Source organism: Physeter macrocephalus, chromosome 4 (genome assembly GCF_002837175.3).
Source record: "Physeter macrocephalus isolate SW-GA chromosome 4, ASM283717v5, whole genome shotgun sequence".
Lineage (NCBI taxonomy): Eukaryota > Metazoa > Chordata > Mammalia > Artiodactyla > Physeteridae > Physeter > Physeter macrocephalus.
The window spans coordinates 64,212,095-64,265,130 of record NC_041217.1 but is presented as its reverse complement, the minus strand read 5'-3'; the positions used below and the strand labels follow the sequence as shown (position 1 = coordinate 64,265,130).

General features: G+C 43.2%; 1 protein-coding gene across 1 annotated transcript; it reads left to right on the top strand.

The window, feature by feature from the left end:
* The first annotated feature begins 23,304 nt into the window (after positions 1–23,304).
* On the top strand, positions 23,305–40,628 carry LRRC52 (leucine rich repeat containing 52). The gene is made up of 2 exons (XM_007128962.2): positions 23,305–23,959; positions 40,177–40,628. The coding sequence occupies exons 1-2, from the start codon at positions 23,338–23,340 to the stop codon at positions 40,500–40,502; spliced, it is 948 nt and encodes a 315-aa protein (XP_007129024.1). The 5' UTR covers positions 23,305–23,337; the 3' UTR covers positions 40,503–40,628.
* Positions 40,629–53,036: the final 12,408 nt, after the last annotated feature.

Sequence of the window (53,036 nt, the reverse complement as noted above, 5' to 3'; positions counted from 1 at the left end):
GCTCAGCGGCCATGGCTCACGGGCCCAGCCGCTCCGCGGCATGTGGGATCTTCCCAGACCGGGGCACAAAGCCGTGTCCCCTGCATTGGCAGGTGGACTCTCAACCACTGCGCCACCAGGGAAGCCCTGGTATCATTTTTATTGATACCAGAAGAACTTCCTTTAACATTTTTTGTAGTTCTATGTCTGCTCAAAGTAAATTTTTCTTATAAGATTATTTGTCTTATAAGATTCTTATTTCTCCCTCAGTTTTGAAAAATATATATTTTTTATTTGTCTTATAAGATTCTTATTTCTCCCTCAGTTTTGAAAAATGTTTTTGCTGGATATGGAATTCTGGGCTGACAACTTTTTTCTTCAGTGCTTTAAAAATGCTACTCCATTGTCTTCAGGCTTGAATAGTTTCTGACAAGAAGTCTGTTTAACTAATATGTTTGTTCCTCTAAATTCAATGTATCTTTTCTCCTTAGCTGCCTTCAAGAATATCTCTCATCTTTAGCTTTCAGCAGTTTGAATGATATGCCTAGGTATGTGTTTCTGTGTATTTTGGTATTTATCCTGCTTGGTGTTCTCTGAGCTTCTTGGATCTGTGGTTTGGTGTCTTAATTTTAGACTGATCTTTAGCTACCATGAAGGTGTAATTTTCAGGCTAGGAACTGAAGAATGAGCAGGTCTTAGTCAGAAAAAGAAAGAGTGAGAAGTGTTTCATAAAAGAGGGTTCTGAGGAGATGGAAGAAATAGCATGATTAATGGCAAGAGGTGAGGAGAGACCCTCACATTTTGGGCAAATAAAAAAGACCATTACAGCTAAGTAAAAAGAGTGAATGGGAAAGTACAGTAGATAAGACTGGACAGACAGGCAGAGGATACATTTTGGAAGACTGTGTAACCCATATTAAACATTTATTCTTAGGGTAGACACTGAAGGTTTTTACGCAGAGGAGTGACATAATCAGATTTAAGTTCCTAAATTAATAATCCATAATGATCCTCCTGCCTCTTGAGTAGAGAGTATATTATGCCTAATGTCTTAGACCCAAGGGTCTACAATTTCCTTGGATAGAGTTTCAAGCTCTTCTCTTCCACCTTCCTTTGCCCTATACCCTCTATCACCTAATACATACCTCTTAGTCTCCCTGCAAAACTTACCTATACTATGGTCCATTCCTTTGGGTCTTACTAAGTGTTTTTCAATATCCTCTTTTCTCCACAGAGCTAAACTATATTTTCCAGCCTCCCTTGCTGTTAGGTGTGGCCATGTCCCTGAGTTCTGACCAATATGAGCAAGAAATAAACTTTTATTGTTCTCCATTACTAAGATTTAGGAGTATGTGTCACAGCATTTAGTCTACCCTGAAAAATATACAGTAACTACCTAGTTACAAGTAAACTAATTTTTAGATAACTAGTGAATTCCTTGGATTGATATATTATGTGAAAATATTATATTTTATACAACTGCTGGGAATTTCAGAAATAGGACTATAAGAATAAGTAAGTAAAATATTGTGTATTCTCCAACTCATACAACATTGAGGGTCACATGCATTACTTTACCAATCTACCTCTTGGGAGTTCCTGACAAAACTCCTAGGATTCGTGCTCTTAAGTCAACATGGTACAGTACAATGGAAAGTGCCTTGTATTTGTAATCCAAAGACCAATATTTCAGCTTCTGAGATGCTACCAATCTGTCATGTGGCCTCAGAAAGTTTTTTACCTCTTTGGTGTCCGTTTTTGTAATCTATAAAGGAAGGGACAGTAGTACCAATCTTCAAGGGTAAAGGATTACACTATGAGGATTAAGTAAGGCAATTATCTGTGTGTTAGATTGCTGTAATCTCACCAATGCTTTTCCCTTCCATGTATCTACACCCTTTGCCAGATGACTCTACAATTCCTCCAACAAAAGGAGTGGAGTACCTTTCCCCACACCTTGGCACTGACATCCACGTGACTTCTTTTGGCCAGTATAGGAGGCTTTACAAGTTTCTGCCTACCCTCTTATGCCTCCTCTATCACCTCTTTCTTTTTTTTAAAAAATTAATTAATTTATTTATTTATTTTTGGCTGCATTGGGTCTTCGTCGCTGCACATGGGCTTTCTCTAGTTGAGGTGAGTGGGGGCTGCTCTTTGTTGCAGTGTGCGGGCTTCTCATTGCGGTGGCCTCTCTTGTTGCAGAGCACAGGCTTCAGTAGTTGTGGCTCACGGGCTTAGTTGCTCTGTGGCACGTGGGATCTTCCCAGACCAGGGCTTGAACCTGTGTCCCCTGCATTGGCAGGTGGATTCTTAACCACTGCACCACCAGGGAAGTCCTACCACTTCTTTCATCACCATGAGAACATATCTGGGTTAGCTTGAAGGAAGATAGGAGACATGGATCAGGCCTGAATCATCCAAGTCATTTCAGCTGAGGCCATCCTAGATCAGCTAATAGACAGCTGACCTCCCGCTATATGAGCAAGCCTAGCCAAGATCAGCAGAGCCACCTAGCAAACCTCCAGACATGTGAGCAGTAAACACTTATTGTTGTATGCCACTGAGATTTCATGGTTGTTTGTTACACAGCATCATTGTAGCAATAGATAACCAATAGAGTCTGTGAAATTAGGCTCCCACAAACTGTAAAGTGTTGCACAAGTGAGAATAATTAAAGGTCAGGGGGAAAAGAAAAAAAATATATATACATATAAGAAATATATATATATATTTAAAAATATATATATATACACCCCCAAGGACTCCATTGGTCTATGAGATAGCAGAGCCTATGAAAAACATCTCATTGAGTCCTGATTCAGAGAGTCATGAGATCAAAGTCTGAGTTGGACAGAGCCTTGAAAATGGTCTAATCTATTCTCTACCTGTGTATGGAGCCTCTTCTTTTCTCAGCCACATTGATTCTCTTTTGTGTATACCAACAGATTTGTTCCTTCTAGAAACTTTATAAAAGTTATAAAAACTTCATCCTTAAATCCTGCCCTCTCTCTAGCAATCCCTGTGTGGACAAACCAGGAGGCTGGGCGCAGTTCCATCCTTCTCAAGTCACCATTTCTCTGCCTTGGAGTCTGTCGGTTATGCTCTGACCATGATGTGAGTTACAATTTTTTAGATGCCTTCAATATGCAGCCACTTTAAAAACTAAAATCTGCTAATGCTGTATCATTTATCACATTTTCCTGCATATTGCATTAATCTTAAAGATCCAGCTTAATGCACACAAGGACACCCTCTCTGAATATAGAGGGGTTGGTCTACAAAAGCTCATAAAATAAGCATCCTCCTAGATTTTCAAAGGAATGGAAGACCACAAGAATAAATTGGAAGAGAAACCAAGCAAGCTGTTTTTTATTTTCTAAAGGAAGGAAGAAATTATTCAGCCTGATTCAGGCCTCTTTCAGGCACCTCACACATTATTATCGCTGAACAAACACATTATTTTTCTTAACAATCAGGTAACCCTAGATGGACCTTTTCTTCCCTAAAAGGAGTGAGGAATATTTCCAGGTCCCATTTCTACATCCTAAATGGTATCTCTACCTTACTAGCTGAAGGATCTTTTTTTCTCTAACTGAGAAGAAGGCAGGAGGCAGAGTGCCTGTCTAGAAAAATGACAAATCAGACATGACATACATACAGACCCATTAGTTCTGTCATATTTCTCCTCTTAACTTTTCTCAGCAATTAAGGTTTCCATGAGCCTCCCACTCCTTTTCAAATCCTGCTCGTGAGGCAGTTGTAATTAAATCCCTTGATTTCCCAATGCTTCTTTGTAAAATAACTTTATCTTAGAAAAGTTCTCTTTTACATTTCCCCAAACACCCTTTCCTGACTTGGGCTGTGATGGTCAACAAAATCTCTTCCTCCCTCTCTTTGGTATCTAAATTCAGGTCAACCACTGTCTCCTCCAGAAAGTCTTCCCTGACCACCTAACCCAGGCTCATTTTAATGCCCTTTCTCTGGGCTCCCACATCCCCTATTCATGTCCCTATCATAATATTTACCACATTGTCTTATAGTCATCAATGTCCTTATTGTCTCCCACACTTAGCCTGTGCAAAGAGGACAGGGTCAAGCTTCAGTTGACTTTGCATTCATGGAGCTAGTTTTGGCAGTAGAATTCTAGAGGAGGAACACTGACCAGCTGCTTATCTACCCTCACAGCAACTATTTTGTTCCCCTTGAAAGTACTCTCAATGTGCTAAGCTTAAATCCAGCATCGCCTTTGTTTCTGCCTTATTAGCATCACAGAGAGAATAAGATGCCATGATTTACCTGGAAATGAGCTTCATGGAATCCTCTGAAATCATCGCATTATCAAATAACCTTTGGGTACCTGGTATGAGTCCAGATTTGTACTGGGCACTATTGTGGGGGGTTGGGGTAAGGTAATAAGGAAATATAAAACTAGGTCTCAGACAACAAGAAATGTATTATCTACTTGGAGATATAAATATATGTATAAAAACACTAATTAACATTAGGGTATATGAGTACCAAATAAGTTACATAGACACAATAGCTAGGGGAAAAATTCAGATAGAGGGAGATTACTCTAAAAAGGAGGAAAGTTGGAAAGGTTTTCAAGGCAGCTTTACAAAAGAAGCTAGAATTTGGTCTTGAAGCAACAGCATAAATGCAGGCGAAGAGGCGGGATCTGAACCATCTATTTAGATTTAGAGAATAATGAATAGACTTGCCTGGCTAGGATGAAGGCCCTGTGATGAGGAACAAGGAAAAAGTAGGTTCCAAAGCCAGACCAAATTATCTTCATTTTTCCCCACTAAAAAGAGCTGTCCAAGTCACCTACATTTAAGAGGCCCCATCAAATCCATGTCCTGAACAGGAAATGTGCACTTAGCAGGGAATGCACAGTATTACATAACTCAACCACCACCCATGACTCTTCAAGAGCACCATGTTAACTCTTGGTTAACCAAAGGCTATTTCCCTAGTCTGTGCTTTACCTAATTCAACCAACCAGTATAAATTGTACACCCACTATGTCCTACTCTTTATACTAAACTCCCTAAATCACTAATGAATGAAGGAGATATAATTCCTAATTTCAAAGAACATATTTTTATCTCATTTTTCTTCTTCCATACTTCTCTATCTTCCACCATTTCTTTTTTTTTTATATAATTTTATTTATTTATTTATCTTTGGCTGTGTTGGGTCTTCGTTGCTGTGCATGGGCTTTCTCTAGTTGTGGCAAGCGGGACTTACTCTTTCTTGCAGTGCGCAGGCTTCTCATAGCAGTGGCTTCTCTTGTTGCAGAGCACGGGCTCTAGGTATGCAGGCTTCAGTAGTTGTGGCGCGCGGGCTCAGTAGTCATGGCTCGCGGGCTCTAGAGCGCAGGATCAGTAGTTGTGGTGCACGGGCTTAGTTGCTCCTAAGCATGTGTGATCTTCCCAGACCAGGGATCAAACCCGTGTCCCCTGCATTGGCAGGCAGATTCTTAACCACTGTGCCACCAGGGAAATCTCCAACATTTCTTATGGACAGTATGCTTTTAGGGATTTCATCAAATTCCAGACCTTCTGTACCCCTTCCCTATTAAACACATTTTAATCACAATAATAGATTTTAAAAGAAAGGAAAGAAGAAAAAAAGTCAGGAAATATTATTAATTTGTCTTCAGAGGTGAAATGGTTACATTTTGAAGGACTTCTTTATAATATTAGGTCTACAGCTATTCTTTCCTCAGTGGTTAAGAATTCTATCTGCCAGAAAACTTTTTTGCATCTCTTTCTCTGATGAGAAATAAGACATCTCTCTTCCTGTCTCAATGAAGAGTTGAAATCGTGGCTGGGCCAAGATAGCACCGTCCAACTCACCCTTCTGAGCCTAACTTGTACCAGCCAACTCCAAGACAGCATGGCACGCCTGGAAAACCCTCCCTCTCACCATGCCAAGCCACGTGTCTCCTATCATTTAAGGAATTCCTGAAATGCCACCCTCTCTGTGGCCCTTATGACTTCAGAGAAGAATAACCAAGTGCTTTCCCTCATCAGATGCTGTCAACTCATGCAAGGCATGAGCCACTTTCCCTGATTGATCACCACCCCAATCTCAACCCTTCCCACCTGACCCCTAAACATATGTGCTCTTGAGCTGGCCTTACTATAAAGAGCTTACATTGAACTCATCTGTGGCATCATGAAATCTTTCTGAGGGTCCAAGTAGTCTTGGGTTTGTTGGGATCTAGGGAGCTAGCCCTGTGGGGATATTGTTTTCATAAGGGCACTGGAACAAGACTACACCAAACAAGCAAGCATTCATTCACACATTATTTTCTTATAACAACTGGAAAAAACAACATTTCTATAGCATTTATAGAATGCTTTCATATCCATGACCTCATTTTTTTCTTCAATCTAACCCTATAAGGTAGGATTTATCTTATCCTCTCTTAATAAAGAAATGGAAGTTAAAAGAGGTTAAGTTATTTGCCTTTGGTCAGGCAATAAATTGTTGTAGGGAAATTATTGGGGAATAACGTCATCTAGACCCTTCACCTGACGCCATAAAACAAAATAAATCTCAGATGGATTAAAGAATTAAACATAAAAAATAAAACTATTAATGAAAGGAGAAAATGTAGTTGAAGATTTGCCTGATCTCTGGATGAAGAAAGATTTTTCAGGCATAAAAATCACTGGACGAGATGGCAAAAGAAAAAAAATTAATAGATCAGTCTACATAAAAATGTAAAACTTTTACTCATCACAAAGCCAAATAAAAAGCAAACAACAGTCTGAGGGGAAATGGCCAGGCTGTTGTGGCACAGCCTTGCTCAGTCCCAGCTGGAGACACCTCTAGAACGCAGGGACGTTGGTGCGAATGCCAAGGCCAGTCCCAAAGGAGGTCACAGCTCTCCTCTCATGAAGGGAGATCTGAGTACCACATCTACACAGAAAAAAGACTGGAAATGCACCAAAATGTTAACAGTGGTTATGGAATTGTGTATTATTTTTATTTTCTTTATTTTTATTTTCTTCTTTATCCTTTCCATATTTTCCATGTTTTGGCAAAAAACATAATAATCAGAAAAAAAGATGTTATACTCAGGAAAATAGGGTCTTTTATTTTAAAATGAGGATTATCAAGGGATTTCTGTTTTCCTTAATCTCTCTTACTCTTATCCCCACACATCTTTTGAAAGTGATAGTTCTAATATATTCATAGTTTGCTTGGAGACATTTGTGTTAGGATATTATTGTCAGAACAAGACAAAGCTTTAAATCACACACATACACACAGAGCACTGTCTTTGGTTCACTTTCTGAGGTCTTTGCTTCCTTCAATGTTTATGAGGAAGTTTCCAATTTCTCTCTCGAAACAACTGCATTGGGAGGAAGGCAAAGAACTGGGGTCGGGCGGGTGAGGGAGTTCACATTTACAGTCTGCTACATTCAGGGCTGGGGCAGGGGTTTCCAGCATCACATAGCGATAGGTAACATTATTACCAGTCTACAAAAAACAAGGTTCAGAGTCAAGTACATTGCCACACATCTAGTAAGAGATGGAGATGGGATTCACTCCAGGTCTGTTTGGTGCAAAATCTGTGTTCATTCCTCTACACCTCACTCCCTTCAATCAGAATATATCCATATCCTGCAGCTCAGCAAATCTGGGAGAGCTGATCATTGGAAATGCCTTGGCATGCAATGTGGAATTCTGCCAAGAGTGGACTGAGAGTCAAGCGATTGTCTTCTAACACTGACTGTGGCCAAGGTGCCAGATGACTTTGGACAAGTTAGTCTTCTTGCCCATAGAAGAAGTGGCTGGGAATAGTGGTTTCAAAAGGGCTTTCCTGCTTTTAACCTCTGGCTCGCTCAATATTCATTTACATATGTGTGAGCGGTGGTGCTGTCAGGAAGCCAGAGCTACTCATTGTGCTGCAAGAGAAAACAGAGGTCTTGAAACAGTTTCCTGTGAGTGCCTCATCCAGAACTACTGATAAAGTCAACCACACACCAGCAAAAGACTGGTAACAATCCAAACACCAGTGGATAGAGGATGAGTTAAATGGTCCTCTATGTTATAACCATACAATGAAATGCAATGCAGACATGAAAAAGAATTGGGGGAGTTATCCAGCACTGTCTATGCTGGGCTTCCAGGATGCCACATCTCCTTCCTCCCTGGTTATCCCATCTCGGTCTCTGTTGCTGGCCTCCCAACCTCTATATGTTAGAGGTACCAGGAATCAGTCCCGGCCTTCTCTCTACGTTCTCTCTCTGCATTCAATCTCTGATGGCCATCTGGGCCCAGGGTTTAAAATATTTGATGACACCCAAATTTCTGTCTCCAGCCCTAACCTAAGCCGTGCCCTCTAGACTCATATATCCTACTGGGACAGGAAACAGCCATCCTGAGTATAACACTAAGCCAGAAAATGGCAGTCCCCACACTACTGGCCCCTCCATCCCCATTTTCCCCATTTTAGTAAATGGAGAACATTCACCCAGTCGCTCAGGTCACTTTGCTTTCTTTCACACCCCACATTCTGCAGGCTCTACTCTCAAAATATAAATCTACTGTTACCACCCTCACCCACGCCACTGTCACCTGCTTCCTGATTATAGCAACAGCCACCTGCCCATCAATGCCACTCCTGCCCTTGACAGTCTGTTCACCACACAATAGGTGGAATGATCTTTTAAAAACATATGAGCTATTATCCCCTGCCCAAACCACCCAATGGATGTATATATCACTTAGGGCCTCATGGGTTGCGTCCCCTGCCTGCCTCTGTGACCCCCTCTCCCATCACACTCCTGTCTCATTCTGCCACATCCACAGCAGACACCTGTTCCTCTCACATGCTTGACACATCCCCATCCTCAGGTCTTTGTGTCATTCTGTCCATCCTGCAAGCTCATGCCCCCCACCTTGGCATGGGTCATGCTTCTCCTTTATGTCATCTCTCCAGGCTGGCCGTCCCTGGCCTTCTTGGCTAAAAGAGCCCCCATCACTTCTATCCTTAGCCTGTTTTTATTTTCCTTCATAGCACTTCTCACTACCTGACATTACATAATTACCGTTTACTTGTGCATCTTCTGGTATCGTCACTAGAATGTTAAGGAGGACCACGATCTTGTCTTGCTTTCTTACTGCTGTATTCTCAGGACCTAGAACAGTCAGCACCTTAGTAAGCACTCAAAGATACATCTAAATGATTAATGAATGTATGTGCTGTGATAGGACAATATCTAACACATATGCTACATAAAAAAGCCAGGTGAAGAAGACACCCAGAATACTTCTAGAAGGACATACAAATTGTAAAAAGATGGTTACCTCTGTGAATGGAGACCAAAGGGCGAGAGTAAGAGAGAAATGTATTTTTCAGTGATAATTATTGGAGCTGTCCAAATTATTTCCCATGGGCATGAACTAGCTTTTCAATCAAAAAAAGAAAATCCCCTTTTGTCTGGTCACGTATTGTTCTAATTGGACACATTTTGCCTTATTGATAACACTCCTCAGCCTCCCCTATTGTCCTACCAGGGTCTGCAAACATCTCCAGTCCACCTTGATGTCTCCAAATGGGACCACCACATCCTCCAAGTTTTGTTTTGGTTTAGTTTTGTTTTGCAGTGGGGGGAGGTTCCTTACCACCAAGATCAAAGACCAGAGTTTGATTTCACATATACTATTCTGACAGTTCCAGGGACAGTGGCTCCTCTGCAGAAGGACATTTCTCCACTCCTCTCCCAGGGAAGCTCAGAGCTTTGCTGTGTCCTAGTTACATCTCCCCTGCTCTCCCAGTGACTTTTGATTGTTCTAAACCCCCAGGCTGCCAATTCCAGTTTGCACCAGTCTCAGAATCACGCATCATTTGGGCAACACCGTTTGTAAAGGACAGGTGGGATGTGTCTTTCACTAGGAGGTGAAGGGGTTGTTTCTTGCCCCGCTGCTTGTCCCTGGCCTGGTCCACAGAACCTGAGACCCACAGACATAGCTCCTGTGTTTCTCAGATGACCAAACAGAAGCCTAGAGTGAGGCACTTGCCCAAGGTTGCTCGGTGAGTTAATGAAGCACCAGGACTAAATTCAGGTCCCCAAGTTCCCAATTCTAGCCTCTTTCCAGCCAGATCACCATCAGGGAGCGATCCAATTAGCTGCCCCTCAGCCCCTGGCTTGGTTTTCAGGGGAATTGAAGGAAGGGGAGGGAGGAGATCAGGTTCACAGCCAGAGCAGGTTCTGGAGTCTCTGAAGGGCACTGGCCTCTCATGGATTTAACCAGGGTTTGGGGCCAGCTCCTGAGCACACTTGGGACCTATAAGGACATGCTAGTAATTTCCTCAGACCTCAGCCTCCTTCACAAACCTCAACACACATATAATTTCCCTTCCATGATCCAGAATTGGGTATACTTTAAGCTGACTGCAGAAAACTCTTACCTCTAAAATGAAAAAGAAAGCAAAGTATTGCAAAAGCAGAGGTCGTTAAACAAAACTACTCTTCTCTGTGGTGATGCCTGATCAGAGAAGAATGTTTAAGAAAACACCAAAAGCATGGGATTCCATTTGTAATGGATTTATCCATCAGAGATTACACACTCACACACACTCTCATGGTCAAAATGAGTGATAAGCTTTGGTGGTTACAGGTCTGCTAGGGAAAGAGTCAAGAGGCAGCTTCAGGTGTAGCCTTCACATAATGCTCCCAAGAAAGTTCATTGTGAAGTTTCTCATCCAGTGCAGGGGGCGGTGATCTCATACAATCCAGTGTTGTGTGCAGAGAGATTGCCTGCATTGTGTGTGCTTTTTGAGGCTGTGCTGAATGTCTGCAGCCACGAGCTATGCTCCAGCCTCATCTAACACACCCATGGACTGTTTGGTCCTGGAACCTTGTCTGCTGGTCTTGCTGTGCTCAGAACCATAGGTTATCTGAGCAACTTCTCTCTGTGGGATGGCCTTAGCTGAGCAGTTCTTTTGGAATTCTTCTGGGACTGGCTCTAACCTCTGATGGTGTCAAACAGCTACTAATGACAAACTAAATTCTAACTCACCAGCAAATTAGTCATTATTACTGCAATATTATTTATTTGGGGGAACTTAAATTATTGTATTATTCTGTATTGGCAATGATACATGTTATTAATAACTCATAACAATTCTAAAATCAAACAAAAATAATAGCTACTGCCTTTTCTGAACACTTTCCTATATGCCAGATGCCCTATTCATTATGTCACTGAATATCAAAAAAGCGTTGTAGGAATAAAGTATGATTATGCCCATTGTACAGATAACAAAACTGAAGAGGGATTCAGTGAGCTGTCAGTCACACAACTGATAAGTCAGGTCCACCTGACTCCAAATTTCATGTTTTAACCACCATGTTATACAACCTCCCATTACTGAGTATTTAGAGCATTTATAAGATGCTATTGGCATCATGGAAGAAGTGACTCTTTGGTGGCCCTTAAGTTTGACCTTTCTACCTGTTAACCAAAGGGGTATCAGTGAACCCTAGTTTTAGCTTCATGCTACTGCTGCCAGGTATGCAAAGACGATCTTCCTTCCACAGGACATTGTGGAACTTTTTTTTTTTTAATTTTTGAATTTTATTTTATTTATTTTTTTATACAACAGGTTCTTATTCGTCATCAGTTTTACACACATCAGTGTATACATGTCAATCCCAATCACCCAATTCATCACACCACGATCCCCACCCCGCCGCGGCTTTCCCCTGTTGGTGTCCATACGTTTGTTCTCTACATCTGTGTCTCAACTTCTGCCCTGCAAACCGGTTCATCTGTACCATTTTTCTAGGTTCCACATACATGCGTTAATATACGATATTTGTTTTTCTCTTTCTGACTTACTTCACTCTGTATGACTGTCTCTAGGTCCATCCACGTCTCTACAAATGACCGAATTTCGTTCCTTTTTATGGCTGAGTAATATTCCATTGTATATATGTCCATAGTGGCTGTATCAATTTACATTCCCACCAACAGTGCAAGAGGGTTCCCTTTTCTCCACACCCTCTCCAGCATTTGTTGTTTGTAGATTTTCTGATGATGCCCATTCTAACTGGTGTGAGGTGATACCTCATTGTAGTTTTGATTTGCATTTCTCTCATAATTAGTGATGTTGAGCAGCTTTTCATGTGCTTCTTGGCCATCTGTATGTCTTCTTTGGAGAAATGTCTATTTAGGTCTTCTGCCCAATTTGGGGCAGCACCACAGAAAAGATCAGGGTCACAGTCAATTCAAAAATTCACTTCAGAAATCTTTATAACATCATAATACATACTATTAACTGGCAGTATATTGTCATGAACTTAATTTCCTTCAACAAGAGTGATTCAGGACCTACTATGAGTTAGGCATTATACGAATATACAAATATTTACATAATGAATAGGTCCCTGGGTCCCAAGGAGCTCACAGTCTAGTGGGAAAATGTATAATTATGGTACATTATGATGAGAATTGTCATAAAGTACAAAGATCAAGAAAGCCTAGGGTAGGTCTGTCTGGAGGAATCCCAAGAGGCCTAGCATGTAAACTGAAGGAGGAATTTGAATTGGGTCTTAAAGAGTAAGCAGGAATTGCAAAGCCAACAGAGAACAAGAAAAAGAATCCAAAGGGTAAATAATGTAAAGAGGCTGGGGAACACTGTGAGTGCCAGGGGGTGCCAGCGAGCACCTAAGGGTCTAGTGGTAACAAACAAGCTTGGGAAGGAGGTTAGATCAGATCCTAAAAGGCCTGGACTCACACGTGTTAGGAAGACTTACTGTCATCTGTCCACAGGACAATGGTGAGCCATTCAAAGTTTCTGAGCAGAGGAGTGGAGTAATTAGAATGGTTTCCTGACAAAGAAAGATCACTCTGGAGGCTGTGTGGCCAACAGATTAATAGGTATCTGGGTCTGGGTAGATTTGATGGTCCTGAATATTTAATTAAATGAATTTCCTAAACACGAAAAATACGATACATTTTAATGTGTTTCTGTCTCTCTCTCTATGGCAACTAATCTTAATTATCTCAGAACTCTGAGCTCAGGAAGATATCTCACCTGTTTATCTTCAGAGGGAACAAGTCAAGGGTTTACTCTGAGTATTAAATGTGCATTTTTATATGTTAAGGGCTTAATTAAATAGCATTGAAATCCATATGCAGCTTATTGAAAGTGAAAGTACTTTCACTGGAATGATAGAGGGAAAAATATATAAAAGTTGCCATGTTGAAGCATTGTTATTAAAAGAACAGAAAACTCCTGTTAAAAACCAACTCATGGTACCCTGGTGTCTTAATCTGTTTAGGCTGCTATAAAAAATGCCACAGACTGGGTGTCTTTTAACAACAGAAATTTATTGCTCACAGTTTTGAAGGCTGGAAGTCCGAGATCAAGATGCTAGCATATTTGGATAAAGGCCCTCTTCCAGGTTTCAAACTTCTTGTATCCTCACATGGTGGAAGGGGCCTCTTTTATAAGGCATTAATTCCATTCATGAAGCCTCCACCCACATGACCTAATCGCCTTTTAAAGGCCCCACCTCCTAATATCATCACTTTGGTCTTTAGGTTTTAACCATAGCACCTGGATTGCATTTGCTACAGGTAAATTCAGGTCCTTTGGGTTCTTAGAGCATCTTTCCCCATTACAAAGAAAGCCTGTGGAGGAAATATGATCCAGCCTACACCTGCTGGTCCCCCCACACCTGCTCCCTCCTACCCCCTCCTCCTCCTCCAGAACATAGATGGGCACACACCCAACACCCAACACCAGTGTTATAACCCAGTCTACCATTGTGGTTTAGCTGACTCCAAAAGTTTAAAGAAGTCGTCCCCAAAGCAAAATAAATTGGGGTAAGCACTCAGGATAGCAGGACAAGTGGAAAAGAAAGAAGTCTCAGTAGTGTCAAACCAAAGGAGTGGACCCTGCATCATATACACCAGTATATGCAAATGGCTGGTCATCTATTCATTCAGGAATCAGAGAGCACCTGGTTTCTGCTCAGCTCTGGCCCAGGCACTGGGAATGCAAAGAGATATCAGAAACGGCCACTTTCCTCAAGGAACGTCTATCTATATCTTTTGATGCTTACTGCAATTCTGTAACTGCTCAAGTATTCAGAGGAGGAAGCTGAGGCTCAGAGATGCTAATTTACTTTAAGACCAAGGATCCCAGCCTGGGGGTGGGAGGCAGGGAGAGGGTGGAAATGAGGCAATAAGACCAAGTGTGAGAGCTGCACACTGAGCCACTGACTGAGCACAAGCTCAGGAGAGCAAGCGTCATAAAAGGAGTCCCCAAACCAGGGGCCAAATTTACACACAGGGACCCCAGATGATGGGAAGAGCACTGTCTAGACTGGAAGCCATTCAGACCATTATGTTCCCCAAAGACCATCTTAACACTAAAAGCATTAAATAAATAAATAAATAAATAAATAAATAAATAAATAAATAAATTTAAAAGGACTGACTTCTTAACTACAGTAAAGATACTTAGGAGTCAGCGGGTATAGTGGTAAACTGTGTAGCCTCTGGAGACACAAAGATCTGAGTTCAAATCCCAGCTCTGCTACCTAATAACTTCGAGCAGGTTACTTGATTTTGCCATGTGTTAACAATACTTATCTCAAGGGCTTGTTGTGAGAATTACATGAGATCATGCACCTAATGTGCTTAACACAGTGGCTGGCACTCAGTGAGAATCAGTAAAAGTGAGTTAGGACACTTCAAACTCACCAAGCTCAAAAATGAAAGCATGGTTTGTGCTCACAAACCTGTTCCTTCTGTACCTGGATTCCCTACCTGTGTGATTTCCACCCACTAACCAAAATCAGGAACCATTCTCAATTCCATTTCTCATACCACCACCCTTCCCCCTTTCTCTGTCATCTTCATCATCACGGCTAACATGTTTGATGTATTTCTATGTTCAATGAATATGTTCATATTTTTTCTGTGATGCTAAACTAAGCACTTTAGAAGATCTTTAATTGGGCAGAGAGACCCTTATGGGGAAGGTACAATCATTATCTCCATTTTGCATTTGGGGAAACTGAGACTTAGAGAGGTTAAGAAACTTGTCCATGGTCATACAGCTAGCTCCATTAGACTAATTCCAAAGCCCACATGCTTAAACATTACACTGTATTGCCTCCCAACTAACCAGTCACTAGATAAGCCCTATGGATTCTCCTTGTTTAGTTCTTGTTGGATTTATTTCTTGTCACTGCCCAATGGCCACGACCTGCTTTGCTAAAGCCCAGGGAGGGCTGTGGGTTTTAGGAATGGAGGTGTGGGCCACCATGGGGAGCTTTGAATGCCAGGCTGTTGGGGAAACTGACCAACACTGAATCTCTGAGCCTGAGAAAGCGTGCTGTTGAACTGGAAGCAGCCCCAGAGGAGAGGGTGGGCAGGAGGTACTGAGGCCAGGGAGGAGAAGAATACATTAGATGTGAGGTACATGGGGCCTGAAGTGAGGGGGTGGGAGTGGGAATGAAAAGAAAGTCTGGATGCGACAGACATTACCTCACCAGGCACAAATACTCCCGAGGCTGGAACGTGGTTTAATAATTCTGTTACTAGGGCAACAGCAAAAGAATCTATCTCAGAAGGAACCCAACGTGGACTGTTTCTGCACAGAAGTGTGGCAGCTGTAAGCTGGGAAAACAGAGGTGACGGCAAGTGGCCAAATGATGCAGCAGGATGTATGGACCAGGATTTTCTCATAGGCATTTTTCTGACCTTTAACCCTCTACAGTTTGGGGAGTGGAGAGACATCTGAAGCAAGCTCTCCAGGAAGAAAGACAGCAAGATCTATGAAGCAGAGGCTCTTTAAGCCCCATAACAGATTAGGGACCCTGCCGCTGACACTTAGATTAATCTAAGGACACCCACAAGGGAGGAGGATGCCTTGCCCACATCCACCCTCATAGTGAAGCTGAGCAGGACCCTGTGGGGCTCCTGGGCATGGAAGCCTTTCTGTGTTCCCTGTTCCTTGTTTGTAGATAACACATTCCAGCCGCCATGAACTTCCCTGAGTCCCAAAGGGCAGATTCAAACAGTTGCTAATCATGGAAGGGAGGGGATGCAGAGACAAGGGAGGAGCAGCCAAGAAACAATCAGTGCAGCCTTGGGGCAGGGTCCTGGTTCCACCTCAAGGGATACACACAACAATATCTTTTGAGCTCGTTATAGAACTAAAACCCCAAATAAATGGAAGATGTCAGTATTCTTCATTCCAGAGAAGACCACCTGAGGCCAGATTAAAAGGGACCAGAGAAGCTCATCAAGAGATTATCTGAGACCAGATTGAAGGGATGAAGGCCCTACACACACCCTAATCTTATCAGCAACCCCACCCTTGACTCTTCACCAAATGCTTCCAGGTTGGGACACACAGTTTTCAAGGGCAGGAGCCCACTGTGTCCCCCTTTGCCTGGCAAAGCAATAAAGCTATTCTTTCTACTTCACCCAAAACTCTATCTCTGAGATTCAATGCAGCACCGGTGCACAGAGACCAAGCTTTCGGAATCAACAGGAGCTCTCATGGAGAAGAACTCGGATGGAGAGCATGCCTGGCGGAGGAGGCAAAAGCATTTATCACAAAGTTAACCTGTCACTCAACTATCTACTTTCCTCTGACTTGGTATCACTGGGACTATGGCCAGGTCTTAAAGGTCATTTTTTCAGTCTGTCCAGGAAGTGAAGTGCTAGGAAGACCTGCCCATACGAGTGGGTCCATGAGCTCTGATGGGAAGTACTGATGCTTCTTGCAAGGCCCATAGTACTTAGTAGGCTTTCTTCCTATGAGCTCCCTGCTTCTCCCCGCCTTTTACCATTTGTCCTTGCAGAAGCAGCATGATGAGATACCCATATCATTCCATGTAGCTCTGATAGCCAGACCTTCCAAAAACTTAACAGGCTTTGAAAAACACTAGGAAAACTTTGAGGCTTAGAGACATTCTCACCAGCCTCACTCAAGATTAGTGCTATCCTTTTCAATTTCCAAATCAAATACCAAGTTGACTGCTCTACATACCATCAAGCAAAAAAACCTCTAACATCTTCCTGTAGCATTTGTGTTCAAAGTTTTTACCTCCCCATTATATATTTTCTTGAAAATCTGTCCACGAGGCATGCTGAAGGAGAGACAGGACTCAATTTCCTTCAATCCTCCTCCTGACTTCCTGTGAGCCTCTGTGAGGTGTAGATTAAGAGACCACCAAAGGCTTTCACTGTATTCAAATTTCAGTATCAAATATTAAAAGAATAGGCCAGGGGGTAGGGTGGTCACACTTGATTATGGAGAGATTTCCACTTGAGTGGTTTTGCACTATCAGGGGCTTCAATAAGTATGCACTGCCCAATGGTTTGCTCAAGGGATACAGCAGGTACCAGATTGTCTTCAAAGGTCTAATGAATTCCTTCTTACAGGAGTGGCTACATAGGGAATTTGAGTCACCTCAGTGACTCAAATATATATACAAACAGTCTCAATCTTTAGTATAAGAATTTCAAGCTGATAAGTGTCATAAGCCTTTTGAAAGACAAGGAACCCCAAAACATTCGTAGATCATATGACAACAGTGGTCTTGATCTTGTCTGAAGTCAAGGTACCATTCGGTACTAGGAGGCCACAATTTATTCCATGGAGCCTGTAAAAACAATCATGAATATTTTGAGGCATCTGCCCATGATGCAGTGGTATGGTTTAGTAATTAAGGGCTTGCACTCAGAAGTAAAACTTTCTGAACAAAATCCTGTCTCCATTATTCACCACCTCTGTAACCTTGGGCAGATGGCACCTCCTAGAGCTTCTTTGTCTTCATCTGTAAGATGGGGGTCATGCTATGTGACTCACTGTGTTGCTGGGAGGATCACATGCCTGACACAAGGGGATAGTAAACAGCAGATGTGTTATATTAAATCATATGCCATCTTTTTTTTTTAACATCTTTTATTGGAGTATAATTGCTTTACAATGGTGTGTTAGTTTCTGCTTTATAACAAAGTAAATCAGCTATACATATACATATATCCCCATATCTCCTCCCTCTTGCCTCTCCCTCCCACCCTCCCTATCCCACCCCTCTAGGTGGTCACAAACCACCCAGCTGATCTCCCTGTGCTATGCGGCTGCTTCCCACTAGCTATCTATTTTACATTTCGTAGTGTATAAAATCATATGCAATCTTTATAACAACCCTGGAAAAGCAAGATTTGTCATCCCTATTTTATCAAAAAGGAAACTAATGCCCCTAGAACTAAGGTGTTTGCCCAAAGTCACTCAATGAGGAGCCTTCTCATCTCAAAGCTCACACTACACCACAGTCCTCTCAGATCCCATGTTGAAATCTACAAAGAGTCCATATTCTCCACCCACATCAATGGGCTCAGGCAAAGTCACAATGTGAGTTTCAGACGTAATGACTACTCACCTAAGACTATCTGTGGGCAATAGGATATAGATTTGTTATAAGCTGAAAATGTGATCCTATCCCCCCAAAACAGTGTGCGGTTTTGAGGCTTCCCCTTGGATTCCTCTGGATAATGAATGGTGCAGAAATGTGTAATGTGGATGAAGCCTGAAGACAAAGGCATCCCTGGGGAACACAGCAATTGGCCTGATTTCCCCTGGCCTGCACTCTGTAAGGTTCCAATCTCCTGAGTGGAACTCAGGCAACCTGAAGGAAAAAGACAAAAATAGTTCATACCAGGTGGTACTAAAAACAGACCCAAGGCTCATTATAGATAGATAGGTAGATAGATAGATAGATAGATAGATAGATAGATAGATAGATAGATAGATAGATAGATATAGATAGATAGATAGATAGATAGATGATAGATAGATAGATAGATAGATAAATAGATTTGGCCCTTAGGCCCCAGGCTTCCCAGCATGTCTTGGGAGTTTTTTGTGTTTTTCTTTCTTCCAGGCTGACCCTCCTATTAATTTTCATCTGCTTTCCACAGGACTTACCCGATAGATAGATAGATATAGATAGATAGATAGATAGATAGATGATAGATAGATAGATAGATAGATAAATAGATTTGGCCCTTAGGCCCCAGGCTTCCCAGCATGTCTTGGGAGTTTTTTGTGTTTTTCTTTCTTCCAGGCTGACCCTCCTATTAATTTTCATCTGCTTTCCACAGGACTTACCCCAAGCCTCATACCTACTGAGATGACCTTGCTGAAAAGGGCTCAGACAATGTCAAAAGTCTGGAGTGAATTGGATACCATCAGCAGCTCCTACAGAAATGTCCTTGAAATTTTGACATCCTTTAGATCTAAATTCACTAAATTCCCTGCCCAGGAAGCAGGACAAAGTACTAACTTGTGTGCCTCTAGGTTCCTAACCCCATGTAAGTACTGACTTGAACCCATTAGCAGTTTTAACTTAATGGCACATGTATTATTTTCTGCTATTTTTCTCCTGGGCAAATAAACGTATGCCAAAATTACATTTCCCTTAGCACCTATACCCATGCATCTGGGTGGAATATTTACTGGCTAACATTTACAGACTTGCTTACACTGTGTCAAGCACTGGGTGGTTGCTGACTCTCTGTCCCTAGTGCTTGGGTCTTAAAATCCCCAAGCATCTGTCCTCTCCCTGCACAGACTGGGTCTTCATAGAACTTTAAATTTGGAAAGGCCCTTAGAGAGCATCCTTTCTCATTTCACAGAAAGGAAATCAAGGTCCTGGGAGTCACAAAGTCACACTGCTTTACAGTGAGAGAAATCGAGTGTCTCGGTTGAGTCCACTTTGCTCTATGTCACCCTGTCCTTTCCTTTTATAATATCAGGGGCCTTTTGGATCACGAGAGAGCTGTTTGGAGGCACGCTGGTACCTGAGAGTGATCATTAAGCTGGGAAGTCAGTGTCTCTATCAGATACAGCTAAAAATAGGAGCCTGCCCAAGACCAGACTCAGCAAGCGAGATTGTACTGATACCAGGGGCTTCTCAGCATGCTCACCTGATACCCCAACTGTGCTACGGGAAGGATCATCATGCCAGCCACCTAGGGGGCAGAGGTAGGCTCATAAAACAGTTGTCCATACTAAGGGCAACCTAGCTGCAGCTGAAGCTGCATGAGTAGCTCACTAGTAAGAGCAAATTCTGTCTTTGCGGCCACCTGACAGGTGGGGCTACGTGATGTGATTAGAAGGAATAGAAAGGCTCTTCTCCTGGCTGCAAAATTCTTCCCCTACTGGCTCACTGGGTGGTGCCTGAAACCTCTCCATTAAGAAGGAGTTTGGAAGTCCTAAGGAGATTTGGAAATTATCTTGTCCACCTCCCCCAATATGTAGATGAGAAAAATAAAGCCCCAGAGACCTTAAACAACTCCACCAAGGGCAAAGAGCCTCGTCTAGAATTTCCCAGAAAAGGATCCCTGAGATAGTAGTTTCACAAGATGTTCCTTGAAAAAAGAATTTTTAAGGTTCTGAGATCAGGTAGTCTGGGAAAGGCTACATTCTTTACTCTCCTTTTTCTCGTCCACTCATTCATTAAAACATATTTACTCAGTCTCAAAATGAAGAACACATTTTAGGGATCTGGTCTAACCTGGAAAAGCTGAAATTAGCCTGTGGATATTCAGACTTCAAGATCAAGAAATACACAGTTAGCTCAAGCCAAAGGACTATTCCTTGAGGTTAACCACTCATGATGATTTGTTAAAATGATAATACTTCAGAGAGAGACATAGCCACTGTGTGTTGGTCAATAAGCTTTAGTATGCTTTATTCATCTAAGGCTTTTCTAAGTGACAACACTTGTAATCTTATGGTCAGACAGGTAAGCCTGAGCCTGAGGCTAATGTCTTGAGAAAGTTAGTCTACATGAGGGGCTGGAAATTCAATAGGGCAACGTGGAGACACTGGTTCCCTGAGGAAAGGAAGAGTCAGAAAGAGAGAGAAAGTCATGGAAGAAAAGGTGGACTTAACTTCACTCAGCATGACCATCTCTAGGTCCATCCCTGTTGCTGCAAATGGCATTACTTCATTCTTTTTTATAGCTGAGTAATACTCCATTTTGTGTGTGTATATATATACCACATCTTCCTTATCCATTCCTCTGTCAATGGACATTTAGGTTGCTTCCATAGCCTGGCTATTGTAAATAGTGCTGCTATGAACATTGGGGTGTATGTATCTTTTCGAATTATGGTTTTCTCTGGATATATGCCCAGTAGTGGGATTGCAGGATCATATGGTAGCTTGGGAGACTGGGACTGACATATACACACCACTATATATAAAACAGATAACTAATAATGACCTACTGTATACCCCAGGGAACTCTACTCAATACTCTGTAATGGCCTATATGGGAAAAGAATCTAAAAAAGAGTGGATATATGTATATGTATAACTGATTCACTTTGCTGTACAGCAGAAAGTAACACAACATTGTAAATCAACTATACTCCAATAAAAATTTTAAAAATAAAAAATAAAGCATTGAGAAGATTTTTTTTAAAAAGAAAGAAAGGGTGGAACATCAGTAAAATCACTCCACGAGCCCTGGTAGGCCAGGCAGCATCATCTCTCATCAAAAAGAAACACAACACACACAGCGCCATCTAAATAAAGCATCCCCACCACACCCCACCATCAAACCACACCTTTGCCCCAGCCGCGAAAAGAAACGATCACTTTGGAAATTAATTCTTCTCCATAGACTTCATGTTCCAAATTCCTCTCCTGGGCAATCATGTAAGATCTGGCCAGGAATTTATTTATTTTTTTAATTATAAGGAGAGGGTGACACTTCTATCAATAAAATTCTGCTTCAATTAGTACAATTTTCATTTGGGTCATTATTTTAAGTGTTTAAATTTCTACTTAAATAAGGTCACTTTCAATTCGGTAAACACACCAAAGTCATCATCCTAATTCATGGCCAGTAACCCTGGGAATGCTGAGTAAGTAAACACAATCAAGCATTAGCTAACCAGCCACAAATCTACTTGAGTTTATTAATTTCTCTCTTGGCAGAGAAACAAGAAAAGGGAGCAAACCATCAGAGACATTCACGCATCATTCATTCAATAAATATTTATTACATATCAGGTGCCAGGCACTGTGCTAAGCTAAATATAGATTTCATTACTTTATTAATATTCAAGTTATGTTATCTATGAATGTTTCAAAGAATGAAATCCTATTTTCCCCAGAATAAAAATTTTACTTCCTGAGATGCTTTTTCTTTGTTTCTGCCCAAAGTGCCTTCTTCCATAGAATGGGTGATACATCCTAACATTAAGCTTCCAGACTCTCCATCCTTCCCTCCAAAAGACACCGTCCCATTATCCCTCAAGCAGCTAATGAGTATAAACTCATACTAGAAGCACTAGTGAGGCCCTCATTATTTTAAAAATCCTAGAATATAAATGGTAAGAAATAGTTCCTATCATTGCACTCAGATTTTTTTTAAATACATTTGGGTTTTGTTTTAGGGGGACTATTTATACTTGCTCAAAAGGCTTTTAAATACTAGTACACATATATATTCCAAATGCAGACAGGGTTGTATGCAAACTGGGAATACAGTCGTAAGAAGACCACCTTACCAGGGAATTTCCCTTGCCTCATTTCAGAGGCACTCCCCCCTCCTCCACCTTTCCCATCTTCTCCCCCGACAACACCCGAAAAATGGCACCTATCCAAACTCTATACCTAAGGAAGAGACCCACGCTGAGAACGGACCTCAGACAGGTCACTTTTCACATCAGCAGAAAAAGGGAGTTGGACTGGAGATTTCCGTGATCCCTCTATGGCCTGCGGATTAGGGGGTCCAACCTAGTCTAATCCACTGCACCTCCTTGGGGAGCTGATACACAAGCGCACACACGGTGAATCCGTGCGCTTCCCCCCACTCCCCCAGGGACAGCCGGCTTACTGAGTTACACAAAACACCCTCACACCACCCAGAAGAAGAGTCAGGACTCTCCCTCCCTCAGCTGGGCAGTCTCCGGAGGCTGCTGACATCACAAAGGTGTCAACTGGCAACCTCATCGTCATGTGGCTCTCCCCTGGCTCCCCTTCACTTGCGAACGCAGGGAAAGAGTGAGACCTTTTCAAGCCGCCAAAGCCGGCAGGCTTCCAGCAGCAGTCTGGGAGTGAGCAATCAGCAGAGCCACCAAGCCGGGCGGCAGGTCATTGGGCCTCGCGTTTCAACTTCTGTTCAGTTCTCCTGTAATGGAAAATCGCTTCGCCCAAAGCCAGTGTTACAGTTCTTTCCAGCGCCCCTCCCCCCTCCCCACCACGCCCCTCTGCAGCCTCCCGATCAGAGGGACAGCGCCCGCTGGAAAGTGGAAGGAGGGTAGTCGCAGCTTCTTACTATGTCCCGTGCTTCAGGCCCTGGGCCTGGGTGGTTACTCTTTTCCTTTGGAATGGGACTGGTATCGGGGTCAAGGTGTCCAAATAATTGTCAGTGTCAAGCTCAAGAAGTGATCTGCACAGGGGTCCAGTTAACTGAATACCCCTCTGACATACCCCTGAACACCCGGAGGCTGTACCTGAATGATAACAGCATCCGTTTTTTGCCAGCGATGAATCTAGGACTCCTCAGTGACCTTGTTTACTTGGACTGTCAGAAGAACCTGATTCAGGAGGTGATGGATTATACCTTCGTCGGGGTCTTCAAACTCATCTACCTCGATCTCAGCTTCAACAATTTAACCTTGATCTCCCCATACAGTTTCTCCATGCTCAGCAACCTGGTGCAGCTGAACATCTCCAGCAACCCTCATCTGCTATCACTCAACAAGTACACCTTTGCCAACACCAGCTCTTTGAGGTACCTGGACCTCAGAAATACCGGCTTGCAGACCTTGGACCATGCTGCTTTCCATAACCTCATAACACTCCAGACCCTGTATCTGAGTGGAAACCCCTGGAAATGCAACTGCTCTTTCCTGGACTTCACCATCTACTTAATAGTGTCCCCTCTGAACCATCCAGGTGAGGACTTGATTGGGTGTGGGGAGAGGATGTGATGGCATAGGAGGAATTGGTTCCAGAAAAAGTGAAGTCAAAAGATGGTCAGTGTGGGAGAGATATCTGGGTAAAGTTGATTGAAAGCATTCTTATTGTTCTGCAGGATCCATCCTTGGATTGACTGGAGAGGCAGTAAGGACCAGTAGAAAAAGTTCTAGAACAGCCATCCAAATAGCTGAATTATGCTCCCACACTCAGCCCTTACTACTTGGCTGCCCTTGGGGAAGTCACAATTTCTCTGTGCCTCAGTTTCCTGATCCACAAAGTAGGGACAATATTACCAAACATACAGAGTTGTCATGTCAACAGGAAATTATATGTGTGGAAATGGTAAAGTACTGTAATTGCAAAGTGACAAAGTAATACAGGGACACTGTATTCCATTGGTAAACTATTTTAATCTGTTTAAGTCAGTGACTGACTTTTTTCAGGATCTAAAAGTAAATTCAGTCATTCATAGCCAGCAGAAAATCCAGTGGCATGATATACAGAAGGGAAAGTTCAATAGGGACAGAGGAGGGGCACGTGAGCGACCTGGACATGAATGAGAGAGGGAGGAGAAGAGAAGGCTTTTGATATCTTCTTTGTCTTCAGATTCTAACCTCACAAAGAAGGAGAGCACGGCATGAATGGGTGGAGAATGGACCACCAGTGTCCACTGTGTCAAGCAGGGAGAGTCCAATCTCACAGGCATACTCTCAAGTCTTACCTGGTAGAGTTCCAAGCCAGTTGCTGCCACTATCCCCACCCCTCTGCCAGGGTCCCTGGGGCACTCCGGTACCTCATCCCTTCTTCTTTTCAGTGACTTTACTGTCCCGTTCTCATCCTTCAATTCCCCCACTCCACCAATACCACTTTCACCCAGGGAAGTCAGAGGTTCGTTGAAATGTGAAATAACCCCTCACAGAAAGCCTGGAGGCACTGATGTAATTAAACCCTATCAGAACCAAGTCTTCTCTGCCTTCCCTGGGTATGTGTTTTTGAAACTATTTTCATGCACCAGCTTCACGAAAGTCCTGCTGAAGTTTCCACCCTGAAGTCCCGCCCATGTGGCAATATTCTAGAAAGATTCCTGACCAAAATGACAAACTTTAAGGGGCACTGGGGGAGAAGGAGCTGGGTGGTGAGAGCAAGTAAAACTGTGCCCTCCTGACTCTCCAGTGCACGTGTCATGAGCTGTCTTCCAGGCAGGGGCGGACTGTGATGAGACAAGCAAGGCTCCCAGGATGCAGAATCGAAGGTGGCACCGAGACTGAGTGTCTCCTTAAATTTTGTGCCTGAGGCACCTGGCCCTGCTGCCAGCTACTTCAACTTCAGTTAGAATGAATCAAAAGGAACAAACTTTGTCAGACCATCTTAACAGTACTAATCATAAAAGAACACAGGGGCAGTTTCTTGGGGGGCTTGCCTTGCCTCTCCAGTGATCATGGCTTCCACTTTTCTCAATGACTGGTTGCTGTGCTGGTTTCTAGAAAGCTCTCTAAAAGAAGGTCAGTGTTAATCATTCTCATGCATCAAATGTGATTCCCAAATGGGATTCTCCCTGTCAGTGTTCATGTAACTAGCCTGTGGACCAGCATCATCTTTTCTTGCCACCTCCCCACCGTTCATACACATTTTCCTTGAGCAGAAACCACCAATTTGCCAGGAGGACCCCCTACTTAGCTGAAAAGGGTAAGTAGCTTGGCTTCTTCCCCAGTGCCTAAGCCTATCACTTCACTTCCCACCAAATCCCCCGTAATCAGAATTTTGCTTATAAAGTTGTATCTTCTCAGAATTTTCAGGCTAACTACTTTGGACTCCTTGACTCCATTCAATCCAGGATTGAAAAGGATTATAAACCAGGTCTGTTTCACTGCATATTTTCAAAAACGTCAGAGGGGGGTGTCTATCTTGTCAAGCTCATAAGCTCCTCGTGAATGAAGAGTCTGGCTTTTGAGGTAGACAAAGCTTTCATCCACTGGCCAGTGGGAACCCCCCACCCTGACACACACACACACACGCACACAAACACACAACTGCTAATCTATTCATCTCCCTCTGCTGTTTGGTGGCATAGAGGAGCCCTCCCAGTTCGCTTGATACAGAAATATGGTCTCATTGCTCCGGTTCACTATTATTATCTCTTAAAAACAGCAGTGAGCCACAGGCCAGACATAGAATAATTTAGCTTTGTACCAAGCTTTGCAGCTGCTGAAGTTTTTTCACACATGCTGTTTCAGTTTCTTTACTTGAGTATCACACCAACCCTTAAATTTTGTGCTCTAGGACTGTAGAAGAGGCTAGGATGGGTATTTTTAACACCTATCCTATGGTTGAGAATATAGACTGATTCACCCAAAACCACACAGCTACTAAAAGGCAAGAACATGGTTTGAACCTCCTGATTTCAAATTCAGGTCTTTTCCCATGTGGCTACTCTCTCTTAAATCCTCAAATTACATAACTATGATCCAATAAGTCACTTTAGTTATAAATATAAGTCATGTTATAAGCATATGCCCACAGCACCTAAATTTCAGCTTTATTTTCTATCTGTCTACACTTGGAACTCACACTAGATCATTTTCATTGGATAATAAGCCCTAGTCATCATAAACTCATTATAATATGCCTGCACTTCCCTTGCAAACCGAGGTTTCACCCCGGTCTACCCGAACTCTAAAAGAATGAACCTAACCTCAGTGTTTGCTCTCCTTTGCATGCTGTTCAGTCCAGTTCTCCCTTCCCATACACACACACACACACACACACACACACACACAAACATACACATGAACACACATGCAAACACATACATACATGCACATATACAAACACAAACTTGTATCTACACAAACATACCATACATACATATATACATAATTACTCACATACACACTCACCTACTATTAGTTCTCCCTTCCCATACACACACACACACACACACACACACACACACACAAACATACACATGAACACACATGCAAACACATACATACATGCACATATACAAACACAAACTTGTATCTACACAAACATACCATACATACATATATACATAATTACTCACATACACACTCACCTACTATTACATATGCATGACACACATACACATATAAATGCACAGATACACATCAATACATGAACACACACACACACACATACACATAAAGCTGAAAACACTCTCACAATAAAATTCATTAGATGCTTCTCTTGCCCTTTAGCCAGACCTCAACATAATGGAAGATGTTTATTTCATGTGACTCTCATATGATGACTCTTTTCTCTGTTAGGTGGAAATATCTTTGCTATTTACAAATGCTCTAGTTGAACTCTCAACCTTTAGCCCACCTATTATACCACATTTTCTATCAAAACGGTACTCTCTGGCATGTTCTAGAATGGGGTCTACACATCTCTTCCCCATGTGCCCAAATTTCAGGATACAGGAAGAATTTCTATGAAATAAGCTAAATAACCTAGTTATTTATAAAGGAGAATCCAACTTAAAGATGGGTTTCATTTTAGACCCAGGGAGATACTAAACCTCAGTATTGGGAGATTTTGCCTGCAGTGCAGTATTGAGGTCTGTAAGACAGCAGAATTCCAGTATATAGACCCCTTGAAAAGCAAGGCAGTGAAGTAAGGGACTTCCATGCTACCACTCAGCTCACGCATTCATCCATTTAAATATTTCTTGAGTGCCTATTATATGCCAAACAAGTGTTCACAGAGGTAGCTAGCCAAGAACCCTGGGGTTGTGTATTGAGACTTATCTGACTATGGACCACCTGCACCTTATGTGTCCCACAGTCCAATTAGGCACAGCAGAACTCACCTCACTGGACACAGCAAGACAAAAAAGGCAAGCATGTGCCTTTTGGGGTAGAACAAGAGCTTAGGACAGCCTCAGCTGCAGGTGGTGAAGGACGGCCACCATACAGGCAGGAGAGCCCACTGTGAAGAGCTCAGGTTCTGGAGTGTAACAGATGTGGATCATAACCCTAGCCCTGCCACTTAGTAGGGCAGTAAATTATCTGATCTCCTCTCCTGTAGGAGATCAGATAATTTACTTAACCTCTCCACACTTCAATTTCCTCATCTTTCAGAAAGGTCTAATAATAGAACCAACCTGTCTAGGGCTGGTATAAGGATGAAATGAGAACATTTATAAACTGCCATTAACATTAAGCCTGGCACACCATAAATATTCAATAAACAAATTGTTGGCAGATATAGGAAAGACACAGGATACTAAGAGAGTAGCAAATATCAGTCAGGTGGTCCCTGGGACAAGCAGTGCACTTCAGGAAGGCTCAGCCTTATTGGAGGACAGCATACCCTGTCCAGGAGACATGACCGTACAGATGCATATGGGGATATAAATAGGAGATGGGAGGGTAGGCAGCAGGTCCCAGGATTCTAATCCCTGAGAAAATGGGAGAGAGGGAATCCTGGAGTTGAATATTGGATGAGTTATGAATACAGGAGTTCAGACCCTGGGGAATAAAAGCAGAAGCCCAAATCAAGGCTTGATCTCAGCCCAGGTCATGAGACTCAGGGCTGGGCCAGCAGCAGCAAGGTGGCTCTTCCTGAGTCACCTGAGTCTGGAACTGAAGTTCTACCTTAAACGGAAACCCCATTTCCAGAAACACGTGTGAACATGCAGACATCTTTCAAGGGGTGAGGGCAAGGGGGTCAGTTCAACTATGGGGCAGACATGGCCTTGGGAGAAGGAAGTCACCTACATGGTGTAATTTTGTGATCTGAAGAGTAATGAGCGGTATTTTTGCCCCAGTCTCTCCCCGTCCACTGCCTACCATTGGGCTAAAATTAGCCATTAGAGATTCATCCTTCTGGGTCCCTAAAAGTGCCCCAATCTTGAAAAAGACTGTGAACAAATATGTAAGTTCTGGGACAGAATAATACAGGTGCCCCTAAGCTTTTATCAACTTTCATATCAGAGGGAAGAGTGAGTTCTTGGGAAATACAATTAGCTAAGATTAATTCTGCAGCAGTGGGGGAACCTTGAAGGAAGCCAAGATCCAGGAAAGAAATGGAGAGGTGTTAAAACAAAAGACATGAGGGCAATAATATGTCCTTCCCCTATGTCACACCTTGTCTAAGTTCGCCCCCCAAAGAGGGGCTGTAGAGGAGGCTGAATGTTTTATTCACCTTATTTCATCACAAGGCTACAGCAGATAGGAACATCAAAACTTTCCCATATTGACAAGAGATTTGGCGCTATTATCAGAAGTCTTCCTCAAAGGAAACCCTCCAATGATATACTCACCACATGCACTGAAAACTGCCCAGTCCTCAAAGAGTTCATGTATTCACTTTCCAAACACAAAAATCATAGCAGAAATGGAGGTGAGTTGAAATGTGCTGGTTGCCTGGATGCTCTGATGAATACAGAGTTAAAACAGGTCCACAGATTCCATTTCCTTTTTGGCTCAGGTCAGAAAATAGGAGAACTAATTCCTGGCTGGAACTGTAATTTTCCAGTCATTAATGCTGTTTGAAGGTGAGAGTAGAAATTGAGCTCTTCCCAGGAGAGAGCTCCCCAGCAGGACAGGGTTGAATGCCTCTGAAGATGCTCTCAAAAACTCACGTAGCCCTAAGCTCCTGGACAGAAGAAGCCTGGCTTCCTACATCCCCTCCACCCTCAAAGTCTGCTCCAGCACTGTCCATCAAAAGCTTCTGCAGCAGTAGAAATGGTCTAAACCTGTGCTGTCCGATACACTACCCACTAGCCACATGTGGCTATTGAGCTCTTGAAATTAGGCTAGTGGAACTGAGGAACTGAATTTTTAATTTTACATCATTTCAATTCATTTAAATAGCCACATGTATGGCTAGTGGCCACCATATTGGTGGGCAAAGCCTTTAATATAGGAAGATATAGGAAGCTTAAGCTGGAACTTTAGAATCTAGCCACCTCCCAGGTAAGTGGCTATTAGAGCCCAGCCCAGCGTGGAGATCTTCGGACACCCAAGTTCAATGTTTTCTCCCATGCCATGATATTTCCTTACTATCAGGCACATCACAGTCTATTCAACTCGGAAACATTTATTGTATGTTTATTACGTGCCCAACATTGTATTTATGTTGCTGGGGTGCTTTATCACAGGGAAAGACGTCATAATTCCTGTCTTTAATAAGGCAAATCTAGGGATACAAGAGAGAGAAAATGCAGTTGAAAGCCAGGAAGCCCGATCCCAGTCATGCCAGTGTGTGATTTGGGGCAAGTCATTTTTCCCTCTGAGTCTCATTTGTCTCTGAAATAAGGGAATAGGATTAGATACTCTATAAATCCCTTCTAGTTGGCAGCCTATGGACCTAAATAGAAAGATAAGATGCACTTAGATGAAGGAAGAGGAGAGCAGTGCTCAGCAGACAGGGTCCCAGATGAGCAAAGGCACAATGAGTCCGTGTCGAGGTGCAGGTGTTCCTAGAGATGAGGGCAGTGGTCACACAATTAGGAAGTGCAACCTCTAACTCCTGCACTCTCCCACCTCCTGTCTTAAGCACCCTCTCCTGGCGTTGAACAGTGCCTCCACCCGCCAGGCACTCAGTGCCCTGGACTTTCCTCCCAGACCAGGCCTGCTCCACCAGTGGTTCTCAAACTGTAATGGGCACACGAGCCCAGGCTCCATGTCCAGAGGTGGTGACTCAGTGAGATTTTGGGGCAGGTGCTCCTTAGGCCACATTTTGAGAAACCCTAGGACAATGGTCTGGGTTCTAGCTCTATGGTGGCTGCTCCAACTGGTGAATAAATTGATTTGCACTAAGATGTTAGTAGCTAATAATGTTTTGATATGTCTCCCTCAAGGGGCATTTGCAATGTGACAGGGAACAACCAGAAACAGTGAGAATTCAGAAAATCACAGGCTACTAGCGTAGACGTGGAGGTAGTCTCAGGACAGAGGGTCTGTCTGTGTCAACCCTTAAATTATAGTCCTTACGCGGTCCTGCTTAGTCCGATGGTGGGGCCCACAAGTCAAAAAGAGGAGTCCGGGCAGTAGTGCTGCCGAGGCAGGGGGACAAAGCCACTCAGGGACATCTGCAAGGGTTGGGTCATGTGCTGTTTCAAGTCCAAGTCATTTTGAGGGCATTTTGAACAGGAACATCTCAGTTTCATTCTGAGGCTATTTCATCCTGTATTCAAGGCTGCTCTCATAGGATGATGGCCCCATTTCAATCCACCAAGTACAAAATCATCTACAACTGCGCCAAAATTTAGATTTCCAGAATGAATTCAGGTCCTCACACCCTTCCATTATTAATGCGAACCCATCTCCTCCATGAGGGAAATTGCAGTAAAGACCAGACACCAAAAAAGGGAACAGCTGGGCAGCAGTCATTGCCAAGGCTGTCGACTGCTCCGCTAGCACGTCTCTCCCGCCTTATCACGAACACCCTGGCCTTGTGGCTCCCTCCAGCTGAGAGCCAGAGGAGCAGCCTCATGAGGACAATGAGGGGGCTGAGAGGGGTGCAACTCGGTCAGTGATCCCTAAATCATCCAGAAAATTCGAGAAGGGGTGGGGATGGCAAGCATGTGCGGTTTAGGAAGGACCTCTAACTCAGCCCTGTTGGAATTCCTGAGGGTGGGTGATCTAAAGTTCCCTCAAGCTCAGAAATGCCAGACCTCTATGCATGGCCCCTCTGATAACCCAACACCACTCAGGCCCCTGGAAGGAGGCAGTGCAAGGCCAGACAAAGCAGCCAACCTCAGTTCCTTCATCTCTAGAGATGAAGAATTCCCCAAGCTGTAAGGAATCCAGCAAAGCGTGGATGCAGCTAGAAAGAGAAACAGGGGTCTGGCCATCTAGGGCCCTTGTTTATGGTTTTTCTAGGGAACATGCAATGTATCCTGAGAAGTTTTGTCAGGCAGGCAAGATGGATACAGGGCTAGGAGCCTCGTATGGGCATTCAGACAAGAGAGGACGGCAACAGTGTGGATGAAGAGGTACAGACAGGTCAGAAGGAACTGTTTAGAAGGTAGAAGCAACAGGACTTGGGACTGAGCTAGACCCTCCCAGAGTTCCCTGTACTCCCTTTGTGACTCTTAGCACAATTAACAGATTTGTATTAATTTAACATTTGTCTTCCCTGATAGACAGGAAGGTCTGTAAGAGCAAAGAGCAGGTCTGAATCTTCAGAAAGATTCAGACACAGAGAAAATGCTCAAGAAATATTTGAGTGAATAAAAAATCAATGAGACATCGAAAATAAAGGAAAGGAAAAATATCAAGTATTGGCTTGGACAACTATGGGGGCTCCACTGAGAGGAGGGGTAGTGAGGGGGTTAGGGGAGAAGCCAAGTCACATCTTGAACATGTTGTGTGGGAGGTCTTTGTGAGCCAGGAGGCATTTGGATATTCTGACCTGAAATTCAGAATAGAGAATAAAATATATGTTTGGAAATCATCAGCTCACTGGTGATCATAAAAACCAAACAAATGGGCTTCCCTGGTGGCGCAGTGGTTGCGCGTCCGCCTGCCGATGCAGGGGAACCGGGTTCGCGCCCCGGTCTGGGAAGATCCCATATGCCGCGGAGCAGCTGGGCCCGTGAGCCATGGCCGCTGGGCCTGTGCGTCCGGAGCCTGTGCTCCGCAACGGGAGAGGCCGCAGCAGAGGGAGGCCCGCATACCACAAAAAAAAAAAAAAAACCAAACAAAGGATGAGATCAGCCAGGGAAAGAGTTTAGAATGAGAGGGTAACAGGGCAAGGACAGAAGCTTTGGGGAATGCCAACGTATTTGAAGCATCAAGTAAGAAGAGCAGAGAACTTAATAAAGTGAAGGGACCAGCAATGGAAATATGGTGCAGGGTGGTGTGGTCTTTCTAGACAGAGGGAAGAACAAGTGCAAAGGCCCTGGGGTGGAATGAGCTCGATGTAGTGGAAGGTGTGTATGGCTGAAGCGGCGTGAAGCCAAGGTAAGAAATGAGGTAAAAAATCAGAGGCCAGATCTTATAAGACTAACAGGCCATGGAGAGGCTTTTGACTTTATTCTAAATGTGACAGGAAGTCATGAAAGGGTTTTGAGCGGGAAGTGACACGATCTATGGTTTACAGCTGGTTCCCACTGCTAGATGGAGAGAGACTGTGGAAAGTGGGGACACAAGTTAGGCGGCTGTCACAGTTCAGGCGAAGGGAAGACTGTGGCTTGGCCCAGGGTAATGGTCCAGAAGATAAGAAGAGGTAAGAATTGGGATATATTTTGAAGGTAGGACTAACAGGATTGTCTCATGGCTTAAATTATGGGATGTGAGAGAGGAAACAGGAAGAGCTCCCAAGTTTCTGCCTGGGTGACTGGTGAACGGTGCTGCCTTCTACCACTGAACTTTTCTAAATTGCCTATTATCTATGAGGATAAAAACTGTCCACTATCTGGATTTTTCTGAGAAGATGAGTTATTATTCAGCAGGTCCAGCTCTAGGCCAGACTGAGAGCAAACTAGCGTTCGCCATTAGCTTCCAGGAACTGCCTGGTACCATCCCCCAGGCCTGTCATGTAGCTGGCTCCCCTCCTCCATTAAAACCTGCTCAAGAGAGGCAGTAGCAGGGGTTCCCCAGGGAAGGGCCTAAGTCATTGGCTTCTTTTTCAGAGGACTTTACACTTCAAGCCTTCTTTTATCAGTGGAATGAAAGGTTCTATCTCCTGCCGACAGAATTTTGGGCACTGACAAGCACATGAGAAGTATTATGAGGAAAAGGGGTCTTTCTACCTCTAAATCTTGCCCATATACAACCACTTATACAAAAAAAAAAAAACAGTCCTGTAGCCTAAAGCACCCTTAAAGCACAGGAATAATCAGGTTGGACTTGCTGGATTTCAGGGATGTTCCTGTAATGTTCCAAGAGTCTATGAATCAGGTTTAACCTTTACCAAAATATGAACTCTTTATCCAAGGGAAAAAATTGTATCAGGTAAGAACTGTCCTGCCCAAGCCCAAATCATCCAAAGCCAAGGATGCTTCAGACCGGGAGTCAGCACACACTTTCTATGAAAGGGCAAATAATAAATATTTTAAGCTTTGTGGGTCTTTGTTGCCACTATTCACTCTGTCATTTGTAACATGAAAGCAGCCATAGAATATACATGAATGAATGGGCATGGCTGTGTTCCAATAAACTTTATTTACAAAAACAGGCTGCAGGATGGATTTGGCCCACAGGTTGTAATTTGCTGAAGCCTGGCTCATGCCATCAAGGGAAGACAGCTGGGTGATGAGGAAAAGGAGCTCTAGGGAGGCAAAGGTAGGAGCCAAAGGAGGACTAGAAATGCTCAGAGGACCGTGCATGAGGGTCTAAGAAGGGAGGCTTGCTGGCCAGTTGGCTTTGGTGGTGCTGGGCTGCTATATGGTCCAGTCTAGGTTTCCTTCTAGGGAGTCTTCTCCTCTGGGCCACCCATAGTACAGAAGAATATGATAGTGATCCCTTCAAATTCTTTCAGAAACCAGTCCTAAACAGCAAGGCCAAAAATATGAGTTTAAGAACTGCTGTATGAGATTAAACCAATAATCCACCCATTCTCTATGCATTCAATAGACATTTATCAAACCTCTATTGTGTACCAGGCACTAGGGATACAAAGGTGAACAAATAGGGTCTCTGCTCTCAAACAGTAATTGGGGAATAATAATAACTACCTTTTGCCATCATGCTGGCAGCCCTTGCATCCTCAGCCCCTTCCCCATCTGCACTTACCCTCATTTCCTTCTCTGCAGTCTCAGAGGACACTTCAAGGCTTACCCCTCCATTTGAACAGAACAGTCATCTGTTCCTGCCTCCTCCAGGACTTCACACCCCTTAGCTCACTGAATCCTTCCCCAGACTCTCACAAGGTAAGCAGGCATTGGTATTAGCCTAGTGTAGAGTAGTCCAAGGTGGCAAGAGTTTAGTTGACCCACCTATAGTCTTCTATCTCCCCAGGTTCCCTTTCCTCCAGCCGAGCATTATGTCAATGACATTGACCCCAAGGGGCACTGATAACAAACAATATTTAATTCACTCCACAAGCATACTTTGAGCTCTAGTATGTGTTAAGCACTATTCTAGATGTTGAGGACACAACAGTGAAAACAAATCCATGTCTTCATGGAGTTCACAATCTAGTGGGTAGAGGCAGACAGATGAATAGGTAGTTGACAAATACATAATTTAGCTGGAGAAAAAAATGCTGAACATCTAATGATGTTCAGGCAAGCTAGGGCCTAAAGAGGAGAAATGAGGGAATTAGGCCTTTCTCTAGGTTCCAGGTGGAAGTTTCATGACAAAGTGCTTAAGCTGATAGAGACTGGTATTTGCTCTCCAAGGAGCAGTTGCAGTGTAATTGAGAGAGAAGTCTCCAAATTCTATCCTCTCACTTTACGTGGCCACCACATGGAGGCTGGCCTCCTCCACTCAGCCCAGACAGTTCCTAAGCAAGACTGCACAGGGAGCTCAGAGCAGCCTGCTCCTCTGGAGAGCTAAGCAGACCCCAGAACTGTGGTCACTTCTGCAGACCAAGAAAAGGAGAAGTCCCTCTTAAAACCACCAGGTTCAAGCTGACTTTCTGAAGGAAGGCTTTCTGGGCTCCTGCATTAACAGGTGTGGTTCTGGGCCCCAGAAACTCTTGCTCCTCCATGCATTCGATTTTGGCAGACAGGTTTTCCACCTGTGAGCAACGTGCGGAACTAAATAAGGGGGTAGTTTATGTTTCCTTAGGAACTATTTGCAGGAAGAATTTAAACATTAATGATACCTGTAATTGTACCTGGGCGCTTTAACTGGGGCAAATGTCCTGCACCCATGAAGTAGAGCTGAGGAAGTGATAAGATGGGGCTTAGTCACATGTTTGTAATGTGAATGAAAGCCCTGGGCTTGTGCAGCGCACAGAACACACAGCAGTACCTGGTAGCCTTTTCTCAGAGGCAAGGAGATCAAGAAAGGCAGAGACAGAATAATTGATGAACAATTTATTCATTCTGTACCCTGGGAATAATTAAAACTACTTAGTGGGGTGCTCAGGAGCAGAGTTTAATTTTGTAAAGCACCTTATATGGTGTCTAGCACATATCAGACACTCCAGGATGAGTAGATAGGTCTATAAACTCTAAAGTCATCATACTAGACTAGGAAAAGAATGCATGACTAACAAGCTAAAGAAGAGGAAATGAAATAATAAAATAGAAGGAACATAGTCAAGGATAGGATCATTTAAAAAGTAGGACAAATGAAAAACAAATAGTTAATCCAAATATATCAGTCTAACATTAAATATTAATGGGCTGATTAAAATACAAAGTTTGCTAGATTGATGAAAAACAAAACCCAACTACATCCTGCTTACTAAATATACCTTAAGTATAGAAACATAGAAAGATTAAAAGTAAAAGGATGGGAAAAGCCACACAATGCAAACACTAACCAAAGGAAATTTGGTGCAGCCACACTAATGTCATCAAACAGAGTACACTTTAAGGTACGAAGCATTATTACAGATAATAAGTGATATTGATCAATGAGAAAAGGGTAAATCTACCAAGAAGAGGTAACTTTATATGCATCTAATAACATAGCTTCAAAATATGTAAAGCAAAACTTGACAGAATTATACAGAGAAGTAGACAACTGCATAATCATAACTGGTGACTTTAACATACTTCCCCTGTAACTAATAGACAACTAACAATCTAAGAGTAACTGAGACAATAGTTTTGAAAAGTCAATAGAAAGTCAAAGAATATAAAAAGTCGATAAAGATATAAATAAAAATCAATAAAGATACAGGAGATCTGTATAAAACCACACCCTAATCAACATACAATATACTCAACAAAGACAGAATACATTTTTTTCAGTGTACATGCAAAAACTACTAAAATTGACTTTATGTCCAGCCATGAAGCAAATTCTCGATAAATCTCAAAGGATTGAAATCATAAAGAGTATGTCTCTGACCACAGTAGAACTGAACTAGAACGCAATAATAAAAACATTACTAGAAAATCCCCAAATACTTAAAAATTAAGTAATTCATTCAGTGAATGATAGCTCTCATTATCAAGAGCAGTAATGATCAGACATGGATTATGTCGTCAAGAGCTAAAAGTGTCTCTAGTAGGAGAGAAAAGATGTACCCCTTTTCTAGCAAATAACCACCAAGCAACATAGAATGTGATAGGTGCAGTAAGAATGATACTAGGAAATGCTATAGATGAGTTCGGAGTGGGAACAATCACATGACTGCCCTCTGACGTGGTTTGGGAAGGGTTATTGGGGGTAGATGCATTTACACTAGACCTTGAAGGATAGGAAGGACTTGATCACGCAAAAATTAGAGGAAGAGATATTTGATGCAAAAAGAGCAGTGTAACAAAGCTAACTACAGATAAGGGGGATATGTAATCAAGGAATAAAGACAGTTTAATTTGACTGGAACAAAGGGTGGGGTACTGGGAGAACTCAGAAGTAAGGTGGGAAAGGTAGGAGGAGGCAGATCCTGAGGGCTCTGAACACCAGGCCAGGTGATCTGGATGTTATTCTGAACCCCACAGGGCAGTCAGAGGAGAGTTTTGATCCAGAGTGTGCCTGGCAAGAGCCTAGCTTGCAGAAGGGGAAATCTGGCAGGAGTGTGTGAAATGGTCCAGAGCTGGGAAACTGGGAGTGGGTGGAGACAGACCTGCTAAGAGTTGAGAGCTCACACCTTGGCAGTGACAGGCAATGAAGGGGGGAGAGTGAATGCAGCAGTAGAAAAACCCTCCCCACAGATCCACCCACATCCCTCACTTAAAAGCAGCCTAACAATGCGTTAAAATCACTGCCTAATTGCTCCTTTCAAGGTAATGCTCCAAAATGGAGAAATATGCGTTTAATGTTTAGTCTCATCTCTGCCACCCAAGCCCCAATTTAAAAGCCTAATCTTTTTAAAAATAGAATGAGATAAACTCCCGTAGGCACACTCCAGACCCTCAGAATCCCATGTTCTCCTTTCTCAAATACATCTTTCTTTGTATATTCCCATGTGGTGTCTCTGGCAGCTTGGGCAGGTGACTTAAGCCCTCTCTTGCTAGAATTCCTGAAGATGGCAGGAGCCTCCCCTGCTCTTCACCAGCCCCACTCTTGGGCGTCCTGGGCAAAGCCCCAGAGGTCCTGCAACCAGGCTGACTAGAGACAGGTCTTAAGGTGTAATTGTGTTCCTGTCCCTTTACAGCACCCTGAGATGGAGGCCCAAGGCCCCTTTCCCTCTCCCATGGGCCAGGGTTGCCCTGAGGGCCACTGTCTCACACTCATTCTAGAGAGGGGCTTCTTCCTCTCCTTTCCTCTGTAATCTTTGTAACCAGTGGATGTGGCAGCCCCCATGCTGGCTTCTTCCTCATATGTCTACAGCCTCCTCCATCAGGGAGTCCTCACAGCATCACAGACTTCAGGCCATCTTCCTGAAAGTAACAAATGACTTCACTATAGGTGCACTGACCCAGAACCAGGGTGCAGGGAATAGTGTCCAGCTTGGAGAGGACTTAGCGCTCATCCTGGACAGCTCTCTCCAGCCACCCAAAGCCAGCTGCCTCCTACCCAGTCAGCTCACTTCTGTGTTCCTTTCCCTAATTCTCCTGCTTCTAGCTCCAGTCCAAACCTGATTTCCCTCACATCCTTGGTCACCAAGGATATCAGTGTCTTCACATAGTCTGGAGTTTCTACCCTGATCTAGGTGAAGCTTCTCCCCACACTTGCCCCTCTCTGTATCTCCCACTTCTGCAAAAAAAAGCTCAGATAGCTCAGTCTGGGTTTTCTCTGTCTCCTGTCCCCTGCCTGGATCCTGCAGGTTACCCAAAACCTTCAAGTTAGGAAACCTTCCTGAGTCTCAGTTTCCTTATGTGTAAAACAAGGATGATAGTGTGTGTCAACGCTGCTGTTAGAATTAAACGAGGCAGCATTTGTATATCACTTAGCATGTAGACAGAACTTGGTAAATATTAGCTGCTATTATGATTTGGATCATAGTTGTCTCAAGCCCTGGTCTCAAGCCTGAATGTGAGCTCATTTATCTAATGCTCATCTATATTCACCTGGACACGGCTCACAGGCACCTCAGCATCAACACGGCAGAGTATATGGAGCTAGAACAATGCAGGGCTGACGACAGAGCTCTGAGTCGTCTGTGCATCTATTGTGTGCACTATTGTGTACAATAGCTTGCCTTCTCACCTGCGGCAGTTAAATCCTCCTAACTACCCTGAGAATAGGTATCATTCTTTGTAAGATGAGGCAATGGTATTCAGAGACAGAGTCAGACATCCTGCTGAAGTTTACCAAATTAGTAAGTAACAGTGGGTTTGAACCCTAGTCTGTCTGGCTCCAGAGCCCACTTTGCCTTCTCTTATATACTGAAGTCCGCAGTGCTTGGTGTGGAGAGGTGCTCAGAGAAGGAGCCAGGCAGCTGAGTCAGTGGCTAAAAAGGACTGAAGGCTCATGTAGATCATATGGTCATCCAGTGATACCAACATCACCACTGAGAAACAGAACTGCTTCCGGTATTGGCTGTCTTTTTTCCCTGAGCTCCGCCTTGATTTCTCCAGGTTGGGGGTGGGTGGGGCTGAGGGTGAGGCATAGAGAGCACACAGTAGGCATTTCCAGAGAATTTTGTCCCTCCTAAGTGGTGTGCGATGACATTGGGTGGCCTTAGTGATCCCTGGCTGGGCTCAGGAACAGGAGAAGGGGAAAGGACAAGGTGGAGGGGGAAGGAGGGGGTCAATAAGAGGAAGGGGAGACAGAGATGATGAGCACTGGTGGAGTTCTGTGAAGTGTCAACACTCCACTGGCAATCTTGCTTAAGTTTCCAACCTCCCAGCTCCTGCTGTGGTCTCTCGTTCCTCGAGGAGCCTTAAAAAGCAAAGCCCATTTTCAGGAGGTGAATCTGAACACAGCTCAGCCTCGGGCAAAAAGCAGTCCAGGAGCAGTCTCAAACCTTAACGTGCCCAGAGATCACCTGGGGATCTTGTTAAGATTCAGATTCTGATTCAGGAGGCCTTGGGGTGGTGCCTGAGATTCTGCATTTTTAACGGGGTCCATGTGATGCCGATGTCACGGGCCCGCAGACCACACTTTGAGTAGCGAGAGTCCAGACAGCCTCTCCAAGTCCCTGTTGGGCCTCAGGACCCTGGGAGTTCTGCTGTTTCAGCACGCTGCCTGCCGTGTGTTTCCTCTTAGATGAACAGAATGCCACGTGCCTCGAGCCCACAGAACTGGCAGGGTGGCCCATCACGAAGGTGGGGAACCCGCTGCGGTACATGTGCGTCACGCACCTGGACCATCAAGACTACATCTTCGTGCTGCTCGTCGGCTTCTGCATCTTCTCCGCGGGCACCGTGGCCGCCTGGCTGACGGGCGTGTGCGCCGTGCTCTACCAGAATGCCCACTGCAGATCGAGCGAGGATGAGGCAGAGGACGAACAAGGGCACAGGCTGGAAGTCAGCAGGAGGATTTTTCAAAGCGGGGTGGACTCTGGCCAGGACGGCTTTCCTCAGCTGATTTAGTTGCCGGGGGCTGCTGTCTGATGGACATTTCCCAGGCTCCCTGCTCTCCGTCTTGCCCTCCCCTTCCCACTCTTCAGAGGTGTCTTAGAGAGTGAAGCCTGCTAGTAAAATAAATAAAACATTTGATGGCCATTTCACAGGTTGGTCCTTTCCTGTTCAACCAACCCAGGGATAATTCCTTGATCTCAGAACGATGGCATAGAACATAGTCTAGAGAAGCTGTTGGAGGCATCTAAATGCTGAGGAAGGCCACCCCGAAAGCGGGCCAACTTGCGTTTGATGAACACCTACTATGCTATGCCCCTAAACTAAGTACTGGAGGGAGGAATGTGACAAATACAAGATTGGAGATCCGTCCTCAAAGAGTGACAATTTAGGGCGGGGTGGGGGTGGGCGGACAGTCAAGATTAAAATGATTCAGATGGAGAAAAATACAAGGCAAAATGACAAGGGTTAACATGAATGGAATATGTCTATGTGCTATCTTCACATTTCACCTCCTAATTATCACAACAATCCTACTTTACAGTGACACTATTTTACTCAAACGGTAAGCAGTACAGCCTCCCAAAGTCCACATTCTTTCCTTTAAACAAAGCTGCGTTTCAAAGAAATGTTTAGCAACATAACCAAAGGTTCGTCGTGTCAGCCTTGCACAAAACAAAGGAGAGAGGCACACAGAGGGGGCCACCACTTACTGAGGCCTTACCAAATGCCCAGCATACTACCACGCTTCAGAAACATTTTCTCATGGGGTTAATCCTCACAACAACCAGGTCAGGAGGTCATTGTTTCCTCATTTTTCTGATACTCAGAACAAGTAACCAGCACAAGATCACACAGATGATAAGATGCAGACCAATTGCTGAACCTCCGGCTGCCTGACCCCAAAGCCCATGCTCTATGCACTGTGACCTCCTGTCTCTGACAAAGCAACAGAATAGCTAAGTATGTACGCATGTGGTCCTGCTCTCAGGACTGCTTAGAAGAAGGGAAAGAAAGCAGAAGGCAGGGGTGGCTCAACTCAAGGACCCATTCCAGGTTTTTCCTTTCTCTCTACCCAGATCAGAGCATGCTCACGTTCAAGACCAGATCAAAGGCCCACCCATGGAGCTAGCTGTCCCTAAACCCCCAACCAGACCTGCCTTTACCTCTGCACTTCCGCTGTGAATTGAACGTCATTCCCCCAAATTTGTCTGGTGTTATGGTTAAGAGCATGGGCTCACAAATAGAATTCCTACCCCTGGTTTTGTCCTTACACCTGTGTGAACTTGGGCTTCCTACTTGTCATGACCTTGAGGACAGAGACTGCCTGTTATTCTCCATGGACACAGCGCATGCCTTACACAAAGTAGGGGCTCAATAAATGTTTATTATTGCATTCTATTTAAATCCCAGCCCACCAATCATTCTTATTCTGTTATCCCGATTGTGAGGGGTGACCATGGACAAGTTATTTAACTTCTCTGTGCCTCAGTTCCTTCATCTGTAAATGGCACTCATTATAGTGCTTACATCACAGAGGGATATTGTGAAACTAAAATGAATACCAATTTTAATAATATATCCTGGAATAATTTTAGACTTACAGAAAAGTTACAAAGAGAGAACAGAGAATTCTCATATAGCCTTCACCCAGTTTCCCCTAAAGTTAGCTCATATTACAGTTATCTCACAGTACATCTGTCACAACTAAAAAAGTAACATTGGAATATTACTATTAACTAAATTTCAGACTTTATTTGGATTTCACCAGTTATTCTCCAATGTCCTTTTTCTGTTCCAGGATCCAATCGAGGTTACCACATTTGTATTTAGGATATTCTTAAAAATAACAATATATCTAACATTTATTGGGTATTTCTGTATGTCAACCATTGTTCTGAGTGTTTCTATATATATCGACTCATTTAACTGTCAAAATAACCCTGTGAGGTGGATATTATCATTATTATTTTCCCCATTAGATAAGGAAATTAGGGCTTAAGTAACTAGCCCAACATTACACAATAAGACCAGAAGTCAAACCAGCTCTGTCTGACTGTTTCCTCCAATCCACTAGTCAATAGTAGCGCTCAAGAATTTAAACTACTAAGATAGTCTTGGCAAAAGAAATCTGAATTGCAGCTTTGCACAATAGTTTCTCCCCTAAGAGGCCCTGGATCTTTACACACACACACACACACACACACACACAAAATGGACTCAGCATCTTCTCTGACTGACCCTGAAGAGACTGCAGTGAATGGGCAGAATCAAGATGCTCGGGGATCTTACAGTCCAGTTTGGTGGAGACATAAGTAAACAGGTGATTTCAGGCCAGAGTGGTAAGTGAAGGGTAGGCCTCTGGGTTCAAAGGGACACAAGGGAGGGATACCTAACCCAGAAAGTAGTAGGGAGTCTTGAAAGGCTTCCCTGAGGAAGAGACATCTAAGCTGAGACTTGAAGGTTGAGTTGGGATGAGCCAGGCAAAGTGGCAAAGAATATATGTGGGCGAGGGGGACATTCTAAGTAACAAGAACTACACATGCAAATGCCCAGAAGTGGGAAAGAGCCTGACACGTCATTAGAGCTAGAATATAGAGTAGAAGGAGAGGAAGACAGGAGAGATCATGTAAGAGAGAGACCCAAGGCCAGACTCTGAAGGCCTTACGCATACCTTGTGTTACTCAGGGTTATGATAGGTTCTGCTGCAGTAGCAGATAAACCCCAAAGTTTCCTTGGCTTAGCACAACAAAGACACTTTTCACTCATGTAAAGTCCAATGTGGGAAGGGCAGCCCTCCTCCATCCTGCAGCTACAGCCTCTAGAACACTAGCCTCAGGTCCACTGCAAAAGAGAGAAGAGATGTAATAAGCATGTAGCTCTTACCTCCCCGGGCCTGGAAATGACACATGTCACTTTCCCTCACACTTTGCATGGCCCCAACCTCATGGCAGTCTGTGTTCCAGGAAAGCAAAATGCGATGGTAGACAAAATACTGTGTCTAGCCTACCGTGATAAGGAATTTGAAGTGTCCCCTGGGGACCCCAAGGTCCACTCGAGAGTTTTTAGCATGAGAATCACATGGTCTAATTTGTGCTTTAGAAAGCTCACTCTGGCTGTAAGGTTTTCACCTCAGGTGAAGGGAGGGAGGTATGACGGCAAACAAGGAAACTAGCATATTGCACTTTTCCATGGGAGACAGAGGGTGACGGAGCAAGGGCCGTGGCACTGGGAACAGAGAGAAGCAGATGAATGTCAGTTATGTCGGAGGTAGAGTTGACAGAATTCTGTGAGTGACTGGACAGGGGAGGTAGGGAAAGAATGGATGGGCGGAGGATACAGAGAAAGTAAAAGGAGTTAAGGAGGGTGCCCAAACTTCTGATTTGGACAGCCAGGGGCCTGGTAGCACCAGTCACCCAGGCAGAGAGAACCATCGTGGTGTACTGGATGTAAAAACTGGCCAAGCAATAAAACATGAGGAGCGGGACAGGGCGTGAGTGGAAGGCATGGGGGGAGGTGGGGAGACAGAAGGTTAAATCATTATCCTCTTCAGTGGAAAGTCAATAGACAGTGCCTAAAACTGAAAAATCAGATAGAAGCAATATAAGCATATTCTTTAGAGATACCAAAAAAAATCAGTCAAAAGAGTTTCAAGTGTCTGCCTCTGGGGAGGGAAAAGGATGGAGGAAAAGAATGGAAGATAACTGTTTTTCATAACAAATTTTGTAGAACTACAACTCTATAAATAAACTATGTTCTTCTGTATTTGATTAAAATGTTTTTTTTTTTTAAAGAAAAGACTGGCTTGTCTAGGGTGTTGCTACCTTCAAGAGGTAGCAAGGTGGTCTTTAAACACCTTTTTTATACAGAGCGGTATCCACATGATTTCAAAGGACAATGTGCCTGCAAAGGGAATGTTCCCACTCCCTGCCAGATTTCTTCATTCACACTGTGCCCCTGAGCTTGAGTCCCAGAAAAACCAGAGAAGGCTTTCTAGAGGAGACCATGTTTAGCCTAGATCTTGAAAAGTCATAGGATTTCATGGAGGAAGGGACACTTCAGATGGATGGTAAGAGTGAAAGCATGGGGGTATGACAAAGAGAGATGTGTTTGGGGAATGATTGTAGTTCTGTTTGGCAGCCTGAATGATAAATTGAAGTGACTCTAGGATGGAAACAGAAGATCAGTCAGGTAGCTAATGAAACTGATTTTCACAAAATCTGGCCCATGGGCCGCCTGTATCAGGGTTCTAAGGATCCCTCAGTGCTTCTAAATCCTCAGGAGAGGGTGAGACAGTAATCTGCATTATAATATGTTCTCTCGGTGAATCTTATACATACTAAAATTTGAGAAACACTGGTCAAGCACGAGGAGATAAAGTCCTGAAGTAGTGACCATGTGAATAGGAAGGAGGAAATAGTCACTAGACCTAGGACCTCATAGACTGCTAGGGCCTGTTGGGTCCAGAGTTGATCTCGGCCATCAGGTCAGGGTAAGTGGCCCTCCTGCCTGCAAAGAAATGCAGAAGCTGGGGAACCAGCAACAGCCAACAGCTCCTGCCCACCACCTACTGCCATTCCTGCCTCACTAAAAGGACCCCCACTTCACACGATATGGTAGGAGAAGTAGTAACTTCCGGTTTCAGCTTTTCCATTACACGTGTTATCTTAAAGATGTCGCTTCATTGCTTGGGTCTTAGTTTCCCAAAATGTAAAATGAGGTGGTTAGACTAGATTACCTCAAAGGCCACCTCAAATCTAACCTTCTGAAAACAACTATGGATAATATCCAGAATATACAAGGAATCCCTGAAAATCAAAAAGATAAATAACAAGAACCCCAATAAAAATATTGACTGAGAATATGAATGGGCAACTGATAAAAGAAGAAACCCAAAAAAACTAACTAGCATATAAAGAGGTGCTCCCACTCATTAGTATTCAGAGAAATGCAAATTAAAACAATAGATGTTACTTTACACTTATTAGATTGGCAAAAAAATTGAAAACTGGATCATGTCACATGTTGGCAGCGATGTGCACTGCTGAAGGAAGTAGAGATAGGTACAGTCAGCTGGGAGAGCAATCTGGCATCACTTAAGTCAGATTGAGTGTGTGCCTATCCTACCACCCAGCAAGTCCACTCACTCCTGGGTAGCTCTCCCGCAGAAATGATCACACAGCCTATAATGGAGCACACATGAAGACATCCATTGCAATGTTATGTGTAGTGGCAGAGTTGGAAGAGTGACTAGGTAAAATGTATAGAGTGCTATCGAACAGTTATAAGCAACTAACTAGATGTACATATAGCAAGATGGGTGGATCTCAAAAACACAATGCTGAGAGAACAAAGGGAGAAACATAATGAGAAACCTCTGTGATTCTCAAAATCCTGAAACCCTGTGGTAAAATCTAAAGTCCTTACACTGTCCTACAAAGCCCCACATGATCTGCCTCCCCTGTCTCCATCACGCCATTTACCTCACTGACATCATCTCTCTACCAGTGTCCCCACTACTCACTCTGACCCAGCCTCACTGGCTGCCCTGCTGTTAACACACATCAGGCACTGAGATTGCAACAGAGTCTTTGCACTGGCTGTTCCTCTGCCTGGAATTACAAGCCCTCAAAATCCCCTCCACACACACACACACACACACACACACACACACACACACACACACACACACACAGTCCCCCTTGCCCTGCTCTATTATTACATGAGACAATAATTAAATGTAATAATAAGTAAATTTTATAATCGTCTGAAAGGTAATGAGTATTGTCCCACATTTACCACTAGAAGGTGAGCTCTGTGAGGGCAGGAACTTTTGCCTGTTTTGTTTCTGATGTCTCTCAAGGCCTAGAACAAAGCCTATCATAAAAGGGGTCTTTATAAACTTTGGTTGACTAAATGAATGGTGAGTGGGAATGAGAGTAAAGAGTATTAAATAAAAAAGAGAGGCACCTAGCACAGGAAAATGATGCTGAGGCTCAATTTATTGAGGGATATGAGTAATCTAACTTTGTGTGCCCAAGATTTACAAAGGGGGGTGACAGGCGAGCAATGTCTCATCACCCTCGCCACCCCCCACCCCAGCCCATCTGTTGGAGTTCCTCTTCCTGCCAGGTCTTTGTGGAATGAGCAGGAAAAGTCCTGGCTGTGGGAAGAACCCTCTGCTCTGTCTACACAGCTGCTGTCTCTGAGATTTCAAGGCTGCAGCAGGGCTGAGGGCACCTCCAGACATTCACGACTCCACTCAGCATCTCACACACCTCAAACACAGGACCTACCCGAGGAGGAGAGGACTGGGCTCCACACAGAACAACACCTAATATTGTTAGAGTGACTTCCAACTCACAAAGGCTTTCCACAACTTTGAAGGAAATTACTGTCCCATTGGATGGATAAGAAAACTAACATTTAAAAAGGTTAGCAGTTGGTCAGAATAGCCATCGTCAAAAAGTCTACAAGTAATAAATGCTGGAGAGGGTGTAGAGAAAAGGGAAACCTCCTACAATGCTGGTGGGAATGTAGATTGGTGCAGCCACTATGGAGAACAGTATGGAAGTTCCTTAAGAAACTAAAAATAGAGATACTATATGATCCTGCAATCCCACTCGTGGGCATGTATCAGGAGAAAACTGTAATTTGAAAAGATACATGCACCCCAATGTTCATTGCAGCACTATTTACAATAGCCAGGACATGGAAGCAACCTAAATGTCTATCAACAAAGGAATGGATAAAGAAGATATGGTACATATATACATTACTCAGCCACAAAAAAGAATTAAATAATGCCATTTGCAGCAATATTGATGGACCTAGAGGTTATCATACTAAGTGAAGTAAGCCAGATAGAGAAAGACAAATATCATATGATATCACTTAAATGTGGAATCTAAAAAAAAAAAAAAAAGATACAAATGAACTTTTTTACAAAATGGAAAGGAAAGAGACTCACAGACATAGAAAACAAACTTATGGTTACCTAAGGGGAAAGGGAGGAGGAAGAGACAAATTAAGAGGTTGGGATTCACACATAGACACCACTATATATAAAATAGATAACCAACATGGACCTACTGTATAGCACAGGGAACCATACTCAATATTTTGTAATAACTATAAGGGAAAAGATTCTGAAAAAGAATACACACACACACATAACTGAAACACTGTGCTGTACACCTAAAACTAACACAATATTGCAAATCAAACTTATGGATTTGATACAGGCTATCTAAAAGTTAATGTTAGAAAATAAGGCCAAACAAATCATCTCCTACTATTAAGACTTTAAAGGGATTATCCATACCTTGCAAGCAGCCAGATGGCGGACACTGTATACAAGCCATCATCAGCTCTGGCAATAATAGTTCTGGTACTTTTGGGGGTTAAGGGAGGAACCACCAGGAATATGGGGCAACCTAAAGGCAATGCTAAGTGCAGTCAGATTAGGAAAGGGTGCAGGCTGGTTGGTTTCTTAAGCAGACCAATTATTTAGGCCAAGAGATTAACGTTTAAGAACAATACAGTCTGGTGTATGACTTGAGTCTTCTTGGATACCACTCCCTGGACTCATTTAAGTGATACTGGCCTCATTCCCAAAGATCAAAGTGAATCAGAACTGGCTTAATCCTTTGATCTGGTCTCCCTCGGAAGTAGTCCATGGCTTGCAGCTCTTTATCTCCCGTGAACTTGGCACCATGCAATGCACATGGCAGGAGCTCCATAAAGCTCCCTGTGCTGCAGACTCACTGAAGCCCACATGGCACAACTTTACATTGAAGCATTGAAACCCTGCAACTCTCCTTCTAAGAAGCCTCTTAGGGATTATCAGCTTCCAGTAAAAATCGATTTAGGCTGATCTTGTCTTAACCCCTCAATCCCACCCAGCAAACAACAAGTAAAAAGAAATTCACCATAATGATCAGTGTTACCTACATAGTGAGCTATTTCCTTGTAAGCTGCATGATACTTGAACACATTATAATCTCTGTCGTTCTCATTTTCCCTCAAGTTAAAGTGGGGATTAAACTCCGTTTGCGGTTCTAAAACTGAGAGATTCTTTACATAAAGGACCTACACCCCAAATCACAAACACAGAAATTTAGAGGTGTAAGAGATATCAGAGCTCTTGTCCACACCTTTATTTTTATTAATGAAAAAATTGAAGCCCTTTAGGCTTCACCTCTTTAAGGTAAATGACTAGTTTAAGCTCACACAACTGGTAGGTGTCAAGCAACATTAGTCTCTGAGTCCCATCTGAAAGGCAAGCTTCCTGTACATTGGTGCTAAGGTGGTTCATTTTCTCCCTGAAATTCCTTAGACAAAGTTCATTTTTTTGGGCTTCCCTGGTGGCGCAGTGGTTGAGAGTCCGCCTGCCGATGCAGGGGACACGGGTTCGTGCTCCAGTCCGGGAAGATCCCACATGCCGCGGAGCGAGCGGCTGGGCCCGTGAGCCATGGCCGCTGAGCCTGCGCGACCGGAGCCTGTGCTCCGCAAAGGGAGAGGCCACAACAGTGAGAGGCCCGCATACCGCAAAAAAAAAAAAAAAAAAGTTCATTTTTCTAAGGCCTACATTGTGCCAGGGAGAAAATGAATGGGGTTTAGTCCAAAACAATTCTACAAGCAGAGAATTCTGGTTTCTCTTTGGAACAGTTTTACTTAAACTCAAAATAATTTTTAAAAACATTGTTTGGAGAATAAGACAAAACTCTTTCTCAGACCTTGAAGCCCAGACAGAGAGTTACATAAGCAAACAATACCATTACAAGACACATTCTGTGCACATAAAGATATGCATAAACATTTTTATATCATAAAAGAGAAAACAGCTCTCAGCCTGGAGAGGCTGGGGAGTGCTTCAGCAAGGGCGAGACATCTGAGCTAGGATTTCAAGGATAGGGGTCAGGGTCAGAACTTTCCATACAGAGGGAATCATGTGCAAAATCCCCAAGGTAGGTGAGGGCATGACACACTCAAGGATTTGAAAGGGGAGAACATTGTAGTGTTCAATACAGACAATGAGAAGAATAATGCAAAATAAAACAGGAGAGAGAGAAAAAGCCAGATCACGCAGGACCCTCAGGGCCGTGGAAAGGATTTCGGGCTTTATCCTAAAAGCTATAGCAAGTCATTGAAGAGTTTTAAGCCAAAGGGAGAAATGACCAAGTTCAATTTTTTTTTAATGACTCTGGCTGTAGTTGTAGCGCAGAAAACAAATTAGAAGGGAAAGGAAAGAACACGGGGAGACAACTGGGGATATTGCAGTAGTCCAGGTGACAGAGGATCATGATCTGGGGTGGGGGTGGGGTGGGCGGAGTTGGAGGGAAGTGGCTGATCAGAAAGGCCCTTAAGAGACAAAGGCAAGGTAACCTGCAAATGGACTGGATAAGCAAGAGAAGGAGAAGGAGGTAGCAAGGATGCATGCTAGTGTTCGATGTATACAAATGGCTGGATGGTCTGGTCCTAGAGGGTACACATAGAGTAACAAGAGTTGGGTTTTGTTATATTGAGATTTATATGTCATTATAATAGGATGTCACGTGGGCAGCTGGCGATATGGGTCTGGGGCTCCAAGCCATCTGAACTGGGAATGTTGGAAAAAGATTCCTCAGAGAGTAGTCAGCTAAAGCCATAGTTCTGTATGAGGTCAGCCAGAGAAAAGAGCATAGAAGGATAAGAGAAAGGGACCTAAGAAAGCCAACATTTAAACCAGTAAATAAGGATGGATCAGCAAGTGGCTGAGAAGAATAAGAGGTAGGAAAATATTTTCTCAGACACTGACAAATTATCTTTTATCAGCTTTGTTTTTAAAAAGAAAAACTGAAAAAGCAGACAAACTGCCACAGCCAAAGAGAAAAATAAAAACAAAGAAGCCCAAATATTCCATGTATATAGTTATTAATCTTTGGATTACCAAGAATTGCCTCCATCAAAATTCTTACTTGTTAATATAGCTTGTTTATTCTTTTACAAAGCCCATACCATGCTTCCCTTTAGGTAAAGTACACTTCCCCACCAACTGACGTAGGGTTTGGCCATATGACAATGGATGTGAGCAGATGTGATATGCACCATGTCCAAGAAGAAACTTTAAATACACTTGTATTGCTTGGCTCCAGCTTTTTTATTTCTGCCCTCTGCCATGAGAAAAGCATGCTTCCTCAGTCAGGATCCTGAAATGAAAAGATACAATGAGCAAAACCAAACCCAGTGCAGCCCAGCAAAGAAACAGTTAATTCAGCCCTCAGGTGACATGAGCAAGAAACAATGTATGGGATTTTTAACCACTGAGCTTTGCAGGCTATTTGTTACTGCAGCAAAAGTTGACTAATATACTTGGCCACAGTGAGATTTCTTTAAAACTAAATATAGTTATTTCAAACTCCCATAGAAGGAAGCAAAGATACTCTTTGTCTAGAACATATTATACCCCTGGCACTAATAAGCTATTTATAGACATTCTCTCATTTTACTCCTTGTGACAATTATTTTCACCATTTTACGTGAAAAAACTGAGGCTTAGGTAAGTTACATATATTTCTCAGAACCACAAAACTAGCAAATAATGGAAATGTAACAAAAATTCATCTAACTGATTACAAAGCTTAGGCACTCTCCATAATACCCTATTAAAGGATTTGCTAGAAATCAAACCTAGATCTCCTACATGGGAAACAAGAAAAAAACTGGTGAACCATCAGACTCAGCTTTAGACTACACTCATATACATGGATAGTTTTGCTGCTGTTGAATAAGCCCAGAGTAACCAGCAACTCTGGATCTGAAATCTCACATTGTCACAACCTCCACCTTCCTCTCACCAGTGATATTGTACTTGAGAAAATGGAAGCTGTAAGGTGGAATTTAGTGCTCATCATGTCACATTGAAAATTGGAAACAAAGGTTGCCTTTTATCTCCATCTCTATAGCTATGTAAACCAGGTGACTTTTTGTAATACCTCACTGTGATCACCTCTGATGAATTCAGCTTGGTTTTCCCATCTAATCCTTGGTGATGAAAATCACATCTGCCATCCTTAATCTCAAGGCAGAATTAAACCTTTAACATGTTAAGTAAGATAGATAAGCAAGATATATTAATCACTTAACAGTATCCATTTTTCCATTGAAGAGTTATGTATGTGTTTTGTCCAGAATTTATCATTGTCTTGTAGATCCCCTGATGAGACTTGGCGGGGGTAGTGGGGGTGGTGAGGTGTAAAGGAAAAGCAGAAGCTTTGAAGTTAGGAAAGTCTGGGTTTAAATCCTGCTCTGCCTCTTACTAACTCTGTGACCTTGGGAACTTGACTTTATCTTTCAGAACATCAGTTTCCTTGGTGCAAAATGTGGATGAAAATAGCTAATTCAGTAAGTTGTCTGAACAGAGAAAGACAAATACTGTATGATATCACTTACATGTGTAATCTAAAAAAATACCAAAAAAAGAAGCAGACTCACAGATACAGAGAACAAATTACTGGTTACCAGAGGTGGATGGGGGGAGCATTACAGGAATGGGGGAATGGGAGGCACAAACTATTGGGTGTAAGATAGGTTCAAGGATATATTGTACAACACAGGGAAAATAGCCAATATTTTGTAATAACTGTAAATGGAAAGTAACCTTTTAAATTGCATTAAAAAATTTTTAATTTTTAAAATAAAAATTAAACTTTTAAAGTTGCTTGAAGATCAGATGAGATGGAAAGTTCACTTCTTCACTGTAGATCATTGGCATCTGCCTTGAGCTGCAAAGAGACTCAGTGTCCAGGATGAGAACCCTTTAATAGCACACACACAATGCTGTATAATCATCATCATTATCACAGGCACCAACAATGTCAAGCACCAAATAGTGAACACCCATGTACTCCAACATTTTTCCAAGTCTTTCCACACATTATCTCTAATCCTGACAACCTTGAAGCAAAATAAATGTTATTATACTCATTTTAGAGAGCAGCAAACTGAGAGGTTAAGTGACTTGCTAAAGGTCAGTGTTGGTACTCCTGATCCTCAGGCTAGTGCCTTTCCCACTCACCACACTGCCCCTGCTCTTGGCTGCTAAGCTATGCCTCTCTCTCTCCACTGTTGTCCGTGAGAGCTCTGGGGAGAAAAAAATTACGAGCAAACAAATTTCCTTAGCAGGACCACATGAACGCTCAAAAAGTATTGATTGTAAGACTTGCACACCAAAAACTATAAATTATTACTGAGAGAAATTAAAGAAGATCTAAATAAATGGAGAGACATTCTGTATTCATGGATTAGAAAACTTAATATTGTTCAGTTGGCAACTGTCTTCCAAACGGATCAATAAGTTCAACAACACACACACAAAAAAATCCTAGCAGGCTTTTTGCAGAAATTGACATGCTAATATTTACACAGAAATACAAAGAACCCAGCATAGCCAAAAAATTTGGAAAAAAGAAGAACAGGGGCTTCCCTGGTGGCGCAGTGGTTGCGCGTCCGCCTGCCGATGCAGGGGACACGGGTTCATGCCCCGGTCCGGGAAGATCCCACATGCCG

Bases quoted from the DNA above. Each gene is read 5' to 3' on its own strand.
- LRRC52 (XM_007128962.2), top strand. From the start codon at position 23,338: ATGTCCCGTGCTTCAGGCCCTGGGCCTGGGTGGTTACTCTTTTCCTTT. The intron at 23,960-40,176 runs GTGAGGACTTGA...GTTTCCTCTTAG, and splicing joins GTCCCCTCTGAACCATCCAG to ATGAACAGAATGCCACGTGC.